The sequence below is a fragment of the Acartia tonsa genome, chromosome 11 (assembly GCF_053477335.1).
Source record: "Acartia tonsa isolate MP-2025a chromosome 11, ASM5347733v1, whole genome shotgun sequence".
In the NCBI taxonomy this organism is placed as follows: domain Eukaryota; kingdom Metazoa; phylum Arthropoda; class Copepoda; order Calanoida; family Acartiidae; genus Acartia; species Acartia tonsa.
The window spans coordinates 36,949,311-37,021,399 of NC_137270.1; the positions used below are offsets into that span (position 1 = coordinate 36,949,311).

Sequence of the window (72,089 nt, forward strand, 5' to 3'; positions counted from 1 at the left end):
AGAGATGATCTGCTTATAACATTGTACCTTGTTGAAATAGGAATCCGTGTTCTAAAAATAAGATAAATAGGATAACTATAGCACATAAAGAATTGTTGTCAAAATGGTTAAAAATTAACATGTTTTAAATGGACTTATTTAGACATTCTGGTAATGATTATAGAGTTGCTACGCTTTTTAGATCGTACCTAACTACTACAGGAATCACCAATCCAAGTTTGAAAACGATAGGACAATTCCAACATGTTTCAATTAACGAGCTAAGCTGTACGGACGGACCGACCCTACAGGGAAGTAAATCGGACAACCCTATTATTACCGACAGACGGACAGATAGAAGAATAGACACAAATAATTATAGAGTAGCTTTGATACTACAAAAAAGGAAATACATTTTTATTAGTTATTATATTTTTTCTTAATCATTACAACATGATTTTTGCCAATACAGGTTTTATCCATTTTCTCAGAGAACAGAGCTGAAATTAAAACATTTTTTATTCCCACATAGCAAAACTAAAGGCCTCTAGGGGCACATGGAAGGGGGGAGTCGACCGATCTTTTTAATTTTTGTTTTAAAAGGAAAAGATAACAAACAGGGGCGGGGTATCTAAGGGCGATTTCTCGTAAGAGGACGGAGGTACCCTCTCCCAAACTAGTTATAAACCTTTCCTGGAGCTTCAATGTAAAGGAGAACCATATCAGTATATTTTTGGCTATTTCTCTTGGGAGGGTGGCAGTATCCTCCCCCCCAAATAGCTATAAAGCTTCCCCGGACCTATGCAAGTTACTCTGTAAAGGAGGACCATATCAGTTCAGCGGTTATCAAGATCCTTTAATACACAGACAGCCTTTTAATTTATTATAAGGGTTGGTAGCTTTAATGTTTGTATACTAAATAACCAAGGGTAAGTTAAAATTTACTTTATATACTATTTTTCACATTAAGCAATCTATGTTTTCTTTAAACTTTCGTCGTAAAAAATGTGCTTAATATTTTTAGTTTACAGCAGTATGTAATGGATATTGAGTAGGTTATATTTTCGATAAATTTCCCATACTTTAAAAACAAGACCAATAAATCCGTATAATAAAGTAACAGGATGTCTGTACTGAATGGACTCGCTAACCGCCAAACAGATATGGTTCTCCATTACAGTAAAGCTTATCATAGTTACAGGGAAGATTTATAACTTTTAGGGGGGGATGGTACCAGCACCCTCCCAAGAGTCACTTGTATAAGATAGAGATATATATATATAAGAGAAAGAAAGAGAGAAAAAAGATTTTTCAAATGTTTCTCTTGTTCATGTTGTTATTTATTTTATGCTTTTATAAGATTATCTTATATTTATTATTATCAACAAAATTTATGCGTTCTATTTTTTAGAGACATAAATTTACATCAACAATTTACAATATTGAGGGATTTAGAGATGGGGAAATGAAATTGATTACTGCTGTCTAGGACTTTGTGAACTAGCGCATAGAATGCCGCTAAAAGTAATTCTTCAAGCAGACGAAGCATACTAAATACTATCAACACAAATACTAGCAAACAAAAACAGTTTAATATCCATAATACAAAGTAGCTTGATGTCTGTCTGTCTGTCCGTCCGTCCCTTAAGATCTCGGTAACCACTAAAACGATCGGATTCTACTCTTCAGGGAATATACCTACTGGTCCTGTGGTGGTTTTAGGCTTTTTTCTTGGGGGGTGGGTCACTCCCAACCCCCCCAAAAACAAAAAATTCCCCCCCCTTTTTTTAGTATACATATAAAGTAACAAGCATTTTTGTTTGTAGTGAAGGTTCTCGCTAACCGCTAAACCGATATGGTTCTCCTTTACAGAAAAGCTTTTTATAGGTACTGGTAAGGTTTATAACTATATTGGGGGAGTGTAGAAAAAATTACACCCCTAAAACTTTTTTTTTAAATTGCCTATTGTCCCAACCCTATAACCTTGACTGTATTAAATAATCTTATAACTGAACGTCAAACTAAAGTCAGACTGTATAAGATTATGTAAGTGTGTAATTCAGTGCTTTTGAAAGCAGGTGAAATTCACCCACAGCCGTACGGCTTAATCTTATATTTTCTCTTAACACTTATCTACCACAACCCCCCTAGAGGACTCTAGGGGCACGTAATATGTTTTCTTTTCAATCTATGTTAAGATAACCTGTTTATCAGAAGATATTTTTACGCCACAAGATAGATAAAAAGTAAAAAAGTTACTTACCTACTAACGAAAGACAAACACCTAGGCCATAGATAAAGAATGCTCCCTAAATTAAAAAGCGAATATTTTCTATATTTAAGGTCGGTTAGTCCGTAAGTTTTGGAATATTAAATGATGCTGTAAGGTTTTTTTTGTCTAAAGCTTAAGATCTCATTGAATAATTAATAGACTGGGTTTTCTTCTTACGGTAAGCTTCACATAGGTCCTGTGTTGTTTTCAGACATTTTTTTCAGTTTTAAGCTATATTTCTAGTTTTTCTCTCTTTCCTTTCGAATAAAGATCTCCTAGATGCAAGAGGCGCAGCCGCTTATTAGATATAAACGACTATTCTCTATTTTATATTTATATAATTAAATATTAAAATCTAAGTTTTTAAATATTGTATTATCCTGTATTAAAGATCTATACGGAATATTTGTTCAGACTTGATTAGTTGTTGCTCTTCTCTTGTTAATGTCCGTATGCATGACCGTTTGTTTTTTGAGCTTCGCTTTTATGAATGTTGTCATCCTTATTTTTTTCTATAAATTTTGTCTACTTTATATTTTACTACAGTAGTTAAGGCCCTAGCATCTAGTTGCGCAGTATCCAAAAGGAACAAATCTTTAAAGATCCAAAGACTTAACTTTGAAAATGAACAGCCTAAAACCAACACAGGACCTTTGTAAATCTTAGATAACCCAATCTATACAGTAGTTACTACTTTGTAAAATAGGATTCTAAAGTGTGTTACCTTTTTATAGGTTTCATTATTATTTGGCCACAATTTGGTCAAAAATGCTCACAAATCAGACCTTTTTCGACCGAAGATACTGAAATGGTTCCTTTACAAGGTAACAAAAGGTAACACGCTTTATTCAAATATTGTAATACCGCTAATATGGTTATCTTTAACTTTGCGAGCCGCCTCTTATAGGTCCAGGGAGGATTTGTAACTATTTGGTGGGAGGGCATCTCCAACCTCCCCAAAAAAGACCCCCCCTCCCCCCAATTTTTTTTTTTTCATTTTTATTTTCAAATCTTAAATTGAAAGTACAATTTCCCCTACCACCTAAAAATTGTCCCAGGAGGCATCTAGGGGCTTAGCTGGTAGTATTTTACATGACATGTCCTTGTTAATTTTTACCTGTAGATCAAATAAAGACAATGCTTTCACTTTTTGTCTGGAGGTTGTTATTTCCTCGTTAGATTCATCATACATCTACAAAAAATTATTTTAGGTAGCAAAGATACTCTATAATTGTACATTAAAGTAAAGCAAAAGAGGGGGAAGGGGTTAAATAACTGTATGACTCCATAAGGGGTTAAATAATGATAATTAATGATAAATAAGAGGTAAGGTAATAAGGTAATCAAGCTACCAGCCATTAAATTTTAAACAATATAATAAAAAAACAATTATTATTTTTTTATACTTTTCATTTGAAAGACGTAAAATACCTGAATATTTTCTTTCTTGGCTCTTTCGTTTTCAATTTTAAGCCAGTAATCTGTAAATCCTCCTTCAAATAACCTAATTAAACAATTCTTTAAAATCCTTATAAATAATAACATACTATAAAAATAGCCAGAAACCAGCCATTAAACTTGTAGAACAGTTAGTAGACCTATTTATGCAGGAATATAGTATAGCAAACAAGCGAAATAAATCTATAATAGAATTTGGGGGTTATATAAAAAGGTCGGTATTACTACGATTAATTTTCGAAATAAATCAGTTGTTGATCGGTCCGTCCTTCCGTAATGGTAACTTCTTTACTATAATTTAGATATGTTATAATTGTCCAAAAATTTCAAACTTTGCATGATGATTCCTATAATAGTCAGGTACGATTTAGAAACCGTAGCAACTCTATGATTACTACGTACATTTTAAACATGTTGATTTTTTAACCTATTTTAGAACAATTTTCATGTGATAAAATTAACCTTTTTATCTAATTTTTTAAATACTGATTCCAATTTTGTTTCGATTTTATACATTTATATTCTGCCTATTTAGTTCTGACACTCAACAAGTGTCATTGTTTCTTTGTCCCTCTAATTAGAGCTTTACTTTTATAGATGTTGTCATCCTTGTCATTATAAAAACTTACATTCTTATTTTACTATCAACTGCTTGTTTGTATGGTGACCGTTTAGGCATGGCAACTCCAACTTTGAAAGGCACATAACACTGGGTAGCTATGTGTAAAGAACTCTCTCTGAATAAGAATACTTAGGTTTACCAATTTCCATCAGTTATGTGTTCAAATGAATTAACTTTTTATGACGTGATACTGGTCTACCTTACTGGTAAATTAAAAATGTATACTGGCCTGCCATTGGTAATTTTGTCTGTGTATTAATTAGTCTAACTTTGGTCAGTCATATTAAATGTCGTCATTTTTGACACTATAAACAGCTTTGCATACGGAATGGGTTATTCTATTAGAGTGGATAGGTTAATATAAATTAAAATATAAAACATCATTGATTCAGCTATATCACAGAAATACCGACGTTATACTAATTGGTCCAGTGGTTACCGATATCTTATCACACATACATGCAGCTAGCTACTTTTGTATATAAGAAAGTTAAACCTGAATTGGTTGGTATATTTAGCAGCTATAACATATCTGAGAGCAGCTTCGCTATTCATAAATGCATACTTCCCTGTTGCAACCTAGAATATATATAACTAGCGGCTACGCCCCCAGAGGCCTCTAGGGGTACTTCAGTAACAGAGGGAGGGGGGTGGGGAATAGTTAATAATACATTTTCATTTAAAAGTATGAATTTTTTTGTGTGTGTTTGGAGGGGGGAGGTTTTTTTCAATTGCTGGGGTAAAAAGACCCTCATTCAAAATGTTTTCAAACTTTCCATTTATAAGAAGATTCACAGTAAAACTGTAAGAGAACCATATCGGTACAGCGGTTAGCAAGATCTGCAGACAGACAGACAGACATCCTGTTCTTTTATATAAGGACTAGCAGCTACGCCCCTAGAGGCCTCTAGGGGCACTTGAGGAGAGGAGAGAGGAAAACATTTTTTGGGGGGATTTTTCATTTTTAGGGGGGGTTACGGGTGTCCCACCCCCCGGGACCTATGAGAAGCTACCCTGTTAAGGAGAATCCGATCGGTTCATTCCTGTTACTTTAGTATAAGGATAGATTGCACCAATCAACCAGATTTTTTTTAATGAATCATAATATTTTTCCTTTTTTTCCCATTTTTGATTTCTAATCACACTTGTTTTAATTTATTTCATCATTAGCCATAGCTTAAGGTGGCCATTGAATTAAAACCCTTTCGGAAAGTATCAATAGAGAGAGGACAATAGACTGTTTATTACAGATGTCCTCAAACTTTTTTTTCGTTGGCTTCACGCCTTTGAGGACTTTAGTGAGTTTTAATTGGTTGATTCATTACATTGAGTGTTCAAACATTTTAACCCCGAATTGTAACATGCAGAAAGGGTAGTTTTGTGTTTCATCATTGGGGATATACAAAAATTGTATTATCCATTTATATCCCAGGAAAATAACCAACAATGTGGTGTTATTCTTTAATTTACCTTCTCAACCCCTTGATCAAAAGTATTGACGTAGGTAAATCCTTCATACACCTTACGGCTCAATTCATCATTGGAATCCTGAGGTTATAGAGAAAGAGGATCATTTTTTTCGCGTATTTTCTGTAAAGATGTATTTTTGCATTCTGTCAAGTGTGCTTATTAAGTTAAACTGTTCTTAATTATGAACATTTCATATATATGCAATATACAGTTGGTCAAAATTAAGAACAGTTTGACCTAATAACAGCATTTGACTAATGCTAACACAAAACTTTACAGAAAATACGCTAAAAAAATTACCAACTTTATACTTTGGTTTTTAATAATTAAACATATATTGTATGTAAAGGTTTATTTTTTAGACAAACTAGATAGATAAAGGAAAAATAGAACAAATTTAATCTTTAAAGTATATAAAAGTACTATTGAAAAAAGCCTTCTTTAGATTTATTAATCTTTTACTTTCTTATAAGTCTCTCATATTTTTTCTCTTTATGGATAAGTTAATGGAAGATTAATAAAGAACCACTACCTTTTTTTTCTTAAATTCTAAATTGAAGCTTTTTTTAGTGCCTATAAAAGACAGCATACTGGCTTACAATTGGTCAATTAAAATGTATACTGGCCTGCCATTGGTAATTCAGTGTGTGTATTGGCCTAATATTGGTTATTTGTTTAGTATGACGTCAATTTTTTATATGCACTATAAAGACCTACAATTTTTTAATTTTTTGGATAGACTCATATTCATCTGTCACTGTCCTATCCCTATATTCCTGATAATACCTGAAACCATTGAGGCCAGCCCCCTCTATCCCTGACACCCCATTCTAGATCACTGTTCCTTATGGATCTTGGACAAAGTAGATTCGGACAAAGTAGCTTCGGACAAAGTAGCTTCAGACAAAGTAGATTCAGGACAAAGTAGCTTCAGGAACACCTGTGTCCCTGACACCCCATTTTAGATTACTGTTTCCTATCCCTATATATGCGTGAGTATACCTGAAACCATTGAGGCCAGCTACCTGTATCCCTGACACCCCATTCTAGATCACTGTCCATCCCTATATTCGTGATTATACCTGAAACCATTAAGGCCAGCCCCCTCTATACCTGACACCTCATTCTAGATCACTGTTCCCCATCCCTATATTCGTGATTATACCTGAAACCATTGAGGCCAGCCCCCTCTATACCTGACACCCCATTCTAGATCACTGTTCCCTATCCCTATATATGCGTGAGTATACCTGGAACCATTGAGGCCAGCCCCCTCTATACCTGACACCCCATTTTAGATCACTGTTCCCTATCCCTATATATGCGTGAGTATACCTGGAACCATTGGGGCCACCCCCCTCTGTCCCTGACACCCCATTCAAGGTCACTGTTCACGAGATCTCTGGATTTAAAACCATTTTAAATTTTTTGTTAGTATGACAGATTATCTGTGCTGTTTTATAACTTGACTAGTGGCTGCGCTCTAAGCATCCAGGGGCTCTAAACCATCCAAAGACTCGAATCTATGAAAAGAATAGCCTAAAACCTTGGGACCCATGTGAAACTCCCTTAAAATTAAATTAATTAAATAACCTTACTACTTTATGTAATAGGATTATGTATAGAGATTTAAAAACTGTAAAAACATTTGCAACGAGTTATGGAAAGTGTCATTTGTGACGTCATAAAAATACGTCTAAATTCATTGTTTTAGGTGTTTCTTTTCACAATTTTTCTCTTCCTTAACGGTGTCCTAACGCTGCTGGGCTACACTGTATTCAATTTAATCTAACCTAATCTGAAACACACAAAAAAAACTAAAAAACAACCCATTCTCCTTGCAATTAAACATAATTGATGTAAAAAAATACCTTAATAATATGTAGCAGCTTAAAAACTGCTTTTAATAAAATGGTTTGTGTTCCTAATAGTGTCAAGTTCAGGGTAGGATGATTTAACTGTCAAAAATGCTTTCAACGATTCTCTAAAAAAGTTATGGTTAATATTTTTTGACATAAGCTTAACTTTTGCACTAGATATATTTTTTCTTTACGTCAAGACTATGATATTGAAAGCCAATCAGATTATATCATGTAATCCCTAAAGTTTATAAACTCCATACCAGGGAGTAAGGGGACAATGGGCTGTTTATTACACGAGTCCCAAAAGTTTTATATTAACGTTTTCTGATTCGTTCGTTTATCAACTGTCGGGACTTTTATTGAATTTTGATTGATTGGTTTATTATGCTGAGTTTCCAAACGTTTCAACCACTAATTGTAATTTTCAGAAAGGGAAATTTTATGGTGATGTAAATAGATTTATCGGCCATTGTCTTATCCCTTTAGAAACCAGACTCAATATACAGATGGCTACAAAAATTTTTTTATTCATAATTGATACATGTATCTATAACATCTTATTAGATAAGTATACCAAACTATTTTGTATTTCCAGCGATAAAGTAGGTAATTTTTTGCGTACTTTTCCTTTTAGTCAATTGCTCTTTTTAAGTCAAGCCGTTCTTTAAAAGCGCACTTGACTAAAAGATTACACTCAACTTTACGAAAATACGAAAAAATTACCACCTTTCTAGCAAAAAGATTTTAACATCGAATAGAAATCTATTATTAATTATTTTTTTTATTGATTAATTGAAAATCTAATGTTGGATCTTTTTGTTTTTCAATGTTGTTTGTTTGCTTATTAGCAAAACATTCATTCATGCATGAGGGAAAAAGAAAAGCTTTTCTATAATTAGGGTCAGTCAGTCCGAACGTTCATACATTACGGTAAGCTCTTTTTTTGTTAATTTAGACATGTTAAAATTGTCCTATCTATTTCAAACTTTGCATGATGATTCCTATAAAAGTTAGGTACGATTAAGGAAGCGTAGCAACTCTAAAATTGTTACCAGAAAGTCCGTACGTTCATGTTGCTTTTTAACCTTTTTAAAAACAAATTTTTATCTGATATAATTATCCGATTGATCTGATTTTTGGATAATAATTCCTAGTACAACAAAGTACAATGTTATAAGCAATGCAGATCTCTATAATCAAGTCCCAAAAAGTATGTCCTTAGACACTAACAAGTATCCTGTATTATAGCAGCTTGCAAAAAAAATACTAACATTTATGTTTATACTTAAACAAATTTATGTTCTGCTTTTTTCAGTTATGACACGTTTGTCATCCTTGTTTTGAATCATAGCTACTCTTTAATGAGCTCTACATTTTAGATAAAGAAAATTAAGAACTTAAGAATTCATTTAGTTTGTTTGTTGTTTCTGCGCTACCAAGAAAAACTGGCCCTTGTTTAAATGAAAACTAAAGAGATGAATGAATTAGAGCCGTCTTTCTCAAAATCTTCTAATATTTGATTTTAACTCAAAAGAACGATAAGAGCTATTCCTTGGGACGGACGAACGGACGAACGACCCTAAATACAGAAAAGCTTCGCTTTTTTTAAAGCGGAAAATAAGAATAATCTACGTGTTACTGAATGGCTGTTATTGTAATAGTTCAAACTATTTTTATCCAGTTACTATGATTTTTAATAAGTCAAGGAAAAACGTTGAATGGTGTTTCTACAATGAAGTAAATTTTTTATAGTTTTATAGCAGTGCTAGCTTATATTAAGTCGACATGGGAAATTTTTAACTTTATTTTCTAAGTTTTTATACTATTGAGCCAAGTATAAAGTGTTTACTTGATCAATATGATAAATAATTTCTATAATTTTATAGTTGTGCCAGCTTATATCAAGTCGATATGTGAAATTTTTAACTTTATTTTCTAAGTTTTTATACTATTTAGCCAAATATATAATGTTTCCTTGATCAATATGTTGAATAATTTTTTTGTTAGACCCAAGGGGTCAAATACTTGGTCTAACAAAACTTGTATTTTAATATTTGTGGAAAATTTTCTGTAATACAAAGCTATATACAGGATTTTTTAGTATACCTGCGAACCAGTTCTAATCCAGCGCATATTAATCGGGTTTGAAGCCATACTGAAAAGAATAATAAAAAAAACATGACTTACCTATAGCCCCATGTTATTATCATCGAATAGAAAAACACACAGACAACAAACACTCTGATTATATAAAATAATATAAAAAACAAATCCTTAGTAAAAAATAACATGCTTAACAAGACAAAAATAACAAATAAGCAACGTTTTCATAACGATGTTTTTTTTTCATATTGACATAGTTTTTTTTAATAAAGCGTAGATATCAACTTTTATAAATAATAAAATCAAGAAGATACATTTTATCTTCCCCCTCATGTGCTCTTAAAGGGGTGTAGCCTCCAGTAGTATTATAAATACACTAAATATAATACCTAGATGAAGTATTTTTGAAGTAAAACTTTTTAGACGAAGTCCAAAATCCAGCGGTAAATACCCCAAACATCTCCCAAAAAGCACTGTAATGTAATCAAGAAGAATTATTTTAATAAGTAGCACAGCAGCTTAAATCTTGCAATATTTTCATCATAAAAACAGTAAAATAGTAATAAAACAAGAATGACAACATCCATAAAAGCGAAGCACTGAAACGGCGGGACAAGGAGCAAAATTGTAAGTAAATTTGTTGAAAAACTGCTTGATACAGGATAATGTTTATGGACATACTTACATTTTTAGAACTTGATTATAGAGTTGCTTTGCTTATAACATTATACTTTGTTGTCCCAGGAATCAACATACCAAAATTACATAAAAATTTGTTGTTAAAAAAGTAAAAAATCAACATGTTTAAAATGGACGTACTGACACTCTTGTTATGATTATAGAGTTGCTACGCTTTCTAAATCGTACCTAACTACTAAAGGAATCACCATGCAAAGTTTGAAATCGATAGGACAATTCTAACATTCCTAAATAACGAAAAAAGCTATCCGTTTGTGACGGACGGACGGACGGATGGACGGACGGACCTACCCTAATTATAGAAAAGCTTCGCTTTTAAAAAAAATAGACATTTAAATGCCAATAATACATAAAAGGGATCTCTGTCTGAGTGTCTGTCTGTCTGTCTGCCTGTGTGTACTGCTGAACCGAAAACTCGCCCCTAGAAAAAGAAATGAATTCCCACCTCCCATTTTTTTTTTTAAAACTAAAATTAACATGGGGAGGTGGTTGACTCCCCCAACATTTTTTACTTTTTATTTTTAAATCTAAAATAAGAAATAGGGTTATCTAATTCTTCTCACCCCTCCTCAAGTGCCCCTAGAGGCCTATAGGGGCGTAACCGCTAGAATCCAATAAAGAATTGTAATATTTTTTTTTTCAGTCAACAAAATCTACCAATGAAGTTTAGCAAAGATGCTCGTTGATTCTTCTTTATTTTCCTCCACTCTGAAATTTAATTTCTAGTTTGTAAGTAGAAGCTCTCTATAGTAAAAAATGACGTCATACAATAAAAATGACAAATTTTAATATCTACAGAGAGGGACATTGGAATGCTTCTTACACTAGTTCCCAAAGTTTTATAATAACGTTTCCTACAGACAGATGGAAAGACAATATAAAATCAGTTTAATAATTGTACTTCCAATAAATGTATTAAGGCAGTGCAGAAGGACAAAGTGTCTCAAAAATCAGCCATGTGACGTCATAAAATTGAGGGGTTTTCCATCTCTTTTTCAGGGGGTTTCTTTCCAACTTCGCCTCTCATCTCCGTCATTTTTATGACGTCGCATGGCTGATATTGGAGACATTTTGTCCCACTATGTATTTAGAATATGTATACCCCAGACAACTACCTTGATTGAGGGTTGGGGACCTTTTTTGTCTGCTAGCAAATTGCTTTCTGCTATTTGGTAGCGACTTGGCTGTGTTAATATTCCCGACGCTATATGCTGATATTCAAATATTCCATGTGATGTGGATACTGTTATTTAACCCCCTTTATTGTTTTACTTTAAGGTACTTACTGAAAAATATACATGCTTGGTGTTATGCACAGGATGAATGTAGAAAGTATGAGAAGCCAGACCACCCAACTAAAAGGAGCCACTATGGCCAGATAATGGGGAATTTCCTAAACATAACAAAAAATCCTTATACTAAAGTAACAGGATGTTTGTTTATCTATGTGTCTGTGTGTCTGTGTATCTGTGTGTCTGTGTGTCTGTACCGAAGGATCTCGCTAACCGCTGAACCGACCGGGTTCTCCTTAACAGGGTAGCTTCTCATAGGTCCAGGGAAGGTTTATAACTATTTTCTTGGGGGTTGGGACACCCCAAACCCCCCCCCCAAAAAAATGAAAAATCCTCCCCCCAAATTTTTTAACTTAAATTAAAAACGAAGGGGGAGGGGCATCCCCTCCCCCCCCCCAAAAAAAAAAAATTTCGCCCCCCCCCAATTTTTTTTTACTTTTTCTTTTAAAATCTAAAATAAGAAATTGGATTATTAAATTCGACTCTCTCCTCCCCAAGTGCCTCTAGAGGCCTCTAGGGGCGTAGCAGCTAGTAATAAATATTTCAATAGCAAATTTACCTTGTTGTTTGTACTCTTTAATGATAAAGGGGATATCAATAACCATTTAGTAGATATTTTGAAAAAAAGGAAAAATTCTCAGAATAGCCATACATGGACGACGAAGCCCAATCTGTCCCACTGTGAGGAAAACAATTCCCCTTTCTCCCATCTCTTTTGAAGAGATTTTCTTCCCCCCCCCCCCCGTTCCTTTTTCTTTTCCCTTTATATGACGTCATATAGGAATCGTCTTCCTCACAGTGGGACAGATTTGGCTTCGTCTACATGGACATGCTCCAAGCTACACTCTGCTAAGTAAACGACAAGAATCACAATCAAATTTTTAAACAGCTTCACTGCTATTGTACACATTCGTCCTCGATTTCTGGGACGAAGTTGTAGGCAATAAATTAACTTAAAAGTTGCTTACGTTACAGAATGTAATTATTACTCTTTAGTACAGTCAACTAGAAACTTAGGAATGAGAAGGTCCATTTAATTAAAAGCCAATTCTAATATCATATATTACATTTGTCAAGGGCCGGTGTAAGGCTATTTTTCATTTCATTACCTTAGCTTTTGGAACCATGAAGCAGGCTCTGTCAATATGATAAGGAATAGTCATGTCCATCATCTCCAGTCTGTCCAAAGTTATGAACAGATTCGCTCCTCCAAAATTCTTCCTAAATTTTAACTCAAACCTCAGGGTGCCATAAAAAATTTGTTTTTAGTTTTGTGAGACAACAAGGCGAAATATGAGAATATTTATTTATCGCATCGTATCATAGACAGGTTTCCATGGATTTTTAAATGAAGGCCCGTGCTTACAAAACTTTTGTTGATTTTATGACTTTTATTTTAATATTCGTGGAAAATGGTCTGGAATATGGTGATATACATGATTTTTCATTAAAATTAAGATTAATCGGTTACGAAGCCTTACTGGAAAAAAATATTTTTTTAATAGACCAAGGTCCAAGGCTTAAAAATATGTACTAGGCTTGCCTAGATGTTAGGCTGAGAATCGGTAATTGAAAGTTTGCTTGTGTTTAGCAAGAACAATACCTTCCATAAAACATATCTCCAGTGAGTCCTGTAGCAGTCAGGGTTCCATTCTCAACAAGTACAGTGCCCCATTTAGCATCGTCCTCGGGGGGAACAACTTCAACACTTATAATAGTTATCTATCGAATCGTATTAAAAACACTTTTCCGCGGATATATAAATTAACAATTATATGATAAAACCACTTTCGTCAGCTCCAAGATGCCGAAGGCAAGGGCTAAAAGAACTGGTTTTAATCTTATGATTGTACATTTTATATTCGTAGAAAACTGGATATAATACCATAATTTACATGATTTTTCAGAGTGGATGGGAACTGGTTCTAATGAAATGGATATTAATCGGTTTCGAGGCCATACTGCAAAAAGGATTATAATGCTATCCTTAAGTAAAAGAAGCTGGATGTTTTTCTGTACTTCAGTATGTGTGTACAGAACGATCTCGCAACCGGAGGAAGGACACCATACTTCCAAGAGTGAAGGGAGAGGGTATTTTATAAAAAAAAGTTTTGGGCTGATATTTTTTTCTAAGTGCATTTTCTCTCAGAATTGTGTAAGTGCCATCCTCCAGATTTATGTAAAATCCATGTCTGGACCTATTACATAGAAGCTTCTTTGTAAAGAAATAGACGAACCCCAATCTGTCCTACTTTGAGAAAGACGATTCCAGTGACGTCATATACGTTTAGGGAAGGGGGGAAGAAAATATATTCCATTTTCTCCCATCACGTTTGAAGAGATTTTCTTCCCCCCTTCCCTTTTTCTTTCACAAAACGTAAATGACGTAACTGGAATCGTCTTTCTCAAAGTAGGACAGATTGGGGTTCGTCAAAGAAATACCATATAGGTTAAGCGGTTAGCAAAATCCTTCGATATATACACACACACAGACAGACAATGGACACATTCTGTTACTTTTATATAAGAATAGATCTTGTTTACTTTTTAAACTCAGAAAATTATGTAATAGTATGTTGTGGGTAATAAATCTAAATATAAGTTCACAGAATGATTTAGTGTCATTAAATAAAAGTTTGTCAAAGTAAAACAAAACTGGAAAAAATGTTTTTTTTAACCTGTATAAAAACAATTAGGAGTTAGGCATTCAACATCCCCCTCCCCCTCAGATTATTTTAATTTATTGGGGAGGGAGGGGGACATCGAAGGGGTGGTTCTGTGCTCGCTAATCACTATGAGGGAAAGCACAGGTTAATTATTTTTTATTACCAATTGTATAAATTGTAATTGACCAATGGTAGGCCAGTATGACTTCATTCTTTATAGCCACTATAAGAAGCTTCCAGTTTCTTACCTGAAATTTAAAGAATTTCCAACTTCCTTGAGAAGTTTAATTTCAACACCACCCCATTCCTTCTCACTATACTGGGCAACCTAGTCAAAATTTTATTGAAAACTTTTGAAAAAAAAATAAACTTTAATATGTCTGTCTGTCATTTTGACTGTCTGTTTTTACTGAAGAATCTCGCTAACTGCTGAATAGATATAGTTCTCCTTTACAGGTCCTGAAGTGCCCCTAGAGGCCTCTAAGGGCGTAGCCGTTAGTTAAACTATTTTATTGATTTCTATTATACTTGTTTAATTCTTCGTTAGATTAAAATAATTGGGGGACACTGTTAACAGTACCAACCAATCAAAATTTTTTGAGAGAGCGTGTTTATGAAACTTTGAGTACCAGAATAATGTACAGTTTAAGGTCCTCTCCATCCCTCCCTTGTTTTAATTACCTTTGGAGGATAATGAAATGCAGAAACAGTGAATTTAAATCCTTGGAAGGAGAATTTTTATAGTGCCTATAAAAATTGATGTCATACTGTCCTACCATTGGTCAATTAAAATGTATACCGTCCTGCCGTTGGTCAATTAAAATGCATACTGGCCTACCATTGGTCAATTAAAATGTATACTGGCCTACAATTGTTCAATTAAAATGTGTACTGGCCTACTATTGGCAATTTAGTCTGTGTATTGGCCTGTCATTGGTCAATTATAATGTACATATACTGGCCAACCATTAGCCAATAAAAATATATACTGGCCTGTCATTGGTAATTTAGTCTGTGTATTGGTAATTTGTATTGTATGACGTGATTTTCATAGGCACTATAAAAAGCTTCCCTTGAAAGTTTTTCATTTTGTTTGGGTGGATACTTTTTCCTTCAGAAGATGTATAGATAATTTTTCCTCTCAGAAAACTTCCTAAAATACAAAATAACTTTATAAATACTTACCCAACGATAAAAAATAGAATTACCACTTCAGCATATTTAAATTATTGGTTAAAAGTATAGACATTGCTAGTTTTAAGTAACCAATCAAAATTTAATTAAAGTTTCCAAAGTTTTTATGCCAACTAATGTGAGAACTCGTTTGTAAACCTTGGGTACCAGTATAATTTACAACCGTATAACCCCCCCCCCCACTCTGCAAGAACAGACCTATTAGTTAAACAAACGACTGACCTACAAATATGGTTTACAGAGTAGTTTTGCTATATTTAAAAATAGTCATTTCCTTTGAAGTGCTCGTTGACCCAAAACTCACACCCAATATTTTGAAAGCAAATTTAAAATAGGTCAGGCGGGGGGCTAGTATTTTGTATTGGTTACCAAATAGGTAGCCCCCCTTCCCTATTTTTAAATTTAATGCAAAATAGGAGGGAGGGTTCACTGGTTCAGTTCTAGGCAGCCACTTTGAGGAAAAGCACCTTTAAAACTTACCTATTTTACTGACTGTCACTTCTTGATTATCTTTATAAAACATGTTGGTATAAAAATCCGTAAATAGATCAGATCTTAAAATATAAACAATAAATATTTAAGTAGAGATGTATAACCAGACAACTACCTGGATCCCCCTGATGGGGCATTTTTTCGTTTGCTAGCAAATTGCTTTCTGCTCATTTTTGGCGACTTAGCTGTGTTAATATTCCCGAAGCTATCGTTTGATTTTCAAAGACCCTACGGAAAGTCGGCCCAAGATTCTGGGGGTGGGGACGTTTAACCCCTTCCCCTCTGTTGTTTCACTCAAGTTGAACATGAAGTAACATTGAAATCTTAAAAAAAAATTTAATTTGACGATTAGAGCTTTGTCCTAAGCTCGCACAAACGACAGATGGATAGGAAGAACAAGCAGAAACAAACAATTATAGAATAGTTTTCCTACTAAATAATAGTCATTTATCGCATCGTATTAAAGACAGCTTTCCGGGCTTAATTTTTCAGATTTTTTTTATTTTCGTAGAAAACTGTCTATAATACGATGCTAAATATGATTTTCGGTGTGGTTGAGAACCGGTTTTAATCCAGCGGATATTAAACTGTTTCGAAGCCATACTGAAAAATTGTTACCTAATGTTACCAACTGTCAAAGATATTCTTATAATACTTGAAGGATTACTGAAATTAATAATACAAGGATGATAACATCCATAAGTAGAAATGCTCTTAATCATACTAATTATTAACCAATGCTATGAGAAAAAAATAGATTAGATGTTCCTAGATGAACTTTTTTCCTTTGAATATATCATCTTATAGGTCCTGGGAAGGTTTATAACTATTTTGGGGGAGGGCATCACTACGCTCACAAGAGAAATCTCCATTAGACCCCCCCCCCTCGCAAAGAAATATTTTTTTTCTTTTTTTTATTAAAACCAAAATAAAAATAATAACATATATAAAGATAATCATTTAAATATAATTATTACTTTATTTTACCTTAAAAATTGTTGAATTTGACCAAAAGATTGATCCCTAACTAAAACCAAGTAACGCGCAGATAGCTCAGTTTCTTTTATTTCTTCAAATATCTAAGTAAGTTTCGATTTTTTCTGAGCTGGATCTTTAAATCATTTTAGTGGTGAGCCAGTTCGGGGTAAGCCGAATTTCAGCCAATCACAGAGCGGCATTTCATAAAATGCTGTGCTCTCATTGGTGGAGGGTTGGCTCACCCCGATCTGAATCACCACTAAAATGATTTAAAGATCCAGTTCTGATTTTTGGGCCATAAATAAAGTTAAGTATTCACTGGTTTTTCATTAGCCCCCCCCCCCCCTTCTTCTAAAAGTTCTTTTGCTCTTCAGTGGGAGTTTACCTTCATTGTTTCCTGTAAGCTTGACAGCAGTAGAAATGTTTTGATCTAAAACAAGAATAATAACTTTCATGTGTTGCAAAGCTTTTGTTGAATAGCTGCTTGAATGATACACGAGGGTTACATTTGGCTGTTGATTAGACTAATTACACTGGTACCCAAAGTTTTATAAACCTTTCTTGAGAAGATTTAATGAAAAGGAGGATTATATCAGTTTAGCGGTTAGCGAGATCCTTCGCTAAACACACGCACAGAGATAAACATCTGTTACTTTTGCATATAGATTCCATAAAAGTGTGTATGTATTAATGTAATTATAGTAAGATCTTTTAAATAGCTGTAGGATTTGAATTTTAGCTTCCATCTCATGTATATTTTAAAAGCGAAGCTTTTCTATATTTATGATCAATCCGTCTGAACGTCTGTACGTAACGGATAGCTTTTTTGTTGTTGTTAATTTAGGCATGTTAGAATTATCCTATCATTTATAGGGGGGGGGGGGAGATTGCCCCAAAATTCCCCCTTAGGTTCGCACGCCTTTGTAAAACATGAAGGAATATTTTGCAGGATGTTCAGATTATAAGACGTAATTAAATATATTGGCTTCTCTATTTACGTCAAACAGTAAAGCTTATAAAATAATAAAAAAATATGAATTTAAAACTTTATCTCAATGATAGTTTTAGTTTATAGTATTTTTCAAAACATACTCAAAATCGTAAACGATGGGTGATTTCGTAGAGAAATGTTACTGTTTTCAATATTTTCAAAATACTAAAATAACCCTAAAAATATACAAATTCCCCGATATATTCAAACGACCGGAAATTGAGACTTCACACCTCTGTTAACATTTTCATACGGAGAGAAGGGGTCAACTTATGATAGATTTGGGATGTATTTATAAGATACTACATATGTTCACATATCTTTACGGTCAAACATTGTCAGAAAATCATAAAAATTCCGGAAAATATTATCATACGAAGAAGGTTTATGGCCTTACTAGAATTTTATGACTTGGAATAATAGAGGTTTGGTGAATAGATTTTTTTTATAGCATCACGCAATCTCGTAGCCAGATTATCAAGATAGTTAATCTTAGTTCTTATTGCTAATTTCGCTTGTTTTTTTATTTCCATTTTGGCAGCATTTCATGCTTAATAAACCAACCAATCACAATTAAAGAAAAAAAGTCTCCAAAGTTGTTATTGCTAATTTATCTTTTGACTTTTCCAGTTACTTTATGTTCTGTTGTGTTTGTCAGTTCAAATAAAGAAATAGGATTTTGTAGATTTATTAATTATGTATTATTTTTTAAAAATGTTATGTAACCCCCCCCCCAATCATATTTCTTAAAATATCTTATACGTGAGTCACACACAAAGTAGAGAAACAGGTGCATATATATTGTTAATGAATTCTGGCGTGGGGGGGGGGGGGGGGTGGTTACAATGATGCATCAGATTCAGAAGTAGCTAATATACCAACCAAAGGTTTTTTTATAATATCTATATGTGATACTTAATTTTTCAAAATATTGCTTGACTTTGGTGTATCAATGATCAGAAATAGCTATTTATTTATCTAATATACCAAACAAATTTTTTTTTTATAATAAATAATATAATATCTATATCAGTTACTTAAGTTCTCAAATTTAAAATATAGCTTGAATTTTCTAAAGAATAATTCTTACAACATTTCTGTACGAACACCTTGGCTGACCGTAATATCATGTTACCAGTTACTTACCACCCCCCCCCCCCCCCATATTCCGAGGGTTAATCCCCATAAATCATACATTTAAATAAATACAGGAGACTTTATAATAATAATACTCGAGTCCCCTCCCTCCTCTTTACTACTTACTAGTAATATAAATAAAGACATCTTCTTAGCTTTAACTTTACCAATTCCGAGCCTAACCAAGGAGAGCGCAAAATCTGTCGGACGACACGAAACAAACAGACCAATGAGAGTTCGAGTTGGGTGGGTTAGCGGAGATTGTTAAATAACAAATTAGCTGTAATAAATAATAGGTTTATTTCATATTGTTCAAACAAAATTGAAAATACAAATACAATACATTATTATGATCCTGTTACTTTCAATTGTATTAATAAGTTTATTTCATTTTATTATTCTTTCATACAAAAAATACAATATTTTGCTAAATGATTGATCTCAAAACAATCTTCATCATGGCTTAAAAATTGGGGTTGGTGTTGTATGTAATAAATATTAGGAGGTAATAGGATATCTGATTCTGTATAGCTCCCCCCCCCCAAAAAAAAAGGGGGAAAAACATAAATATTAGGAGGGGATAGGACAGTGGACAATAATAATAATCTATATTCTATCTTTATATATTTAGAGGTGTAATTTGTAAAAATCTCACAATGTAGCTTTAAACATGTTTATTAAATAATTAAACCTTAGGGTAAAGCGGGGCGATCTCAGTTTTTTCCCCACCTTCATTAAATGACATTTTTCTCCATGTTCTAATCGACTGACAGAAAAAAAAAACAAATCCAATTTGTTCCTACAAAAAAGTATGAAATGAAATTTTTGTGAGATGAATTTTTAGGGTACTTATTGGGTCTTATTGTATTATTTGAAAAATTGATATTGAATTTTAGATTTAAATATACAAAGGCAAAGTGATAATATTCGCCAAATAATAAAGAAAATTTCCAAGTGAAAACAATATGGAAATATTATGATAATACATAGTATTTGTTTCCTCATCCGCTATTTAAGAAGCAATGAAATTAATTAAAACGAACAGATTTTTAATTTTTATATATCGCATTTTCACAGTATCTTTCATTATTAACTAACATAAAATAACTTATCAAATTATACTGTAAAAAAGTATTGGGTCCTAGGTTTAAGTCCTTATGATTTGCAGGTTCAACAAACCGAAAAAAAAACACACCGCTTGACCCTACTTAATATAATCAATCTTTCTCTATGCTGAACTGATAAGAAATAAACAATTTTAAGTTTAGGCAAATTTAGGATTATGTAATTGTAAATTCAATTGTTTAAGTTTTAACGTTTTTCTATTAGCTTAATGCTTCAAAAGACAACCATACATTGTTCCAAATGGTCTATTTATTATTCATAATTTTAGAGCTTCGCTACTTATGGATGTTTTATTAGGTAGACATGTAAGAATTCTCCTAATTTCCCCTTGAGGGGGGGGGGGGGGGAGGATTTGATGCTTAATCTGCAGAATTTATTAATTTATTTAAGAGAAACAACGTAATTTCATGTCCCACGGTCCACGGATAAAAAACAAATGCAAAAAAATTATATTTGATTTGCAATAAAAACTACTCTTTTTCTATGTAAAACAAATATACAAAGTTTTTACTTTTTAATTCGTTCGTTCTTTAAGACAGATAGCTATTTCTTTCATAGTTAAACGGCTCCTCGGGGCTAAAAAAACTGGTTTTAATAATCAAACGATTGTACATTTCTGTTCTGTCTATATATCATAGTTATCATTGAAAACCAAAGAATAAAATAATAGGATGTCTGTTAATCTCCACGGATAAAAAACAAATGAAAAAAATTATATTTGATTTGCAATAAAAACTACTCTTTTTCTATGTAAAACAAATATACAAAGTTTTTACTTTTTAATTCGTTTGTTCTTTAAGACAGATAGCTATTTCTTTCATTTCGCTTTTATGGATGTTGTGATCCTTGTTGATATGGGTATGAATCATAGATTATTTGTGTGTGTGTCCATTCCATTTTAGAGGCGCTACTACAACGGAAATATTATTACTTGGATGCTGCATCATATTTTCATGTATTCTGATAAAGTGAAACTCATAGCTGGCTAAAATAACCATACCCCCCACCCCCCAATCTACCCACTCCCCTTCTACTAGATGAACTAATGAACAATAAACGAGTTCTGTGTTAGCAAGCTAAATTAACTACAAATTTTCTTTCTCAGTATATCCATGTATATATTTCATATTATTTCATTGTTTGTCCATTTTTAAAAACCCGGAAGGCAAGTAGGGATTGAATGGACTGTAAAGTGTAAATTATACTGGTACCCAACGTTTTATAATCACGTTTTCTCATTCGTTTGCTTGGACTTATAAATGTATTATTTTTGACAAAATCATACGTCATTTTTTTTGTAAAATTGTTAAATACAGAATACTGTTTAAAGGACATACCTAACCGTAATTGACGGACATACCGACTCTAATCATAGAAAAGCTCTGCTTTATTAAAAGTAAGGTTTCAAGTTCGACCCCTTGCTCAAATCAAAACCTCAACTTCTTTTCTATTATAAGAGTCGGTCCGTACGTCTGTAACAGTTAGCTCTTTTCGTTATCAGAATGTCCGTATGTCCATTTCAAACATGTTGATTTTCAAGTTTTTCAACATCAAATTTTTATGCATTATAATTATCTGAATGATATGATTTTTGGAATACAGATTCCTAGAACAACAATGTATAATGTTATTCAGTTCTGACACTCTACAGGTGTTAATGTTTGTTTGTCCTACTATTTCAGAGCTTCCCTTTCATGGATGTTGTCATTCTGTTTTTATAACTTTTATAAATGCTCAAATTAAAATTAAAATTTAGAAAGCGTAACAACTCTATAATCGTTACCAGAATGTCCGTACAACTATTTTAAACATTTTATTACTATTTTATTACATACAAAATGATATTTTATTTTTCTAAAAAAATAGCTGTTTTAAGGCATACAAAAATTATTGCATGAGAATACTGAAGGGGTTGGAAAGACAAAAGTATAAGTACAGATTCTATATATAACATATCTCCGCCCATTTCCCTATCCAATTTAAATTTTAGCTAACAAAAAATAGCTATTTGTTCTGAACGGACGGAACGATCCTAATCATAGAAAGCTTTGCTTAAAAAAAAAGCTTATTATATAAGTTTTACAAGCAGAGAATCAATACAAAACAAACAGATTCTATTTTTAAAAAAAGATTAATTTTGCAGATTTGTAATTGATTGCTTTCTACCTATTCCCTAGAAAGGTCCAAGTCATGCTCTAACTAAGGATCTCACTAACCGCTGAACCAATGAACAATAAAGCTTCTTAATTAAAAGTGAAAGTTAAATTTTGTTTCTTTTAACTTTTAAAACTGCTCATATTTAAACATCAAGTTCCTATTGTAAAGATTTATGGGAAGGGGTGTTAATTATATCTACTGCTGTTAAAAACAAAGCTTTTCTATAATTGGGGTTGGTTTCACGTCCGTCCGTCTGTACATCTAGAACTGATAGATTAAGAAAGTTGAACAACTTTATAATATTAACTTATAATTCTGTTTATACTTTATTCTGATTATTCAGTTCTGACAATCTACAAGTGTTACTGTTTGTTTGTACTACTGATTCGCTTTTATGGATGTTGTCATCCTTGTTGATAAACCCTCTGATTTCCTTTATTTGGCTAAAGTTAAACAGAGTTCCCCCCCCCCCCCCCATATCCAATTGAATATGATTTACTACTATTTTCTGCCAAAATAAAGGTAAAAGGTAAAACATGGACAATAATAGTTATTTCTTTCATTGTATTATAAACGGCTTTCCGCAGATATAGAATGTACAATTATAAGATTAAAACCAGTTTTTTTGGCCCCGAGGTGCCAAAGAAAAAAACTAATTCTATATTCTAATCTCCCTCCCCCCCCCCCCCATAAAAAAAGTTGCTCTTAAGAATTCATTTGTAGTTCAGGAAGGGAGCAGAGAAAATAAGAACGGCTTGTTTTTTTCCTATGCCTTGTAAAGTAAATCATATTCAATTGAATGTGGGAGGGGGGGGGGGGGTTAAAAAACCCTGTGAACACACCCCACCCCCCATAATCCTATACAATAGGAAGTTTAAATATGAGCATTTATAGAAACAACAAGGATGACAACATCCATAAAAGCGAAGCGCTGAACTGGTAGGACAAACGGACATTAACACTTGTATAGTGTCAAAATTGAATAATCAGATTATAAATGTATAAGAGTCGATGTAAAATTGATTATAGAGTTGCTACGCTTTCTAAATCTTACCTAATTACTGCAGGAATCACTATGCAAAGTTTGAAATCGATAGGACAGTTCTAACATGCCTAAATTAACGAAAAAAGCTATCTGTTACGGACGGACGTACGGAGTGACGGACGGACGTATGGACGGACCGACCCTAATTATAGAAAAGCTTCGCTTTTAAAAATTAACTTTTATGTGAGACAATGTTAGATATACCTTTGTAAGAATGTGTTTCTAAGGACCAATTTTTAAAAGCGAAGCTTTTCTATAATCAAGGCCGCTCCGTCTTTTACTGATATCTCTTATTATAATTTTCTTTTCTATAATTGGGGTTGGTTGCACGTCCGTCCGTCTGTACATCTGGAACTGATAGATTTTTTAGAATTTAGGCATGTTAGTATTGTTCTATTGTACAATTTAGAAAGCATAGCAACTCCAAATATTCACTTATAATTTTGTTTTTACTTAAACATTTATATTCTGATTATTCAGTTATAACAACAGACAAAATACAAGTGTTAATGTTTGTTTGTACTACTATTTTGCTTTTAAGGAAGTTATCATCCTTGTTTTTTATCTCTCATTTTATTCTTAATCCTCTCCCTCTCCCATATGTTGACCCATTTAAGATGACCCCTTCTTAAGTTACAGTGGAGTATTATCATAAGAACCTCATAAAAAGGAGGGAAATTTTAACTGAAGATAAATTTTTTTTTCTGCAGTGCCGCTACTTTACAAATACGAACTGTAAAATTACAAGTCAAACAAGATAAAGTGGTTCTTTGACAATCACTATTTAATCTGGACAACATTTTGCTTCAGTAAACAATGTTTATACTTTATAATGACGTGCCTATTAAGTAAATATTAAGTAAAAAAACCTTTCAGTGTTAAAAATCTTATCTATTATACAAATTTTATATCTATTTAAATTTTTTCATGTATATTTCAACAAAAAAAAACTTTAGCTAGAAAATTTTTTTTGTAATATGCGAAGGTTCCGTGATCATATGAACATGCTTATTTATTTGAGAAATCCAATATTTTTAAAAAAACTCAAATTGCCCAATAAAATTAAACGGTCTAGCTAAGTTTTTGAAAGGGATAATTAGTGATTTACAACGATATCCTGGCCGTATGAAAATGTATAGCTATTTCAATATTTATCAAATACCTATTTAACCCCTTTCTTTCACACGTTTAACCCCCAGTATGAAAATTAGGGAATTTAGCAATATTTGGCACCAATTTTAATATTTTGAAGCCGTAAATTAGTTTTTGAAACTAACGATATGACTGCTTTATCTTAACAAAAAAAACGATTAATCCACTTTCCAGACATTAATGCGAACTCCAAGCCTCCCCCCCCCTAATTATATCAGCTTCTAGAAAAATAAGGAAGAAAAAAGCTCTAAAACGGTAGGACAACCAAACATTAACACTTGTAACGTGTCAGAACTGAAAAAGATGAATACAATATAAAAGTCTAAATAAAATCTTAAGTAAATTTGTTGCAAAACTGCTTAAATACAGAATTCTGTTTAAGGACATACTCTAATATTTTAGAACTCGATTATAGAGATGCTAATTATAGAAAAGCTTCGCTTTTAAAAAGTAAAAACACAGAAACTTCTAGCTCTATCAGCAGCAGGGATAAGAGATATTTGATGTTTAGTACTTCTATTTATATCTTATGTACATTTTATAATTAAGTTTGAGTCTGTCTGTATTTTGATTTAGTGATGATAGGCTTATTCAGTGTCCAATTTTGTGTAGTACATAAACTGTACTTATAACTTTTCACGAGGTTTACAAAAAGCGTTATTTTTTCGCAATTGGCTACAAACTTATTAAATTAAATGCGCTTATTAAGTCAAAACGCATAGTTTTATTAAACGATTAATTAGGAACATTTTGACCTAATAAGCGCATTTGACTGGAAGCTTGCACTTAATTTTAAGGAATATACCTAAAAAAATGACACTCTTTAATAAAAAAAGTTTATTTTTAAATTAAAAATGGAAATAGCAGTATCTATTTGATTGAGTTGCTTTAGTACTCTTTAAATTAGTGTACAATCTCGGTCCATTTCTTCGATTCAGTGCAGGGATCTTAAGGGATAAGACAATTGCCGATAAATTGATGTACATCTTAAATGAAAACACCACTTCTGTAGATTAAAAATAGTTGTTGAAACGTTTGAACATTCATTTTAATGAACCAATAAATTACAATTCAGTTAAAGCCCTTAAAGTTGATAAGCCAACGTTATTATAAAAATTTTGGGGACTAGTATACTAAACAGCTCATTGTCCCCTTCCTCCCTGGTTTCCGTGTATTTTGACTTCCTGTTTTGAGATTTAGGTGCTTCTTTAACCTATTAACTGAAACCTTAAATTGCTCCATAATGTATTTTATCACACTTTAAGGAAATGAAATAAAACTTTGCTTTATGAATATAATGGTTGAATTTCAAGTGTAAATACCATGCTGCTATGTCAGTTGCATGACATAGTTAAAGTAAGGGGAATGTCTTGGCCCATAAACAGTTGCAAACATTACCATGCACAGTTGGGACTTCTCATACAAAAGTCGTTCAATCAAAGGATTGGTTGTGTGTTGGATGTTACTTAACCTAAGATCTTTTGTGGTGTTAGAGTATTTTCTCCCATTACAAGCGGATGATGCTCTGGATTCTTTAGATGATCAGATACAAATCGAAGGAGGTAAGGTAAGTGTTACATAATAAAACAATCGATCATTTAGGTTTGGTTTTCCTCTAAGTGCTCAGTCGAACACAGACCGCCTTTTGCCCCTTTATATTTAAAATAAGTTAGAAATTTGGAAAGGCTTTTCTTTCTTTTCTGTTTGGTTAGGTTATATTAGGTACTTGGTAGCCCTGCAGGCCCTACAGGGGTTTGGCATACGAAAAAATAAGAAGGTAGGTTTTTAGTGTTCGTCAAACACTTTAAGGGAAAGCCCCAATAATGCCTCACCTGTGATTTAAAAGGATTCAATAGTTTCTTATGGAACTGTTTTGTTGTGAAGAAGACAGAATTGTCAATGTTTAGTCTGTCGTCTAAACATAATTCATCTTGCCCCTAAAAAAAATATTATCCTTGTAAATAAAGTAACAGGATGTTTGCTCTTCTGTATCGCAGCTGAACCTATATAGTTGTCTTTGCCAGGGTAGCTTCTCATAGGTCCTGGGAAGGTTTATTACTTTTTTGGGGGAGGGTACCACCACCCTCACAAGAAAAATCGCCGAAAATTACCAAAAAATATTTAAATTGCCGCAATTCGGTGCCAGTATCGTAGAAGCATGAACGAAAACAGCTGATCTTTATTTCTTTATCAAATTAGGTATTGAAAATAAAATAAAAACATTTAAAGTGCCACCAGAGGCCTCTAACAGGGTGACAAAATGTGGGGTTTCCAAGTTCGAGGGAGGTAAACACTCCTTTACCCCCCCCCCCTCCCCCTTAGACATCTATGTACTTTAGAATATTTGATTTTTCCGATCCTTTCATAATTAATCATACGTACTATGTCTTAATTTTTCATATATCAAAACCTTCTGATTAGATAATCAGTTTTCGGCATTTTATTAAGAAAAATTAATCACTTTTCTTTGGATAAAAACAAGGTCAAATTATGTATAGCAAGACAGAGAGAGAGGGGGGACAATGAAATGTCTAATACACCAGTCCTCAAAGTTTTACAGTAACTTTTCTAATTCGTTGGCTTATCAACTTTGGAAATTTTTACTGAATTTTCGATTGGTTTGTTTATTAAGTTGAGTGTCCAAACGTTTCAACCACTAATTGTAATATACAGAAGGGGTAAATTTGTTTATCATAATTTAGGATGAAAACCAATTTATCTGCCATTGTCTTATCCATTTAAATCCCTGAGAGTGAATGTACTCTTCTATAAAGGTGAAGTAATCAAAGAGTTGATTGCCAGTGGTTGTTTTTTAAATAATTCCCCTTTTTGGCAATGCAGTCATTCACCCCAGTTTAGTTTTATGTATAATAGAAGTGGGTGACGGTCAGTCTTATAGCTGGACAGGCGATTAGTTATAGTAGCTTCTCAATGATAATTACATTCAAGAATGAAAACATCTATTACAGCGAAGCTCTGAAACGATAGAACAAACGAACTGAATAATCAGAATATAAATGTATAATAGTACAAACAAAATTGTAAGTAAATGTGTTGAAAAACTGCTTAAATATAGGATACATTAAAAGTATTTACTTTCCTTTTTAAAGTTTGATTATAGAGATGAACTGCATATAAAAATGTAACTTGTTGTACTAAGAATCATTATTTCAAAATCAGATAAATAGGATAATTACATCATATAAAAAAGTACTCAAAAAAATCAGCACGTTTTAAATGGACGTACGGACTTTCTGGTAACGAATATAGAGTTGCTACGCTTTCTAAATTGTACTTTCTATTATAAGAATCATCATACCGTTACAGACGGACGGAATGACCCTAATTATAGAAAATCTTCGCTTTTAAAAATGTTTACCTTTATAATTACTGTCATTTCATTGGCAAAATACTTCTCTCTAAAAATTAATTATTTTATGTAATGATAAAAGACATTAGGAAAGCAATCAATTTATCAATTTATTACAACAGCACAATGGATTAATTATTATCTCCCACATCAACATTCTTTACCCCATTCCCTCCCCTCCTAATATCAATAATTCTATTATACATCCAGAAGTGGGGAGGGGGAGGGAGAGAGGGTTGAAGGGGTTGTTACTCATTAATTTACCCTTTCTAAAAATTTACATCCATATTATATGGAGGTATGTGCCTGATCCAAAATTATTTTTGGGGGTGCATTATTCCCCCTGAACCCAAAAAATTGTTATGGTATTTCTCAAAATGGTTCAAAGTCCTTAGTTTTTATAAATCAGGTATTTTTCAAAACTATTTTAAAACATAAATGTGGCCCTTTCCCCTCAAAACAATTTTAATCGGATAATTACCCCCTCATTTATTTAGTGGGTAATTTTTATCGCGTATATCCGTAAAGTTGGGACGTAGTCAAATGCTCTTATTATGTCCAACTGTTCCTAATTATAGACCATATCAAATATATATTATATACATTTGGTTATAATTAAGAACACTTTTTTAACTTCCATAATAATAATTGCATTTTACTACAACACAATACACAACTTACCTTTAATTTATTATTAATTATTATTCCTTCCCTGCATCCCGTTTAAAAAAGAGGCAATCTCTATACAATCTTTCATGTCAAAAACACACACAATAATCTTTATGTACATATGTTTCTTCTTAACATGAGAAAAATATAATCTTAGAATAATAAATCTTTAAATTTTTTATTTACATTTATTCAAGTTTTAATATTAGGGAACTTAAGGATAATACAATGGACGATAAATGTATGTAAACCCCAAACTATGATAAACAATATCAAATCAAATGTAAATTAAAGTTATTTGTCTTTGTCTTTTTTATTAATATTTTTTTCAGTATGGCTGCAAAACCGGTTAATATCCGGTGGATTTAAACTAGTTCTCATCCATACTGAAAAATCATGTATAGCATCAAATTTCTCACAATATTAAAATAAAAATCATAAAATTAATACCAGTATTGTTTGCCCGAGCCTTCAGCCCATCAGAGTTAAAAAAAACTGGTTTTAATCTTATAATTTTCAATTTAATATTATCGGAAAACTGTCTATAATATGATGCGATAAATAACTATTACTTGATTTGTTATGTTGTAAGATGTCCTTTGATATTTTGTATTCATTATTATTGGTTTGTTGGAAGTATAGCAAAATTTTCTTTTATAGTACATACAACAGAAGAAATAAGTTTTAATGAAATGAAATGTTCTCAAGAAAGCAATGATCAAATAGCTGTATTTGAATACTAAATGCAGAACATGTTTAAGTCAAAGCTAGTCATTTTCTACTTATTTTCTGTAAACTTGTGTGTTAGCGTTTAATCAAATGCTCTTAATAAGTCAAACCGCTTTTAATTATGAACATTTTGTATAAACATTTGGCCAAAGTTAGGAACAGTTTGACTTAATAAGCGCATTTGACTAAACAATAACACACATTTAGGGAAAATAAATTAAAAAATAACCCTATTTATTATTTTTGGTTTGTTAAAATTATTTTAGATATTTCTAGTGAATGTACTTGTTTTTTTATTAAATGCAAATCTTGAAATTAGGATAATAGTTATTTATTGCATTGCATTATAGACAGCTTTCACGGCTACTAGAATGAAAAATTAAAAGCTTAAAACCAGTTTAATTATTTTATGATTTTAATTTTAGTATTTGTGGAAAATTGTCTGTAATACGATGCTATACACGACTTTTCAGTATGGCCCAAACGACCCGTGTATTGTAGCTGCAGATATTATAATATTATAGCTGCGCTGCTGAGGTTGAAGTCGGGTGAGTTTGGCACTGGTCCCCAAAGTTTTAAAATAACTTTCTATATTCGTTGGCTTAACAAGTTTGGCGACTTTTATACTAGTTTAATTGATTGGTTCATTAAATTAAGTGTCCAAACGTTTCAACCACTAATTGTAATCAACAGAAATAGTAATTTTTGTATCATCATTTGGGATGAATATTAATTTATCGGCCATTGTCTTATCTCTTATCTCTTTGGGTTAGGTAGGACTTCTTAATTTATATCGAAAGGGGGTTGTCTACAACCCCTGCCGCACACTAATGGTTAGAATAATTTATCAGATGTATTGAAGACTAACCAAATTTTTGGTACTCTATTTGAAAATAACATTTTCTCTTGAAAGATAACAATAACTTTGATAAAAATATGATTATTTCGTATGACGCTAATTCCAAGTAATCACTAATAATCACTTTTTCTAAGCAATACAAATGCGTTTTTCTTTGATCATTTAGATTTAGACCAAAACAGCAATTAAAACAGCGTTTAAAGAAACCATAATCAATCAAAAACTTTACACTGGAATAGTTATTTATCGCATCATAATACAGTCAGCTTTCCGCGGATATCAAAATGAAAAATTATTAAAAACCAGCTTTATTGCCCCTCGAGGACGAAGGCCCGGGATAACAAAACTGGTTTTAATTATATGATTTTTATTTTAATATTCTTTAAAATTATCTGTAATACGATGCCAAACATAATTTTTCAGTACGACTGAGAACCGGTTCTAATCCAGCGGATATTCATCAGTTTCGAAGCTATACTGGAAATTGTTTTGTTTTATTCTTTTGTATAAATGATTGTATGGAAACATTTAGAAATTTTAGACCAGTCACTATAAGAAAACTCGAAAGCTTGGCTTAAATTTTCAACCACAGCCAATACTGAAACACTTTTAGCCGTCAAAAGACGCGTCCGCAACAGTGTCATCCGCTATCGCAGCCAAGAGTCAGTACAAATTCGCAGCTAGTTTTAAGTTTGTTCAATGTTCTTTAAAAAAACAAAACAAATTAGGCAGATGGCAACTAATAGAAAAATCTTGTTACTCTATGTAGAATTGTGGAGAATAGTCCCTTTCGTAGCAACGCCCCTTAAGGGGCGATTCGTCATATTTTTAAAATGGCGTTTGATAGGTTATTTTATGTTAGGTTATGTTATATTTGGTTAGGTGATGTTCCACAGGGTTATGCAATTGGCCCCGCAATTGGCTACTGTGTAAAAAACGAAGAATCGCCCCTTAAGGAGCGTTGCCACGAAAGGGACTATACCCGAATTGTGTTGCTAATGTTGCTAATAAAAATATTTTAAATTTGATATTAATAAAGAAACACCTTTACTTCTAGAATTAGTTGGACATTCATAACATTAATTTTATGCGTAGTTTCAATATCCTTATATAAATACTAGCGGCGGCATCTAGGGGCTCTGTATTTCAAGGAATATGAAGAGGAGAAAGATAGCCTAAAACCATACCCAGATAAACTAATTTATAAAGATAAAATAGCCTAAAACCATTTCAGGACCTATAATAAACTTGCGGCTGCGCCCAAGCATCTAGGGGCTCAATATTTGAAGAAATATGGAAGGACAGAAATAAAAACCATACCTACCCGGACTTTTATAAAAGATAAAATAGCTTAAAACCATCCGAGACATATAAGTAGCTTTACTGTAAAGAAGGACCATATCGGTTCAGTGGTTAGCGTGATCCTTCTCTACAGACAAAAATGCTTACTACTTTATGTATTAGGACTAGCGGCTGCGCCCCTAGCATGTAGGGGCTTTATATTCGTGGGATATGGAAGGTAAGAAAAATAGCCTAAAACCATCTCAGGACCTATAAGAAGCTTCGCTGTAAAGGAGAACCATATCTGTTCAGTGGTTATCGATAACCTTCGCTACAGACAAAAAAGCTTACTACTTTATATAATAAATTGCGGCTGCACCCACATCTAGGGGCTCAATATTTGAAGAAATATGGAAGGGCAGAAATATAGCCTAAAACCATACCTACCCGGACTTAAATAGCTTAAAACCACACCGAGACCTATAAGTAGCTTCACTGTAAAGAAGGACCATATCGGTTCAGTGGTTAGCGTGATCCTTCGCTACAGACAAAAATGCTTACTACTTTATGTATTAGGACTAGCAGCTTCGCCCCTAGCCTCTAGGGGCTTTGCCCCAAGAGGTTTGATCAAACCAATTTTTTGTATTTTAGATTTAAAGGAAAAAAATTTTTTTTGGGGGGGTGGAAATTTATTAGTTTATTCGCCCCCATAAAAAAGTGATAATTATAAAAGTAAAAACATTATTTCATTTTATTAGTTGTCGATGTCTTAACACAGATAGACAATCATCCTATTAAAAAGAATAAAAGCTGAAGCTTTTCATAGTGCCAGTAAAAAAATGACGTCATACTGGCCTACCATTTGTCAATTAAGATGTATTCTGGCCTGCTATTGGTACTTTAGTCTGTGTATTGACCTACCATTGGTCAATTGTATCGTATGACGTAACTTTTTATAGGCACTATAAAGAGCTTTATAAAAATGAAAAGTAAAGGTTCACCTCTTCAGAAAATCCATAATATTTGTAAATCCATCACTAAACAAGAAAAATTATATTCATAATTAGCGCAGCAGTAAAAATTAACAATACTTAGAGCCCGAAATAAAACATGAACGTGGAAGCAGCTATTAGTGCCTAATAAATTATGGCGTCAAACAAAACAAATGACCAATGATTGGCCAGTGCACATTTTACCAGATGTCAATAGCAATGTATACTGGACGAACCCCAAACTGTCCTACTTTGAGAAAGACGATTCCAGTGACGTCATATACGTTTCGGGAAAGAAAAAGGGAAGGGGAAAGAAAATCTCTTCAAAACAGATGGGAGAAAAGGGAAGAGATTTTCTTCACCCCTTCCCTAAACGTATATGACGTCACTGGAATCGTCTTTCTTAAAGTAGGACAGTTTGGGGTTCGTCTGTATACTGGCATATCATTGGTCATTTGTGTAGCATGAGTATTTTTTATTAGGCCATAAAAGCTGCTTCTTGAATGTGTGAACGATGGCTAAACTTTGCCTGTTTAAATGTTTCTACTGCTACTATGAAAAACATGTGCAAAAAAGTAATGTTTTGGTTAATGCCCTTGTCAAAAAAAACTTTGTAGAAAGGAATCGAGTAAGCTGTCTAATAATTTCCACAAAGGAACCGACTCAATTTACCTGTTGTGTTCACATCCAGAAGAAGTAGAAATGTTCAAGTACAGAAACAAAATCAGCCATTGATGTTTCATTTTCTGAAATTTATTAAATTTTAAACACAAAAGAAGCGTTATGTAAGTGTTAAAATAACATTTGAAAAATATTTTATAATATTTTTAGTCGGCCAAATATCTAGGGATCTAAAGGGACAAGACAATGGTCGATAAATTGATGTATATCCTCTGTGATAATTCAATAAAAGTCCCCAATGTTGTTGAGTCAACAAATAAGAAAACATTTTTTATAAAATTTTGAAGACCAGTCTAATAAACAACCCATTGTCCCCTCCCCTACCTGTAAAAACATATTTTGATGCATTTAGACCAGATTAGGAAATAAGATATATAAGTTGGAAAGAATTTTAATGTTAGAGGGAGATTTGAAATCTGCATCAAATTTTAAGGATTTTTTTTTATAAAATTCGTTTTTTGTATAATTCTTTATCTAAAAGCGGAAATACAATTTAAGTTAATTAATTTTGACATCTGTGATTGGTGGATTGAAAATTATCTTCGCCCTAATAGGAGAAGCTTAAGTTCAACCAATTAGAGCGCAGGTAGTTTCCAATCCACCTATCCTATTGGTCAAAATTTATGAACTTAAATTGTATTTCCGCTTTTAGATAAATAATTATACAAAAACGAATTTTATAAAAAAAAATAACTAAAATTTGATGCAGATTTCAAATCTCCCTCTAACATTAAAATTCCTTCCAACTTATATATCCTATTGGGTAACATTACTCTTGCTTGGTTTCAAATATACTAACTTATTTTGTTGTACGTGTATATCAGATCAGATAATAATATTTAAATGTGAATCAAATTTTAATGTGTTTTGCTTTTATATTCAAAAAGGAAAATATATACATAAAAAATAATTGACATTAAAATACCATTCAATTTATAAATTCTTTTTTTTAATAGTGTTGGAGCTACAATATAATTTAAAATGTCCACCTGTCTGTTTGTCCGTAAGAAAGGGAAAATCAGAGAGAGAGAGGGGGGGCATTGGGCTGTTTATTACACTAGTCCCTAAAGTTTTATAATGATGTTTTCTTTTTCGTTGGCTTAACAACTTTGGAGACTTTAGTGAATTTTGATTGGTTGATTCATTAAGTTAAGCGTTTAAACGTTTCAACCACTAATTGTAATCTACATAAGGGTTAATTATGTGTTTAATCATGTGTATGTAAATTTATTTGTCATTGTCTTATCCCTTTAAATCCCTGCATTAAAATAGTGGAGTTCATTAAATTTATACATTGTTCTTTTTACTAGAGATGAGGCTACTCTATAATTCACCATGTCTATCCGTCAATTAGTCCGTATCGCTATATGGGGGAAATTACATTTTCTCAGTTGCTATTTAAGATACAAGGCTGAAAGTGTTTGTCAAGATTCTTATCAATATAAAGCATAACTAACTGATAAACATCTATAACGATCGGATTGCTTTTTAGCAGGTTTTTGGCTATTCTTATTTATGATTTTTTTTTAATTCGCTACTCATGGATGTTACTAGAGATAAAAATGTACATTTGTCTTTTTGTCTGTTAATTAAGTCAAAGTGTTTATCTCTGCTATTAAAATGTATATGTAGTAAATAGATTAGACAGTGTAGTTTTAATTTCGATTAATCTCGGGGAAAACAAAACTGGGAATAATTCTTTAATTTTTCAATTCAATATCCGTAGAAAACTGTATATCATATGATTCCATAAAGCTCATCTTGTGTTTATTAAGACAGACAGCTGACTTGGACTTTAGAACGGTAAAACAATCAAAAAATAATTTATAAATGATTTATAAACTTTGCAGCTTATAGATATTATCATCCTTGTTATATTTGTGTCTGATATATTTAATTTATTTATTAGATATTATTGTTTCGACGCCAACTTTTTACAAAGCAATACTTTTCTATGATCATTCATAATGTAAGATTTTTTTGTTAATGTCGGTAAGTATATTGAATTATGTTTCTAAATAATGAAACGAAACACTGAATTAAATATTTTATGATTTTTTAAAATCCATCAATGAACAAAATAACTTTATATATATGTTAATTGATTTACTATTACTTGGATCTCACATAAGATTATCATAAACTCTCAAAACTCATAGCTAACTAAAATAATGATTTTAATATAAAGCTTGCAAAGTGTGATTATAGCTTTCTATAAATCTTTGGAAAGTGTGGGATGGTTCATATTGGTTGGGAAATTACAATTTTATGCCAAGCAAGTTGTTGGTTTAAAAGTTTGGACACTGCCAAGCTATCAAGATTTAAGTACCAAGTACCCAAAGTTTGATAAACACATTCTCTTTGGGTACTTGATTGCTAGGCTTAAACTAGTAGTGTCTAAACTTTCCAACCAATATCTTTTAACTACAGGAGGGTAAGTTTTAATAATCATCATTGGTGATGTATGTACATGGATTTATCATCCATTGTCTTATACTATAGGATCCATGAAAAATGATTGTTCTATAGAATTACAATTTCTGTAGAAAATGCAATTATTAAATTTTTAAAAATTGCATTTTTAATCATGCAAAGTGTATTTTATTTTTAGGATAAAACTTATTTGTTAAATTTGCATATTATTACAATGAATTTGGAAAACAAGGATGGATATTGCACTTAAAAAAAACCTTTTTACCTCCAACTTTTATTTCCCTGTTCCTCGTTTAATAGTTATTTATCGCATCGTATTATAAACAGCTTTCTGCTTAAAATTATAAGGAGATGCCGAAGGCACAGGCTAAAAATCTGGTTTTTATCCTATGATTGTACATTTTTATATCCGTAGTAAACTGGATATAATACGATGCTATACATCATTTTCATTATGACTGAAAAAGGGTTCTAATTCACCGAATTTTAATTGGTATCGAAAAGATACTGGAAATATCTTTTCGATACCAAAAATACATCAATATTTATCAACTAGTGGCTACGCTCCTACCATATAGCGGCTCTGTTTGCGAAGACGAAATTTAGCATAAAACCATCCCTAGTCTTAAATCTAAATAATAAACTAGCCTAAAACCATCTAGGTTCTACGTAAAGCTTCCTTCAATAGGATAACTCAATTGGTTCTGTAGTAATGGAAATCTTAAGTTTTAAACTAAAAAACCTTACTACTTTATATAATAGGATTAATTGTTGTATGGAAGTGTTTCTCCTTGTTTAGAAAATAATATTAATATTTGAAAATTTAATGGATGGGGAATTATTTGTAAAAAATATGTGATAGTTTTTTTTATTGATTCGTATTATAGACAGCGAATATTAAAATTAAATGTTATAAGATAAAACAAGATTTTTTATTTTTATATCAATATTCGTGGAAAATTGTCTGTAATTCGATGCTATACATGATTTTTAGTTTGGCTTTGAACCGTTTTTAATCTAGCGGACATTAATCGGTTTCGAAGCCATACTGAAAAATACATATCTATAATACAAAGTAGCTTGATGTCTGTCCGTCTGTCCGTCTGTCTGTCCCTTAAGATCTCGGTAACCACAGAACCGATTGGATTCTACTCTTCAGGGTATATACCTATTGGTCCTGTGGTGGTTTTAAGCTATTTTCTTGGGGGGTGGGACACCCCCAACCCCCCATAAAACAAAAAAATCCCCCCCCCCATTTTTTTTTTTTTTTTTTTGTAGAAGAATTCTTTTGTAGAAATTTTTTTTTTTTTTTTGAATTTTTGTTGTTGTCATCTCTTGGGGCAAAGCCCCTAGAGGCTAGAGGCGAAGCCGCTAGTTTGTAATACAAACTATTAAAATATATTATGAGGTAAGTATATATAAAATATTTTCGGAACAGCTGATAAATTTTGTTTCAGAATGGATTCTGAAGGATTTATGCTATTTAAATAAAAATTTTAAGTTGAACTAAATTGAACAATTTTACTTTTTTATAAGATTCTTATTCCAATATTCGGTAAGGAATATTTAAAATTCTGTTTTAAATATTTAATTAATATGTAATTTATATACAGTAACAATGGATTTATTATTACTTGGATCTTACACCAGATTTTCCTGAGCTATAATAAAGGAACTCTGTAGGGGGCTGAAATAAGATCTCCCCAATTCACCCCCCCCCCTTTACCCCATACCCTCTTCTCCTACTGGATAAACGGTCCGACCACTAAGTGCGAGGGGAAATTGCAACCAAAATTAACGACAAACTTTCTCCTGTTATAATATCCACGTATATTCTACATCCATTACAGTAACTAACTAAAGAGACAAATCAAAAATATATTAATATTTTTTAATAGCTGCCATGTTCTTTCGTGTTAAAAGCTTTCTTCCTGAGGCATCATAGACGTCCAAGGATAGGGGAGTAATGGGTTGTTTACCCCACCTCAAAATTTGAAATATCTCATTTCACCCACCTGAAATTTTTTTTAATATACTAGATTACCCCTCAAACCGTTGTAAACACTTATTTTAATATCCTCAAAAAAGCTAGAACTTCACTGTGAGACACAGGTGTTTCTACCGACAGTAATTGTAAATGCCTTCCAGATTTCAGCAATTTCGTAGCTACAACTTCAACCATGCAAAGCCGCCAAGCATGACAGTTGATTGCGCCAAAAAGCCACAGCCACAGAAAAGAAGCCGCAATCGATCTGACCACATTCTTTGGTCAGAGAGAGAAAGGACACTGGGCTGATTATTACACTAGACCCCAAAGTTTTTAATAACTTTTTCGTATTTGTTGGCATAAAAACAGTTGGGAATTAGGTGTATTTTGATGGGTTGGTTTATCAAATTTCAACCACTAATCTTAATCTACGGAAAGGGTAATCTTCATTGAAAATGTATATCAATTTATTGGTCATTGTCTTAACCCTTTAAATCCCTGTGACCACAGTCATTAGTGGCTGCTGAACCAAACAGAAAATTACATTTCGTCGAATGTCAAATAATTTTTTATTGACTTTCCTTTCATTCGTGGCAATAACAAAATATTTAAATCATGTAAAGATAAAACTCATTATTCTTTTATAATAACAAAGGACAAATATGTTCATAAGATTAAGCATTGAAGCAACATTGAACTCCCTCTCTCTATCTCTCTCTCTCTCTCTCTCTCTCTCTCTCTCTCTCTCCTTCTCTCTTTTTCTCTGTCTCTCTATCTCTCTCTCTCTCTGTCTGTCTCTCTCTGTCTCTCTCTCTGTCTTTCTCTCTCTGTCTCTCTCATTCTTACCCTCCTCTCTTTTTCTCCCTCTCTTTCTTGCTCTTTTTTTCTCTCTCTCTATCTTCCTTTCTCTATTTCTCACTTTCTTTCTCTCTCTCTCTCTCTCTCTCTCTCTCAATCTTTCTCTCTTTCAATCTCTCTCTCTTTTTTTCTCTCTTTCTTTATCTCTCACTTTCTTGCTCTTTCTTTATCCCTCTCTTTCTTTCTCTTTCACTTTCTTACTCTCTTTCTTTCTCTATCTCTTTCTCTGTGTCTCCATATCCTTATCTTCCTTTCTCTTTTTCTTCATCTCTCTTTCTCTCTTAATCTAAAAATAATTTTTTTTTCCAATTAATTTCGTTGTTGGAATAGGCTGCTCTTAATCTCTCTTTCTCTCTCTCTCATTTCTAGGATATTTTTATTTGGGTTGAGAAAGATTTATAACTGAATAGTTTTTTATTGATTGTCGGACAATAAGACAATGTAGAGTAGCTGCGCTAAAAAAAATAATTCAAAATATATATTATTAAATTTATCATCTAATATTAAAATTTATTAATGTTTTGTTTTAATATTTTGTATTTAGATTTTAGTTTAAATGTCATTTTGTTTATATACATCCAAAAATTAATTTTTATTTTTTTTTGTAAATATTAGGGGTAAAGGAGGAGGATGGGGGATATTGTTATTTTAGCCCAATACATAGTTCACTTTTAATAGAACACGAAATCATAATCTATAATACAAAGTAGAACGATGTCTGTCTGTCCGTCTGTCCGTCTGACCGTCTGTCCGTCTGTCTGTCTGTCCCTTAAGATCTCGGTAACCACTGAACCGATCGGATTCTACTCTTCAGGGTATCTACCTATTGGTCCTGTGGTGGTTTTAAGCTATTTTCTCGGGGGGTGGGACACCCCCAACCCCCCCAAAAACCAAAAAATCTCCCCCCATTTTTTTTTTTTTTTTTTTTTTTTTTGAAGGAGATTTCCATGGTCCTTTACGATTTTCGCAATAATTTTTTTTATCACCTCTTGGGGCAAAGCCCCTAGAGGCTATGGGCGAAGCCGCTAGTAATATATATATAATGTGAGATAAATCAATAAATATATTTGTTAAAATCAAATGATGAATTTTAATTTCTCATGTATTCGTAATTAGCTCTTTTTATAATTTGTTTTTTAAAACTTGTTTTCAACTACATTTGATAAAACTATTTAATCATAAAAAGATTTTTTATTCATAAGATTTCTTTTGATAGATTTTTATGGCGCGAATCTACTTATCAATGTTGATTTGTCTGTCAGTACCTTTTTTTACCTCTATTTCCTTAAAATCCCTTTCCCTTGTCCTGATGGTGGGGGGGGGGGGAAAGGGGGGATGAATCATTTTTATAGTGAAAATTACGTCATACTGGGTAGCAATTGATCAATAAAAATGTAATCTGCTCTGTCATTTGTAATTTAATCTGTGTATTGGCCTATCATTGGTCATTCCCATATAAACAACCCCTTAAATAGTGGATGTAAATATTCATTTATTTCCCGGAGGTAGTCATTTATTTCCCGGAGGTAGTCATTTTTAAAAGATTTTAAATTTTTTTTTGGAAGATTTTAGAATTTTTATTAATTATTGAAAGAAACTTGATATCAGGGATATAAATGATCATAGCCGGGAAATAAATGAAAAATAAAAACCAAAATTAAACCACATTTTAGCATATTAAAATGAGTTTTTTGTTTAAATGAGAATGATATTCCTGTCCAGTTTTTTGTTTAGGAATGAATATTTCTTACCCTCGTGAATAAATGATAACCTATCGGTCCATCATTTATTCCCTCGGGTAAGAAATATTCATTCCTATACAAAAAACTGGACAGGAATACCCCATTTTATTGTAAGACGTTTTTTTTTATAGGCACTAAAAAAACAGCTTATACAATTACATGGATAATACTTTTTTTAATAAGAGAGGGTTGGTTGGCTGAAATTTAGTCTTAATAATAGGTAAATACAATGAGAGACGGGGGGAGAGGGACAATCAGAGAGAGGGGGGAGGGACAATCAGCTGTTTAATCCCCAAAGTCGAGAAAAAGTATAGGTCCGATGGAAAGTGTTTTCTTTTTCGGCCCGCACAGCAAAGATTTTCCAGTCCGTTGGTGCGCGCGTGAGATAAAAAGTGATCAAAAGTAATGAAAACGATATAATTATAGCCAAATTATAAATAAAGGCAGCCTGTGGCAGCCTGTAGCAGGGCAAAATAGCATCTAATCTTGTAAAAAACAATGAATTATAGTGATTTTAATGGATTCCAACAAGGAAATATGGATAAAATAAGAAAAATATTAAAAATTAAAAAAACGCATAAAATTGAAATTCAGCTGGAGCAAAACCAGTTTGACATACAAAAAATTTTACTTTACATGAAATTTAGCCAATACAATTGCCTAAAAAAAAGTATTTCAGCAAGAACTTGATTGGACAACTCCTTTCCCACCTAAATGTCCATTAAATCCTCGGGAACGGCAAAAATCGCCGAAAATCACGCCTTCGGCGGCGAATAACGGCCAAACGGGCCGCCGGAGACGGATCAAACATAAGTAAAGAAATGTCCGCCTCAAAAAGTTCTACAACTCCAAAGAGATGCATGAAGTCGCTAAAGCGACTCCTTCCCCCTCTTAAGAGGCGAAAACTGAAATTTTTTGAAAAAAAATGACAAGGCCACTTTGGGGGCGTGGGAGGGGTGGAACCCGACACCCCATGGTCACCAAACCAAAAGTTTTGCCGCCCCGCAATGCTGAATTTTCGCCCTGCGAAAGTCCCGTTCCATTATATCTCATACAAAAAAAGTTATTCTTCGTGGGCAAAGTTGAAAAACAGGGTTTTTTTGATGGATTTTCACGCTGAAATGGGACCGTTGGCTTTTTTTAGGCCATTTTTTCGCGGTTTTCGGCCCGCCACGCCCAAACGGTTTGAGATAATCTCTCGGGACCTTTTGCCCAATCTAAGTCTGGTTATTACTGAGGTGCATGAAAAAAAAAATCCGGAATCGGATGAAGCACGACGTCGCTACGCGCCGTCAAAAAATCTCAACCTGCTCATTTTGCCCCCTCTAACCCTCACCTCGCGCCATTTTTCTAAGCAAAGATTATAATTATAATCTTTTTGCTTTCAGCAAAAAGATTACAATTATTGGATTAATCTTTGCTTGGGTCGAGAAAAAGTATAGGTCCGATGGAAAGTGTTTTCTTTTTCGGCCCGCACAGCAAAGATTTTCCAGTCCGTTGGTGCGCGTGTGAGATAAAAAGTGATCAAAAGTAATAAAAACGATATAATTATAGTCAAATTATAAGTAAAGGCAGCCTGCGGCAGCCTGTACCAGGGCAAAATAACATTTAATCATGAAAATAACAATAATTTAAAGTGATTTAAATTCATTCAAACAAGAAAATATGGATAAAATTTGAAAAATATTAAAAATTAAAAAAACGCGCTAAATTAAAATTTAGCTGGAGCAAAACCGGTTGGAGGTACAAAAAATTTTACTTCACATGAAATTTAGCCAATGTAATTGCCTAAAAAAAAGTATTTCAGCAAGATCTTGATTGGACAACTCCTTCCCCCCTTAAATGTCCATTAAAACCTCGAAAACGGCAAAAATCGCCGAAAATCGCGCCTTCGGCGGCGAATAACGGCCAAACGGTTCGCCGGAGGCGAATCCAACATGAGTAAAGTAATGTCCGCCTTAAAAAGTTCTTCAACTCTATAGAGATGCTTGAAGTCGATAAAACGACTCCTTCTGCCCCTTAAGGGGCAAAAACTGAAAAAAATCGAAAAAAAAAATTGCCCCCACTTTGAGGGGGTGGGAGGGGTGGAACCCGACACCCCAGGGTCACCAAATATAAACTTTCGACATGCTGCGGGTATACCGTTGGTGCGCGCATGAGATAAAAAGTGATCAAAAGTAATGAAAACAATATAATTACAGCCAAATTATAAGAAAAGGCAGCCTGCGGCAGCCTGTAGCAGGGCAAAATAACATTTAATCATGAAAAAAACAATGATTTATAGTGATTTTAATGGATTCCAACAAGGAAATATGGATAAAATAAGAAAAGTATTAAAAATTAAAAAATCGCCCAAATTTGAAATTCAGCTGGAGCAAAACCAGTTGGAGGTACAAAAAATTTTACTTTACATGAAATTTAGCTAATGCAATTGCCTAAAAAAAAGTATTTCAGCAAGAACTTGATTGGACAACTCCTTCCCCCCCTAAATGTCCATTAAATCCTCGGGAACGGCAAAAATCGCCGAAAATCACGCCGTCGGCGGCAAATAACGGCCAAACGGGCCGCCGGAGGCGGATCAAACATAAGTAAAGAAATGTCCGCCTCAAAAAGTTCTACAACTCCAAAGAGATGCATGAAGTCGCTAAAGCGACTCCTTCCCCCTCTTAAGGGGCGAAAACTGAAATTTTTTGAAAAAAAATGACAAGGCCACTTTGGGGGCGTGGGAGGGGTGGAACCCGACACCCCACGGTCACCAAACCAAAACTTTTGGCGCCCCGCAATGCTGAATTTTCGCCCTGCGAAAGTCCCGTTCCATTATCTCTTGTACGAAAAAAGTTATTCTTTGTGGGGGGTGTTGAAAAACAGGGTTTTTTTGATGGATTTTTTTGACAAAATGGCACCATTGGCTTTTTTTAGGCCATTTTTTTGCGGTTTTTGGCCCGCCACGCCCAAACGGTTTGAGATAATCTCACGGGACCTTTTGCCCAATCTAAGTCTGGATATTACTGAGGTCCATGAAAAAAAAAATCCCGATTCGGATGAAGCACGACGTCGCTACGCGCCGTCAAAGTTTGCTTGTCGGCGATTTTTGCCCCCTCTAACCCCCCCCTCGCGCCTTTTTTCTGAGCAAAGATTATAATTATAATCTTTTTGCTTTCAGCAAAAAGATTACAATTATTGAATTAATCTTTGCTTGGGTCGAGAAAAAGTATAGGTCCGATGGAAAGTGTTATCTTTTTCGGCCCGCACAGCAAAGATTTTCCAGTCCGTTGGTGCGCGCGTGAGATAAAAAGTAATCAAAAGCAACCAAAACAATATAATTTTAGCCAAATTATAAGTAAAGGCAGCCTGCGGCAGCCTGTAGCAGGGCAAAATAACATTTAATCATGAAAATAACATTGATTTATAGTGATTTTAATGGATTCAAACAAGAAATTATAGATAGAATTAGAAAAATATTAAAAATTAAAAAATCGTCCAAAATTGAAATTCAGCTGGAGCAAAACCGGTTAGAGGTACAAAAAATTTTACTTTACATAAAATTTAGTCAATGTAATTGCCTAAAAAAAAGTACTTCAGCAAGAACTTGATTAAACAACTCTTTCCCCCCCTAAATGTCCATTAAAACCTCGGGAACGGAAAAAATCGCCGAAATTCACGCCTTCGGCGGCGAATAACGGCCAAACGGTTCGCCGGAGGCGAATTAAACATAAGTAAAGAAATGTCCGCCTCAAATAGTTCTACAATCCCAAACAGATGCTTGAAGTCGCTAAAGCGACTCCTTCCCCCCCTAAAGGGGGTAAAAGTGAAATTTTTTGAAAAAAAATGACAAGGCCACTTTGGGGGCGTGGGAGGGGTGGATCCCGACACCCCATGGTCACCAAACCAAAAGTTTTGCCGCCCCGCAATGCTGAATTTTCGCCCTGTGAAAGTACCGTTCCATTATCTCTTATACGAAAAAAGTTATTCTTTGTGGGGTAAGTTGAAAAACAGGGTTTTTTTGATGGATTTTTTCGGTGATTTTGCACGGATGCAAATTTTTAGGCCATTTTTTCGCGGTTTTTCCTCCGCCACGCCCAAACGGTTTGAGATAATCTCACGGGACCTTTTGCCCAATCTAAGTCTAGATATTGCCGAGGTCCATGAAAAAAAAAATCCCAAATCGGATGAAGCACGACGTCGCTGCGCGCCGTCAAAGTTTGCTTGTCGGCGATTTTTGCCCCCTCTAACCCCCACCTCGCGCCATTTTTCTAAGCAAAGATTATAATTATAATCTTTTTGCTTTCAGCAAAAAGATTACAATTATTGAATTAATCTTTGCTTGGGTCGAGAAAAAGTATAGGTCCGATGGAAAGTGTTATCTTTTTCGGCCCGCACAGCAAAGATTTTCCAGTCCGTTGGTGCGCGCGTGAGATAAAAAGTGATCAAAAGTAATGAAAACAATATAATTATAGCCACATTATAAGAAAGGGCAGCCTGCGGCAGCCTGTAGCAGGACAAAATAACATTTAATCATGAAAATAACAATGATTTATAGTGATTTAATTTCATTCAAACAAGAAAATATGAATAAAATAAGTAAAATATTAAAAATTAAAAAATCGCCCAAAATTGAAATTCAGCTGGAGCAAAACCAGTTTGACGTACAAAAAATTTCACTTTACATGAAATTTAGCCAATGCAATTGCCTACAAAAAAGTACTTCAGCAAGATCTTGATTGGACAACTCCTTCCCCCCTTAAATGTCCATTAAAACCTTGGAAACGGCAAAAATCGCCGAAAATCACGCCTTCGGCGGCGAATAACGGCCAAACGGTTCGCCGGAGGCGAATCAAACATAAGTAAAGAAATGTCCGCCTCAAAAAGTTCTTCAACTCCAAAGAGATGCTTGAAGTCGCTAAAGCGACTCCTTCCCCCCCTAAAGGGGGTAAAAAAGAAATTATTTGAAAAAAAATGACAAGGCCACTTTGGGGGCATGGGAGGGGTAGAACCCGACACCCCACGGTCACCAAACCAAAACTTTTGCCGCCCCGCAATGCTGAATTTTTGCCCTGCGAAAGTCCCGTTCCATTATCTCTTATGAGAAAAAAGTTATTCTTTGTGGGGTAAGTTGAAAAACAGGGTTTTTTTGATGGATTTTTTCTCCGAAATGGAAGTCCGGTCATTTTTTAGGTCATTTTTTTGCGGTTTTTGGCCCGCCACGCCCAAACGGTTTGAGATAATCTCTCGGGACCTTTTGCCCAATCTAAGTCTAGATATTACTGAGGTCCATGAAAAAAAAAATCCAAAATCGGATGAAGCACGACGTCGCTGCGCGCCGTCAAAAATCGTCGGTCAGCGATTTTTGCCCCCTCTAACCCCCACCTCGCGCCATTTTTCTAAGCAAAGATTATAATTATAATCTTTTTGCTTTCAGCAAAAAGATTACAATTATTGAATTAATCTTTGCTTGGGTCGAGAAAAAGTATAGGTCCGATGGAATTATGACGTTGTAATTTTCGGCCCGCACAGCAAAGATTATAGGTCCGTTGGTGCGCACGTGAGATTAAAAGTGATCAAAAGCAACCAAAACAATATAATTTTAGCCAAATTATAAGTAAAGGCAGCCTGCGGCAGCCTGTAGCAGAGCAAAATAACATTTAATTATGAAAATAACAATGATTTATAATTATTTAAATTGATTCAAACAAGGAAATATGGATAAAATAAGAAAAATATTAAAAATTAAAAAATCGTCCAAAATTTAAATTCAGCTGGAGCAAAACCGGTTGGGTGTACAAAAAATTTTAGTTCACATAAAATTTAGCCAATACAATTGCCTAAAAAAAAGTACTTCAGCAAGATTTTGATTGGACAACTCCTTCCCCCCCTAAATGTCCATTAAAACCTTGGGAAGGGCAAAAATCGCCGAAAATCACGCCTTTGGCGGCGAATAACGGCCAAACGGTTCGCCAGGGGCGAATGAAACATAAATAAAGAAATGTCCGCCTCAAAAAGTTCTTCAACTCCAAAGAGATACTTGAAGTCGCTAAAGCGACTCCTTCCCCCCCTAAAGGGGCAAAAACTGAAAAAAATCGAAAAAAAAAATTGCCCCCACTTTAAGGGGGTGGGAGGGGTGGAACCCTACACCCCAGGGTCACCAAATATAAACTTTCGACATGCTGCGGGTATACCGGTTCAGCCTGCAAAAGTCCCGTTCCATTATCTCTTATACGAAAAAAGTTATTCTTCGTGGGCAAAGTTGAAAAACAGGGTTTTTTTGATGGATTTTTTCGGTGATTTTGCACGGATGCAAATTTTTAGGCCATTTTTTCGCGGTTTTTCCTCCGCCACGCCCAAACGGTTTGAGATAATCTCACGGGACCTTTTGCCCAATCTAAGTCTGGATATTACTGAGGTCCATGAAAAAAAAAATCCGGAATCGGATGAAGCACGACGTCGCTACGCGCCGTTGAAAATCGCCGGTCGGCGATTTTTGCCCCCTCTAACCCTCACCTCGCGCCTTTTTTCTAAGCAAAGATTATAATTATAATCTTTTTGCTTTCAGCAAAAAGATTACAATTATTGGATTAATCTTTGCTTGGGTCGAGAAAAAGTATAGGTCCGATGGAATTATGAGTTGTAATTTTCGGCCCGCACAGCAAAGATTATAGGTCCGTTGGTGCGCGCATGAGATAATAAGTGATCAAAAGTAATGAAAACATTAATTATAGTCAAATTATAAGTAAAGGCAGCCTGCGGCAGCCTATAGCAGGGCAAAATAACATTTAATCATGAAAATAACATTGATTTATAGTGATTTTAATGGATTCAAACAAGAAATTATAGATAAAATTAGAAAAATATTAAAAATTAAAAAATCGTCCAAAGTTGAAATTCAGCTGGAGCAAAACCGGTTGGATTTACAAAAATTTTTACTTTACAAGAAATTTAGCCAATGCAATTGTCTAAAAAAAAGTATTTCATCAAGAACTTGATTGGACAACTCCTTCCGCCCCTAAATGTCCATTGAAACCTCGGGAACGGTAAAAATCGCCGAAAATCACGCCTTCGGCGGCGAAAAACGGCCAAACGGTTCGCCGGAGGCGAATCCAACATAAGTAAAGAAATGTCCGCCTTAAAAAGTTCTACAACTCCAAAGAGATGCATGAAGTCGCTAAAACGACTCCTTCCTACCTTTTTTAGGGTAAAACCGGTTTTTTTGACAAAAATTTTAAAAACACGCAAAATTGAAATTCAGCTGGAGCAAAACCGGTTTGAGGTACAAAAATTTTTACTTTACATAAAATTTAGCCAATGCAATTGCCTAAAAAAAATTATTTGAGCAAGATCTTGATTGGACAACTCCTTCCCCCCTTAAATGTCCATTAAATCCTCGGGAACGGCAAAAATCGCCGAAAATCGCGCCTTCGGCGGCGAATAACGGCCAAACGGGCCGCCGGAGGCGGATCAAACATAAGTAAAGAAATGTCCGCCTCAAAAAGTTCTTCAACTCCAAAGAGATGCTTGAAGTCGCTAAAGCGACTCCTTCCCCCTCTTAAGAGGCAAAAACTGAAAAAAATCGAAAAAAAAAATTGCCCCCACTTTGAGGGGGTGGGAGGGGTAGAACCCGACACCCCACGGTAACGAAATATAAACTTTCGACATGCTGCGGGTATACCGGTTCAGCCTGCGAAAGTCCCGTTCCATTATCTCTTATACAAAAAAAGTTATTCTTCGTGGGCAAAGTTGAAAAACAGGGTTTTTTTGATGGATTTTTTTGATGATTTTGCACGGATGCAAATTTTTAGGCCATTTTTTCGCGGTTTTTCCTCCGCCACGCCCAAACGGTTTGAGATAATCTCACGGGACCTTTTGCCCAATCTAAGTCTAGATATTGCCGAGGTCCATGAAAAAAAAAATCCGGAATCGGATGAAGCACGACGTCGCTACGCGCCGTCAAAGTTTGCTTGTTGGCGATTTTTGCCCCCTCTAACCCTCACCTCGCGCCATTTTTCTAAGCAAAGATTATAATTATAATCTTTTTGCTTTCAGCAAAAAGATTACAATTATTGGATTAATCTTTGCTTGGGTCGAGAAAAAGTATAAGTCCGATGGAATTATGACGTTGTAATTTTCGGCCCGCACAGCAAAGATTAGATATGCGTCAGTCCGTTGGTGCGCGCGTAATGTAAAAGAAGTGATCGAAAGAGATCAAAAGTGATCAAAGGCAATTAAAAATAATATAATTATAGCCACATTATAAGAAAGGGCAGCCTGCGGCAGCCTGTAGCAGGGCAAAATAACATTTAATCATGAAAATAACAATGATTTATAGTGATTTAAATTCATTCATACAAGAAAATATGGATAAAATAAGAAAAATATTAAAAATTAAAAAATCGCCGAAATTTGAAATTCCGCTGGAGCAAAACCGGTTAGACTTACAAAAAAATTTACTTTACATGAAATTTAGCCAATGCAATTGCCTAAAAAAAAGTACTTCAGCAAGAACTTGATTGGACAACTCCTTTCCCCCTTAAATGTCCATTAAAACCTCAAAAACGGCAAAAATCGCCGAAAATCGCGCCTTCGGCGGCAAATAACGGCCAAACGGTCGGAGGCGAATGAAACATAAATAAAGAAATGTCCGCCTCAAAAAGTTCTACAACTCCAAAGAGATGCTTGAAGTCGCTAAAGCGACTCCTTCCCCCCCTAAAGGGGCAAAAACTGAAAAAAATCGAAAAAAAAAATTGCCCCCACTTTGAGGGGGTGGGAGGGGTGGAACCCGACACCCCAGGGTCACCAAATATAAACTTTCGACATGCTGCGGGTATACCGGATCACCCTGCGAAAGTCCCGTTCCATTATCTCTTGTACGAAAAAAGTTATTCTTCGTGGGCAAAGTTGAAAAACAGGGTTTTTTTGATGGATTTTCATGATGAAATGGGACCGTTGGCTTTTTTTAGGCCATTTTTTCGCGGTTTTTCTTCCGCCACGCCCAAACGGTTTGAGATAATCTCTCGGGACCTTTTGCCCAATCTAAGTCTAGATATTGCCGAGGTCCATGAAAAAAAAAATCCGGAATCGGATGAAGCACGACGTCGCTACGCGCCGTTGAAAATCGCCGGTCGGCGATTTTTGCCCCCTCTAACCCCCCCCTCGCGCCTTTTTTCTGAGCAAAGATTATAATTATAATCTTTTTGCTTTCAGCAAAAAGATTACAATTATTGGATTAATCTTTGCTTGGGTCGAGAAAAAGTATAGGTCCGATGGAAAGTGTTATCTTTTTCGGCCCGCACAGCAAAGATTTTCCAGTCCGTTGGTGCGCGCGTGAGATAAAAAGTGATCAAAAGTAATAAAAAGTAATAAAAACATTAATTATAGTCAAATTATAAGTAAAGGCAGCCTGCGGCAGCCTGTAGCAGGGCAAAATAACATTTAATCATGAAAATAACAATGATTTATAGTGATTTAAATTCATTCAAACAAGAAAATACAGTTAAAATAAGAAAAATATTAAAAATTAAAAAATTGCCGAAATTTGAAATTCAGCTGGAGCAAAACCAGTTTGACGTACAAAAAATTTTAGTTCACATGAAATTTAGCCAATGCAATTGCCTAAAAAAAAGTACTTCAGCAAGAACTTGATTGGACAACTCCTTTCCCCCTTAAATGACCATTAAAACCTCGGGAACGGCAAAAATCGCCGAAAATCGCGCCTTCGGCGGCGAATAACGGCCAAACGGTTCGCCGGAGGCGAATCCAACATAAGTAAAGAAATGTCCGCCTCAAAAAGTTCTTCAACTCTAAAGAGATGCTTGAAGTCGCTAAAGCGACTCCTTCCCCCCCTTAAGGGGCAAAAACTGAAAAAAATCGAAAAAAAAAATTGCCCCCACTTTGAGGGGGTGGGAGGGGTGGAACCCGACACCCCAGGGTCACCAAATATAAACTTTCGACATGCTGCGGGTATACCGGATCACCCTGCGAAAGTCCCGTTCCATTATCTCTTGTACGAAAAAAGTTATTCTTCGTGGGCAAAGTTGAAAAACAGGGTTTTTTTGATGGATTTTCATGATGAAATGGGACCGTTGGCTTTTTTTAGGCCATTTTTTCGCGGTTTTTCTTCCGCCACGCCCAAACGGTTTGAGATAATCTCTCGGGACCTTTTGCCCAATCTAAGTCTAGATATTGCCGAGGTCCATGAAAAAAAAAATCCGGAATCGGATGAAGCACGACGTCGCTACGCGCCGTTGAAAATCGCCGGTCGGCGATTTTTGCCCCCTCTAACCCTCACCTCGCGCCATTTTTCTGAGCAAAGATTATAATTATAATCTTTTTGCTTTCAGCAAAAAGATTACAATTATTGGATTAATCTTTGCTTGGGTCGAGAAAAAGTATAGGTCCGATGGAAAGTGTTATCTTTTTCGGCCCGCACAGCAAAGATTTTCCAGTCCGTTGGTGCGCGCGTGAGATAAAAAGTGATCAAAAGTAATGAAAACGATATAATTATAGTCAAATTATAAGAAAGGCAGCCTGCGGCAGCCTGTAGCAGGGCAAAATAACATTTAATCATGAAAATAACAATGATTTATAGTGATTTAAATTCATTCAAACAAGAAAATACAGTTAAAATAAGAAAAATATTAAAAATTAAAAAATCGCCCAAATTTGAAATTCAGCTGGAGCAAAACCGGTTAGAGGTACAAAAAATTTTACTTCACATGAAATTTAGCCAATGCAATTGCCTAAAAAAAAGTATTTCAGCAAGAACTTGAATGGACAACTCCTTCCCCCCCTAAAAGTTCATTAAGTCCTCGGGAACGGCAAAAATCGCCGAAAATCGCGCCTTCGGCGGCGAATAACGGCCAAACCGGTTGCCGCAGGCGGATCAAACATAAGTAAAGAAATGTCCGCCTCAAAAAGTTCTTCAACTCTAAAGAGATGCTTGAAGTCGCTAAAGCGACTCCTTCCCCCTCTTAAGGGGCAAAAACTGAAAAAAATCGAAAAAAAAAATTGCCCCCACTTTGAGGGGGTGGGAGGGGTGGAACCCGACACCCCAAGGTAATGAAATATAAACTTTCGGCATGCTGCGGGTATACCGAATCACCCTGCGAAAGTCCCGTTCCATTATCTCTTATACAAAAAAAGTTATTCTTTGTGGGCAAAGTTGAAAAACAGGGTTTTTTTGATGGATTTTTTTGACAAAATGGAAGTCCGGTCATTTTTTAGGTCATTTTTTCGCGGTTTTTCCTCCGCCACGCCCAAACGGTTTGAGATAATCTCACGGGACCTTTTGCCCAATCTAAGTCTAGATATTGCCGAGGCCCATGAAAAAAAAAATCCGGAATCGGATGAAGCACGACGTCGCTACGCGCCGTTGAAAATCGCCGGTCGGCGATTTTTGCCCCCTCTAACCCCCCCCTCGCGCCTTTTTTCTGAGCAAAGATTATAATTATAATCTTTTTGCTTCGCAAAAAGATTACAATTATTGAATTAATCTTTGCTTGGGTCGAGAAAAAGTATAGGTCCGATGGAATTATGAGTTGTAATTTTCGGCCCGCACAGCAAAGATTATAGGTCTGTTGGTGCGCGCATAAGATAATAAGTGATCAAAAGTAATCAAAACAAAATAATTATAGCCAAATTATAAGGAAGGGCAGCCTGTGGCAGCCTGTAGCAGGGCACAATAACATTTAATCATGAAAATAACATTGGTTTATAGTGATTTTAATGGATTCAAACAACAAAATATAGATAAAATAAGAAAAATATTAAAAATTAAAAAATCGTCCAAAATTGAAATTCAGCTGGAGCAAAACCAGTTGGAGGTACAAAAAATTTTACTTTACATGAAATTTAGCCAATGCAATTGCCTACAAAAAAGTATTTCAGCAAGATCTTGATTGGACAACTCCTTCCCCCCCTAATAGTTCATTAAGTCCTCGGGAACTGCAAAAATCGCCGAAAATCACGCCTTCGGCGGCGAATAACGGCCAAACGGTTCGCCGGAGGCGAATCCAACATAAGTAAAGAAATGTCCGCCTCAAAAAGTTCTTTAATCCCAAAGAGATGCTTGAAGTCGCTAAAGCGACTCCTTCCCCCCCTAAAGGGGGTAAAACTGAAATTTTATGAAAAAAATTAACAAGGCCACTTTGGGGGGGTGGGAGGGGTGGAACCCGACACCCCATGGTCACCAAAACAAAAGTTTTGGCGCCCCGCAATGCTGAATTTTCGCCCTGCGAAAGTCCCGTTCCATTATCTCTCATACGAAAAAAGTTATTCTTCGTGGGCAAAGTTGAAAAACAGGGTTTTTTTGATGGATTTTTTCGGTGAAATGGAAGTTTGGTCATTTTTTAGGCCATTTTTTCGCGGTTTTTCCTCTGCCACGCCTAAACGGTTTGAGATAATCTCACTGGACCTTTTGCCCAATCTAAGTCTGGATATTACTGAGGTCCATGAAAAAAAAAATCCGGATTTCGATGAAGCACGGCGTCGCTACGCGCCGTCAAAGTTTGCTTGTCGGCGATTTTTGCCCCCTCTAACCCCCACCTCGTGCCATTTTTCTGAGCAAAGATTATAATTATAATCTTTTTGCTTACGCAAAAAGATTACAATTATTGAATTAATCTTTGCTTGGGTCGAGAAAAAGTATAGGTCCGATGGAAAGTGTTATCTTTTTCGGCCCGCACAGCAAAGATAAGTATTCGTTAGTATGCGTAGGTCCGTTGGTGCGCGCATATTGTAATAAAAGCAATAAAAAGGGATCAAAAGTGATCGAAAGTAATCAAAACAAAATAATTATAGCCAAATTATAAGAAAAGGCAGCCTGCGGCAGCCTGTAGCAGAGCAAAATAACATTTAATCATGAAAAAAAACAATGATTTATAGTGATTTAAACAGATTCAAACAAGAAAATATGGATAAAATAAGAAAAATATTAAAAATTTAAAAATCGCCCAAATTTGAAATTCAGCTGGAGCAAAACCGAATGGGCGTACAAAAAATTTTACTTTACATGAAATTTAGCAAATGCAATTGCCTACAAAAAAGTACTTCAGCAAGAACTTGATTGGACAACTCCTTCCCCCCTAAAAAGTCCATTAAAACCTGGGAACGGCAAAAATCGCCGAAAATCACGCCTTCGGCGGCGAATAACGGCCAAACGGTTCGCCGGAGGCGAATTTAACATAAGTTAAGAAATGTCCGCCTCAAAAAGTTCTTCAACTCTACAGAGATGTTTGAAGTCTCTAAAACGACTCCTTCCTACCTTTTTTAGGGTAAAACCGGTTTTTTTGACAAAAATTATAAAAACGCGCCAAATTAAAATTCAGCTGGAGCGAAACCGGTTGGACATACAGAAATTTTTACTTCACATGAAATTTAGCCAATACAATTGCCAAAAAAAAAGTATTTCAGCAAGAACTTGATTGGACAACTCCTTCCCCCCCTAAAAGTTCATTAAGTCCTCGGAAACGGAAAAAATCGCCGAAAATCACGCCTTCGGCGGCGAATAACGGCCAAACGGTTCGCCGGAGGCGAATCCAACATAAGTAAAGAAATGTCCGCCTCAAAAAGTTCTTCAATACCATAGAGATGCTTGAAGTCGATAAAACGACTCCTTCCCCCCCTTAAGGGGGAAAAACCGAAAAAACGCGATTTTCAAAAGTATGCCCACTTCGTGGGGTTGGGGGGCACTGAACCCGTCACCCCAGGGTCACCAAATATAAAGTTTAGGAGGCCTGGGATGCTGAATTTTCACCCTGCGAAAGTCCCGTGTCATTATCTCTTGTACGAAAAAAGTTATTCTTTGTGGGCTAAAACGAAAACGTGTTTTTTTGATGGATTTTTTCGGTGAAATGACAGGATTGCTTTTTTTTCGGCCATTTTTTCGCGGTTTTTCCTCCGCCACGCCCAAACGGTTTGAGATAATCTCTCGGGACCTTTTGCCCAATCTAAGTCTGGTTATTACTGAGGTCCATGAAAAAAAAAATCTCGGATCGGATGAAGCACGACGTCGCTACGCGCCGTCAAAAAATCTCAACCTGCTCATTTTGCCCCCTCTAACCCTCACCTCGCGCCATTTTTCTAAGCAAAGATTATAATTATAATCTTTTTGCTTTCAGCAAAAAGATTACAATTATTGGATTAATCTTTGCTTGGGTCGAGAAAAAGTATAGGTCCGATGGAATTATGACGTTGTAATTTTCGGCCCGCACAGCAAAGATTATAGGTCCGTTGGTGCGCACGTGAGATAAAAAGTGATCAAAAGTAATGAAAACAATATAATTATAGCCCAATTATAAGAAAAGGCAGCCTGCGGCAGCCTGTAGCAGTGCCAAATAACATTTAATCATGACAATAACAATGATTTATAGTGATTTAAATTTATTCCAACAAGAAAATATGGATACAATAAGAAAAATATTGAAATTAAAAAATCGTCCAAAATTGAAATTCAGCTGGAGCAAAACCAGTTAGATGTACAAAAAATTTTACTTCACATGAAATTTAGCCAATGCAATTGCCTACAAAAAAGTATTTCAGCATTACCTTGATTGGACAACTCCTTTCCCCCCTAAAAGTCCATTAAGTCCTCGGGAACGGCAAAAATCGCCGAAAATCACGCCTTCGGCGGCGAATAACGGCCAAACGGTTCGCCGGAGGCGAATCCAACATAAGTAAAGAAATGTCTGCCTCAAAAAGTTCTTTAATATCATAGAGATGCTTAAAGTCTCTAAAATGACTCCTTCCTACTCTTTTTAAGGTAAAACCGGTTTTTTTGACAAAAATTATAAAAACGCGCAAAATTGAAATTCAGCTGGAGCAAAACCGGTTTGACGTACAAAATTTTTTACTTCACAAGAAATTTAGCCAATGCAATTGCCTAAAAAAAAGTATTTCAGCAGCAACTTGATTGGACAACTCCTTCCCCTCCTGAATGTCCATTTAAACCTCGGGAACGGAAAAAATCGCCGAAAATCACGCCTTCGGCGGCAAATAACGGCCAAACGGTTCGCCGGAGGCGAATCAAACATAAGTAGAGAAATGTCCGCCTCAAAAAGTTCTTCAACTCCAAAGAGATGCATGAAGTCGATAAAACGACTCCTTCCTCCCCTTAAGGGGGAAAAACTGAAAAAACGCGATTTTCAAAAGTATGCCCACTTCGTGGGGTTGGGGGGCACTGAACCCGTCACCCCAGGGTCACCAAATATAAAGTTTAGGAGGGCTGGGATGCCAAATTTTTAGCCTGCGAAGGTCCCGTGTCATTATCTCTTATGAGAAAAAAGTTATTCTTCGTGGGCTAAAACGAAAACGTGTTTTTTTGATGGATTTTTTTGATGAAATGGCACCATTGGCTTTTTTTAGGCCATTTTTTCGCGGTTTTTCCTCCGCCACGCCCAAACGGTTTGAGATAATCTCACGGGACCTTTTGCCCAATCTAAGTCTAGATATTGCTGAGGTCCATGAAAAAAAAAATCTGGAATCGGGTGAAGCACGACGTCGCTACGCGCCGTCAAAGTTTGCTTGTCGGCGATTTTTGCCCCCTCTAACCCCCACCTCGCGCCATTTTTCTAAGCAAAGATTATAATTATAATCTTTTTGCTTTCAGCAAAAAGATTACAATTATTGAATTAATCTTTGCTTGGGTCGAGAAAAAGTATAGGTCCGATGGAAAGTGTTATCTTTTTCGGCCCGCACAGCAAAGATTTTCCAGTCCGTTGGTGCGCGCGTGAGATAAAAAGCAATCAAAAGTAATGAAAACGATATAATTATAGCCAAATTATAAGTAAAGGCAGCCTGCGGCAGCCTGTAGCAGAGCAAATTAACATTTAATTATGAAAATAACAATGATTTACAGTGATTTAAATTGATTCAAACAAGGAAATATGGATAAAATAAGAAAAATATTAAAAATTAAAAAATCGCCAGAATTTGAAATTCAGCTGGAGCAAAACCGGTTGGAGGTACAAAAAATTTTACTTCACATGAAATTTAGCCAATGCAATTGCCTACAAAAAAGTATTTCAGCAAGAACTTGATTGGACAACTCCTTCCCCCCCTAAAAGTCCATTAAAACCTCGGGAACGGCAAAAATCGCCGAAAAACGCGCCTTCGGCGGCGAATAACGGCGAAACGGTTCGCCGGAGGCGAATGAAACATAAATAAAGAAATGTCCGCCTCAAAAAGTTTTACAACTCCAAAGAGATGCATGAAGTCGCTAAAGCGACTCCTTCCCCCTCTTAAGGGGCGAAAACTGAAATTTTTTGAAAAAAAATGACAAGGCCACTTTAGGGGTTTGGGAGGGGTGGAACCCGACACCCCACGGTCACCAAACCAAAACTTTTGCCGCCCCGCAATGCTGAATTTTCGCCCTGCGAAAGTCCCGTTCCATTACCTCTTGTACGAAAAAAGTTATTCTTCGTGGGCAAAGTTGAAAAACAGGGTTTTTTTGATGGATTTTCATGATGATATGGTAAGCTGGCCTTTTTTTCGGTCATTTTTTCGCGGTTTTTCCTCCGCCACGCCCAAACGGTTTGAGATAACCTCACGGGACCTTTTGCCCAATCTAAGTCTAGATATTGCCGAGGTCCATGAAAAAAAAAATCCCAGATCGGATGAAGCACGACGTCGCTGCGCGCCGTTGAAAATCGCCGGTCGGCGATTTTTGCCCCCTCTAACCCTCACCTCGCGCCATTTTTCTAAGCAAAGATTATAATTATAATCTTTTTGCTTTCAGCAAAAAGATTACAATTATTGGATTAATCTTTGCTTGGGTCGAGAAAAAGTATAGGTCCGATGGAATTATGACGTTGTAATTTTCGGCCCGCACAGCAAAGATTTTCCAGTCCGTTGGTGCGCGCATGAGATAAAAAGTGATCAATGGCAACCAAAACATTATAATTTTAGCAAAATATAAGAAAAGGCAGCCTGCGGCAGCCTGTACCAAGGCAAAATAACATTTAATCATGAAAAAACAATGATGTATAGTGATTTAAATGGATTCCAACAAGAAAATATGGATAAAAAAAGAAAAATATTAAAAATTAAAAAATCGTCCAAAATTGAAATTCAGCTGGAGCAAAACTGGTTGGAGGTACAAAAAATTTTACTTCACATGAAATTTAGCCAATGTAATTGCCTGAAAAAAAGTATTTCAGTAAGAACTTGATTTGACAATTCCTTCCCCCCTTAAATGTCCATTAAATCCTCGGGAACGGCAAAAATCGCCGAAAATCACGCCTTCGGCGGCGAATAACGGCCAAACGGGCCGCCGGAGGCGGATCGAACATAAGTAAAGAAATGTCCGCCTCAAAAAGTTCTACAATTCCAAAGAGATGCATGAAGTCGCTAAAGCGACTCCTTCCCCCTCTTAAGGGGCGAAAACTGAAATTTTTTGTAAAAAAATGACAAGGCCACTTTAGGGGCGTGGGAGGGGTGGAACCCGACACCCCACGGTCACCAAACCAAAAGTTTTGCCGCCCCGCAATGCTGAATTTTCGCCCTGCGAAAGTCCCGTTCCATTATCTCTTATACGAAAAAAGTTATTCTTCGTGGGCAAAGTTGAAAAACAGGGTTTTTTTGATGGATTTTTTCGGTGATTTTGCACGGATGCAAATTTTTAGGCCATTTTTTCGCGGTTTTTCCTCCGCTACGCCCAAACGGTTTGAGATAATCTCACGGGACCTTTTGCCCAATCTAAGTCTAGATATTGCTGAGGTCCATGAAAAAAAAAATCCGGAATCGGACGAAGCACGCCGTCGCTACGCGCCGTTGAAAATCGCCGGTCGGCGATTTTTGCCCCCTCTAACCCCCACCTCGTGCCATTTTTCTGAGCAAAGATTATAATTATAATCTTTTTGCTTACGCAAAAAGATTACAATTATTGGATTAATCTTTGCTTGGGTCGAGAAAAAGTATAGGTCCGATGGAAAGTGTTATCTTTTTCGGCCCGCACAGCAAAGATTTTCCAGTCCGTTGGTGCGCGCGTGAGATAAAAAGTGATCAAAAGTAATGAAAACAATATAATTATAGCCACATTATAAGAAAGGGCAGCCTGCGGCAGCCTGTAGCAGGGCAAAATAACATTTAATCATGAAAATAACAATAATTTATTGTGATTTAAATGGATTCCAACAAGGAAATATGGATAAAATAAGAAAAATATTAAAAATTAAAAAATCGCCCAAATTTGAAATTCACCTGGAGCAAAACCGGTTGGAGGTACAAAAAATTGTACTTTACATGAAATTTAGCCAATGTAATTGCCTAAAAAAAAGTATTTCAGCAAGAACTTGATTGGACAACTCCTTTCCCACCTAAATGTCCATTAAATCCTCGGGAACGGCAAAAATCGCCGAAAATCACGCCTTCGGCGGCAAATAACGGCCAAACGGTTCGCCGGAGGCGAATCAAACATAAGTAAAGAAATGTCCGCCTTAAAAAGTTCTACAACTCCAAAGAGATGCATGAAGTCGCTAAAGCGACTCCTTCCCCCTCTTAAGGGGCAAAAACTGAAATTTTTTGAAAAAAAATGACAAGGCCACTTTGGGGGCGTGGGAGGGGTGGAACCCGACACCCCACGGTCATCAAACCAAAACTTTTGCCGCCCCGCAATGCTGAATTTTCGCCCTGCGAAAGTCCCGTTCCATTATCTCTCATACAAAAAAAGTTATTCTTTGTGGGGGGTGTTGAAAAACAGGGTTTTTTTGATGGATTTTTTCGGTGAAATGGCACCATTGGCTTTTTTTCGGTCATTTTTTCGCGGTTTTTCCTCCGCCACGCCCAAACGGTTTGAGATAATCTCACGGGACCTTTTGCCCAATCTAAGTCTGGATATTACTGAGGTCCACAAAAAAAAAAATCCGGAATCGGATGAAGCACGACGTCGCTGCGCGCCGTCAAAAATCGTCAGTCGGCGATTTTTGCCCCCTCTAACCCCCACCTCGTGCCATTTTTCTAAGCAAAGATTATAATTATAATCTTTTTGCTTACGCAAAAAGATTACAATTATTGGATTAATCTTTGCTTGGGTCGAGAAAAAGTATAGGTCCGATGGAAAGTGTTATCTTTTTCGGCCCGCACAGCAAAGATAAGTATGCGTTGGTCCGTTGGTGCGCGCATAATGTAATAAAAGTGTTTAAAAGCAGTCAAAAGCGATTGAAAGTAATGAAAACAATATAATTTTAGCCAAATTATAAGTAAAGGCAGCCTGCGGCAGCCTGTAGCAGGGCAAAATAACATTTAATCATGAAAAAAACAATGATTTATAGTGATTTAAACAGATTCCAACAAGAAAATATGGATAAAATAAGAAAAATATTAAAATTTAAAAATCGCCCAAATTTGAAATTCAACTGGAGCTAAACCGGTTGGAGGTACAAAAAATTTTACTTCACATGAAATTTAGCCAATACAATTGCCTACAAAAAAGTATTTTAGCATTGAATTGATTGGACAACTCCTTCCCCCCTTAAATGTCCATTAAAACCTCGGGAACGGCAAAAATCGCCGAAAATCACGCCTTCGGCGGCGAATAACGGCCAAACGGTTCGCCGGAGGCGAAACCAACATAAGTAAAGAAATGTCCGCCTCAAAAAGTTATTGAATTCCAAAGAGATGTTGCAAGTCGCTAAAACGACTCCTTCCTACTCTTTATAAGGTAAAACCGGTTTTTTTGACAAAAATTAAAAAATCGCGCAAAATTAAAATTCAGCTGGAGCAAAACCGGTTAGAGGTACAAAAAATTTTACTTCAAATAAAATTTAGCCAATACAATTGCCTAAAAAAAAGTACTTCAGCAAGATTTTGATTGGACAACTCCTACCCCCCCTAAATGTCCATTAAAACCTTGGGAAGGGCAAAAATCGCCGAAAATCACGCCTTCGGCGACGAATAACGGCCAAACGGTTCGCCGGAGGCGAATCCAACATAAGTAAAGAAATGTCCGCCTCAAAAAGTTCTTCAATATCATAGAGATGCTTGAAGTCGCTAAAGCGACTCCTTCCCCCCCTTAAGGGGGAAAAACCGAAAAAACGCGATTTTCAAAAGTATGCCCACTTCGTGGGGTTGGGGGGCACTGAACCCGTCACCCCAGGGTCACCAAACCAAAACTTTAGGAGGCCTGGGATGCTGAATTTTCGCTACGCGAAAGTCCCGTGTCATTATCTCTTATACGAAAAAAGTTATTCTTTGTGGGCTAAAACGAAAACGTGTTTTTTTGATGGATTTTTTCGGTGATATGGTAAGCTGGCCTTTTTTTCGGTCATTTTTTCGCGGTTTTTCCTCCGCCACGCCCAAACGGTTTGAGATAATCTCTCGGGACCTTTTGCCCAATCTAAGTCTGGTTATTACTGAGGTGCATGAAAAAAAAAATCCGGAATCGGATGAAGCACGACGTCGCTGCGCGCCGTCAAAAATCGTCGGTCGGCAATTTTTGCCCCCTCTAACCCTCACCTCGCGCCATTTTTCTAAGCAAAGATTATAATTATAATCTTTTTGCTTACAGCAAAAAGATTACAATTATTGGATTAATCTTTGCTTGGGTCGAGAAAAAGTATAGGTCCGATGGAATTATGACGTTGTAATTTTCGGCCTGCACAGCAAAGATTATAGGTCCGTTGGTGCGCGCGTGAGATAAAAAGTGATTAAAAGTAATGAAAACAATATAATTTTAGCCAAATTATAAGTAAAGGCAGCCTGCGGCAGCCTGTAGCAGAGCAAAATAACATTTAATCATGAAAATAACAATGATTTATAGTGATTTAAATTCATTCAAACAAGAAAATAAGGATAAAATAAGAAAAATATTAAAAATTAAAAAATCGCCCATAATTGAAATTCAGCTGGAGCAAAACCGGTTGGAGGTACAAAAAATTTTACTTTACATGAAATTTAGCCAAAGCAATTGCCTACAAAAAAGTATTTCAGCATGATCTTGATTGGACAACTCCTTCCCCCCCTAAATGTCCATTAAATCCTCGAAAACGGCAAAAATCGCCGAAAATCGCGCCTTCGGCGGCGAATAACGGCCAAACGGTTCGCCGGAGGCGAATCCAACATAAGTAAAGAAATGTCCGCCTCAAAAAGTTCTTCAACTCCAAAGAGATGCTTGAAGTCGCTAAAGCGACTCCTTCCCCCCCTAAAGGGGCAAAAACTGAAAAAAATCGAAAAAAAAAATTGCCCCCACTTTGAGGGGGTGGGAGGGGTGGAACCTGACACCCCATGGTAACGAAATATAAACTTTCGACATGCTGCGGGTATACCGGTTCATCCTGCGAAAGTCCCGTTCCATTATCTCTTATACGAAAAAAGTTATTCTTTGTGGGCAAAGTTGAAAAACAGGGTTTTTTTGATGGATTTTTTCGGTGAAATGGCACCATTGGCTTTTTTTAGGCCATTTTTTCGCGGTTTTTCCTCCGCCACGCCCAAACGGTTTGAGATAATCTCACGGGACCTTTTGCCCAATCTAAGTCTGGATATTACTGAGGTCCATGAAAAAAAAAATCCGGAATCGGATGAAGCACGACGTCGCTGCGCGCCGTCAAAAATCGTCGGTCGGCGATTTTTGCCCCCTCTAACCCTCACCTCGTGCCATTTTTCTGAGCAAAGATTATAATTATAATCTTTTTGCTTTCAGCAAAAAGATTACAATTATTGGATTAATCTTTGCTTGGGTCGAGAAAAAGTATAGGTCCGATGGAAAGTGTTATCTTTTTCGGCCCGCACAGCAAAGATAAGTATACGTTGGTCCGTTGGTGCGCGCATAATGTAATAAAGTGTTTAAAAGCAGTCAAAAGCGATTGAAAGTAATGAAAACAATATAATTATAGCCACATTATAAGAAAAGGCAGCCTGCGGCAGCCTGTAGCAGGGCAAAATAACATTTAATCATGAAAATAATAATGATTTATAGTGATTTAAATTCATTTAAACAAGAAAATATGGATAAAATAAGAAAAATATTAAAAATTAAAAAATCGTCCAAAATTGAAATTCAGCTGGAGCAAAACCGGTTAGAGGTACAAAAAATTTTACTTCACATAAAATTTAGCCAATGTAATTGCCTAAAAAAAAGTATTTCAGCAAGAACTTGATTGGACAACTCCTTCCCCCCCTAAATATCCATTAAAACCTCGGGAACGGCAAAAATCGCCGAAAATCGCGCCTTCGGCGGCGAATAACGGCGAAACGGTTCGCCGGAGGCGAATGAAACATAAGTAAAGAAATGTCCGTCTCAAAAAGTTCTTCAACTCCAAAGAGATGCTTGAAGTCGCTAAAGCGACTCCTTCCCCCCCTTAAGGGGCAAAAACTGAAAAAAATCGAAAAAAAAAATTGCCCCCCCTTTGAGGGGGTGGGAGGGGTGGAACCCGACACCCCAGGGTCACCAAATATAAACTTTCGACATGCTGCGGGTATACCGAATCACCCTGCGAAAGTCCCGTTCCATTATCTCTTATACAAAAAAAGTTATTCTTTGTGGGCAAAGTTGAAAAACAGGGTTTTTTTGATGGATTTTCATGATGATATGGTAAGCTGGCCTTTTTTTCGGTCATTTTTTCGCGGTTTTTCCTCCGCCACGCCCAAACGGTTCGAGATAATCTCACGGGACCTTTTGCCCAATCTAAGTCTAGATATTGCTGAGGCCCATGAAAAAAAAAATCCGGAATCGGATGAAGCACGACGTCGCTACGCGCCGTCAAAGTTTGCTAGTCGGCGATTTTTGCCCCCTCTAACCCCCACCTCGCGCCATTTTTCTAAGCAAAGATTATAATTATAATCTTTTTGCTTTCAGCAAAAAGATTACAATTATTGGATTAATCTTTGCTTGGGTCGAGAAAAAGTATAGGTCCGATGGAATTATGAGTTGTAATTTTCGGCCCGCACAGCAAAGATTATAGGTCCGTTGGTGCGCGCATAAGATAATAAGTGATCAAAAGTAATCAAAACAAAATAATTATAGCCAAATTATAAGGAAGGGCAGCCTGCGGCAGCCTGTAGCAGAGCAAAATAACATTTAATTATGAAAATAACAATGATTTATAATTATTTAAATTGATTCAAACAAGGAAATATGGATAAAATAAGAAAAATATTAAAAATTAAAAAATCGTCCAAAATTGAAATTCAGCTGGAGCAAAACCAGTTGGAGGTACAAAAAATTTTACTTTACATGAAATTTAGCCAATGCAATTGCCTACAAAAAAGTATTTCAGCAAGATTTTGATTGGACAACTCCTTCCCCCCCTAAATGTCCATTAAAACCTTGGGAAGGGCAAAAATCGCCGAAAATCACGCCTTTGGCGGCGAATAACGGCCAAACGGTTCGCCAGGGGCGAATGAAACATAAATAAAGAAATGTCCGCCTCAAAAAGTTCTTCAACTCCAAAGAGATACTTGAAGTCGCTAAAGCGACTCCTTCCCCCCCTAAAGGGGCAAAAACTGAAAAAAATCGAAAAAAAAAATTGCCCCCACTTTAAGGGGGTGGGAGGGGTGGAACCCTACACCCCAGGGTCACCAAATATAAACTTTCGACATGCTGCGGGTATACCGGTTCAGCCTGCAAAAGTCCCGTTCCATTATCTCTTATACGAAAAAAGTTATTCTTCGTGGGCAAAGTTGAAAAACAGGGTTTTTTTGATGGATTTTTTCGGTGATTTTGCACGGATGCAAATTTTTAGGCCATTTTTTCGCGGTTTTTCCTCCGCCACGCCCAAACGGTTTGAGATAATCTCACGGGACCTTTTGCCCAATCTAAGTCTGGATATTACTGAGGTCCATGAAAAAAAAAATCCGGAATCGGATGAAGCACGACGTCGCTACGCGCCGTTGAAAATCGCCGGTCGGCGATTTTTGCCCCCTCTAACCCTCACCTCGCGCCTTTTTTCTAAGCAAAGATTATAATTATAATCTTTTTGCTTACGCAAAAAGATTACAATTATTGGATTAATCTTTGCTTGGGTCGAGAAAAAGTATAGGTCCGATGGAATTATGACGTTGTAATTTTCGGCCCGCACAGCAAAGATTATAGGTCCGTTGGTGCGCGCGTGAGATAAAAAGCGATCAAAAGTAATCAAAACAAAATAATTATAGTCAAATTATAAGTAAAGGCAGCCTGCGGCAGCCTGTAGCAGAGCAAAATAACATTTAATCATGACAATAACAATGATTTATAGTGATTTAAATGGATTTCAACAAGAAAATATGAATAAAATAAGTAAAATATTAAAAATTAAAAAATCGCCCAAAATTTGAAATTCAGCTGGAGCAAAACCGGTTGGAGGTACAAAAAATTTTACTTTACATGAAATTTAGCCAATGCAATTGCCTGAAAAAATGTATTTCAGCAAGATCTTGATTGGACAACTCCTTCCCCCCTTAAATGTCCATTAAAACCTTGGAAACGGCAAAAATCGCCGAAAATCACGCCTTCGGCGGCGAATAACGGCCAAACGGTTCGCCGGAGGCGAATCAAACATAAGTAAAGAAATGTCCGCCTCAAAAAGTTCTTCAACTCCAAAGAGATGCTTGAAGTCGCTAAAGCGACTCCTTCCCCCCCTAAAGGGGGTAAAAGTGAAATTATTTGAAAAAAAATGACAAGGCCACTTTGGGGGCATGGGAGGGGTAGAACCCGACACCCCACGGTCACCAAACCAAAACTTTTGCCGCCCCGCAATGCTGAATTTTTGCCCTGCGAAAGTCCCGTTCCATTATCTCTTATGAGAAAAAAGTTATTCTTTGTGGGGTAAGTTGAAAAACAGGGTTTTTTTGATGGATTTTTTCTCCGAAATGGAAGTCCGGTCATTTTTTAGGTCATTTTTTTGCGGTTTTTGGCCCGCCACGCCCAAACGGTTTGAGATAATCTCTCGGGACCTTTTGCCCAATCTAAGTCTAGATATTGCTGAGGCCCATGAAAAAAAAAATCCAAAATCGGATGAAGCACGACGTCGCTACGCGCCGTCAAAAATCGTCGGTCGGCGATTTTTGCCCCCTCTAACCCCCACCTCGCGCCATTTTTCTAAGCAAAGATTATAATTATAATCTTTTTGCTTTCAGCAAAAAGATTACAATTATTGAATTAATCTTTGCTTGGGTCGAGAAAAAGTATAGGTCCGATGGAAAGTGTTATCTTTTTCGGCCCGCACAGCAAAGATAAGTATGCGTCCGTATGCGTAAGTCCGTTGGTGCGCGCATAATGAAACAAAAGCAATCAAAAGTGATCAAAAGCGATCGAAAGTAATGGAAACAAAATAATTATAGCCAAATTAAAAGAAAAGGCAGCCTGCGGCAGCCTGTAGCAGGGCAAAATAACATTTAATTATGAAAATAACAATGATTTATAGTGATTTAAATTCATTTAATCAAGAATTTACAGTTAAAATAAGAAAAATATTAAAAATTAAAAAATCGCCTAAATTTGATATTCAGCTGGAGCAAAACCGGTTTGACATACAAAAATTTTTACTGTAAATGAAATTTAGCCAATGCAATTGCCTACAAAAAAGTACTTCAGCAAGAACTTGATTGGACAACTCCTTCCCCCCCTAAATGTCCATTAAAACCTCGGGAACGGCAAAAATCGCCGAAAATCACGCCTTCGGCGGCAAATAACGGCCAAACGGTTCGCCGGAGGCGAATCAAACATAAGTAAAGAAATGTCCGCCTTCAAAAGTTCTACAACTCCAAAGAGATGCAAGAAGTCGCTAAAGCGACTCCTTCCCCCCCTAAAGGGGGTAAAACTGAAATTTTTTGAAAAAAATTGACAAGGCCACTTTGGGGGCGTGGGAGGGGTGGAACCCGACACCCCACAGTCACCAAACCAAAAGTTTTGCCGCCCCGCAATGCTGAATTTTCGCCCTGCGAAAGTCCCGTTCCATTATCTCTCATACAAAAAAAGTTATTCTTTGTGGGGGATGTTGAAAAACAGGGTTTTTTTGATGGATTTTTTCGGTGAAATGGAAGTTTGGTCATTTTTAGGGCCATTTTTTCGCGGTTTTTGGCCCGCCACGCCCAAACGGTTTGAGATAATCTCACGGGACCTTTTGCCCTATCTAAGTCTGGATATTACTGAGGTCCATGAAAAAAAAAATCCGGAATCGGATGAAGCACGACGTCGCTGCGCGCCGTTGAAAATCGCCGGTCGGCGATTTTTGCCCCCTCTAACCCCCACCTCGTGCCATTTTTCTGAGCAAAGATTATAATTATAATCTTTTTGCTTTCAGCAAAAAGATTACAATTATTGAATTAATCTTTGCTTGGGTCGAGAAAAAGTATAGGTCCGATGGAATTATGAGTTGTAATTTTCGGCCCGCACAGCAAAGATTATAGGTCCGTTGGTGCGCGCATAAGATAATAAGTGATCAAAAGTAATCAAAACAAAATAATTATAGCCAAATTATAAGGAAGGGCAGCCTGCGGCAGCCTGTAGCAGAGCAAAATAACATTTAATTATGAAAATAACAATGATTTATAATTATTTAAATTGATTCAAACAAGGAAATATGGATAAAATAAGAAAAATATTAAAAATTAAAAAATCGTCCAAAATTGAAATTCAGCTGGAGCAAAACCAGTTGGAGGTACAAAAAATTTTACTTTACATGAAATTTAGCCAATGCAATTGCCTACAAAAAAGTATTTCAGCAAGATTTTGATTGGACAACTCCTTCCCCCCCTAAATGTCCATTAAAACCTTGGGAAGGGCAAAAATCGCCGAAAATCACGCCTTTGGCGGCGAATAACGGCCAAACGGTTCGCCAGGGGCGAATGAAACATAAATAAAGAAATGTCCGCCTCAAAAAGTTCTTCAACTCCAAAGAGATACTTGAAGTCGCTAAAGCGACTCCTTCCCCCCCTAAAGGGGCAAAAACTGAAAAAAATCGAAAAAAAAAATTGCCCCCACTTTAAGGGGGTGGGAGGGGTGGAACCCTACACCCCAGGGTCACCAAATATAAACTTTCGACATGCTGCGGGTATACCGGTTCAGCCTGCAAAAGTCCCGTTCCATTATCTCTTATACGAAAAAAGTTATTCTTCGTGGGCAAAGTTGAAAAACAGGGTTTTTTTGATGGATTTTTTCGGTGATTTTGCACGGATGCAAATTTTTAGGCCATTTTTTCGCGGTTTTTCCTCCGCCACGCCCAAACGGTTTGAGATAATCTCACGGGACCTTTTGCCCAATCTAAGTCTGGATATTACTGAGGTCCATGAAAAAAAAAATCCGGAATCGGATGAAGCACGACGTCGCTACGCGCCGTTGAAAATCGCCGGTCGGCGATTTTTGCCCCCTCTAACCCTCACCTCGCGCCTTTTTTCTAAGCAAAGATTATAATTATAATCTTTTTGCTTACGCAAAAAGATTACAATTATTGGATTAATCTTTGCTTGGGTCGAGAAAAAGTATAGGTCCGATGGAAAGTGTTTTCTTTTTCGGCCCGCACAGCAAAGATATCCAATAATCGTAATCTGAGTGTATTGTCGGTGCAAGAAATTGAAAAATCAACACATTGATGATAATAAGAATTTATATTTACAAAGTTATACTCATTAGAATTTACAAAGTAATAATCATATATATTTACGAGGGTAATCATCATTAGACACTTCCTTTTATATCTGCAAATGACAAACAATACATAATCACATAATAGTACAAATGGGGGTTTAAAGTAAACAAAATTAAACCAAAATAAAGAAAGCATGTGTACGGTTCCATCCTCATACTTCCTGGCGGGGGCCAATAACAAAACGACTGCAATAGCCTGGGCCCCCCCCCAGGGGACAGAGATTTGGACTGTCCTCCAGACCAGCAGCAAACAAAACTGTAGGTTGTTTGCTCGGGCCCGCCGAGTTACACGCATACACTCGCCATGTTAAATTTTAAGTTTGCAACTGGTGATCTCTTTTGAAATGAAATGATAAAATAAAATACCTCTCCCGGGGTATGTATGTAGACTTTTGAGTTTGCTTTTTGAATTTGAAAAAGAATCGGGCCTTTAATTTGAGTGTATGTGGCAAAAAGAAAGCGAGATCTGTGAAAAAAAGGAAATGGCATTTTAAAGAGGGAGAAATAGGTAATGGATTATAAAAAAAAAAATAATTATTACTATCAAAAAAAGTTTATGAATATCTTAATTTCATTATGTGGGGGAAAGGGGGAAATTTTACGAGCCCACAGATATTTTATGACTATAATGTGAATTAGAAAATTAGTATATATTTCAAAAATTAATCACCAAACCTTCATAACAAGAAATCTTTAATACGATGTGATAATTATATTTACATCAATTTATCCACCATTGTCTTATCTCTTGAATAACATCCATACATATCAAAATATTTATATCAACCGTTCATTAGTTATAAAGCAGATATTTGGGGTAACAACAAAGGAATCTATAATGCGATGCGAAAATTATAATTTGGCTTCTATTTTAATAAGTATTTATAATAAAGCTTGCTGATTAGATCCTTTAAATTTTATGCATTCTATTAATCAGATTCATTCTATTAATCGGATTGACGTACTGACAGACCTTTCTCAAAATGGTTATGTTTAAACTTTATACGATGCAATCAATTGTCTTCTTAACTATTATATTTTTTTTTACAGATACCAAAACTTATTGTAATTAGTTATTCACTAATAATTTCAGGTTAAATTGTTACTACAGACACTGCACTTAAGACAGACAAAAACCTAAAAACCTAAAAAAGAAATGAAATTAAAACAGCCTGTCGGCCAGCCATTCGTCAGGCACTCCCCACGTCCTGCGCAACAGTCTGTCAACTCTTTGGATGTTGGTTTTTGAACCGTAAAAAAACCTAAAAAAAGGAATGGGATGGTGGACGCGGAACCTATTTCTCAATGCGCCTTCACCAGTGAACCTCTCACCAAATTCATTCAGAGATCTGTTGCAGGCCTCAAAGATCTCCGGGAAAGTCCTCATATTGAAGATGTTGTTGTGGTGGTTGACCGTCACCAGCCTGCCCTGATCATTAACCGTCAGGCAGGGCGGGGCACCAGGCGTGGCCTGGCGGATGTCGGCAGCCTGTCTTGTCAGTAGTCCCAGTCCCAGTCCAGTGTCATATACATCATCTGTCTCCTTCACTGCCACCGATCCCTGAAACCTGCAAAAATAGTCAACTGGTTGGGGCCCCATTGCGGTGGGGACCATTCTCAAGGGGGGGGTCATGTTTTGGGCCAGCACACCAAAGATCTCCATCCGAAAATCTTCGATGTTCGCAGGGTCAAAGTCAAGTGGGTGGTCATTTGCAAGTGCCCACGCATAGGCACAAACAAAGACTCCACAATTGCGTCCGTCTGTCTGTCGTGCTCGCTTCAAAGGTGCATGGGTTACAACTACCTGATGGTGGTAACCCACCTGTCTCAGGATCGCAACCAGAGTACTGATGGCTGGCTTGGCCATCGTCAAGTAGGCCTCAGTTCCAATCGCATCGATGTGGAAGCCGTCCTGCTCGTCCACAATCACCAGGCTCCAGTGTATTGTGAGGCCATCAGAATTCTTGTGCGGTATGATAGTTAAGATCCTCTTGCCTAAATGTCAGGGGATTGTAAAGGACAATGTAATTTAGTGTGGTAGTGGTTATTAGGTTGAATGAGAAGGTCGCAATTGAACTATTGACTACATGTTTCAATGTGTTGGGACAAACAACATACATTTATGTTTTGTTTTTATGGTGTGTGTGTTGTTTTGCTTGCAATTACACACTTTGCAAAGATACAGACAGGCTGCGCCAATATTATAGAATAGCTGAGCATCAGCAGAGTGAGAAGAAAAAAAACATAACAAATGGTGTACCTGGCTTTATCCTACTGATCTCTTCCCTGTGGGACTGGATAATTGCCTCCACTGGCTTACCAGGCGTTCCAAACAGCGCTGGGGACAGGATGACGTACCCAGCTTGGGCACACACATATTCCAAATAATAGAGAATGGAGTCCCCAGTGAGCCATCCACCTGACGTCAGCCTGTTCAAATCTACGCCGTGTATTTGTCTCCTACCACTCATAGGAAACACACGGCTATCATTGAAGGTGGACATCTAAATAATAAGTAAATTCTAACAAAAACTAATTGCAACAATAAAAATTAGCTACAAAAAAGGGCCAATGTAGATCTAAGAAGTCAGGGGTCCAAAAATAACGAAAAACCACATTTGATCATGTTGTGAATGGAACCATTTTATTTGAACGTACAAGTATTGGTTAAAAGTATATTATACATACATGGTACAGGTATTGGTAACATAGAAGAAACAAAAATACATAGCAGTGCCATCAGTCATTTTCAAGGGGTGAACTGAGGTCAGGCATAAATTGAAATTATAAAAGACACACCTATCAAAATGTACAGTACATAACAATGACCGGTTGTTCACAACCCTCTTGGGTCTTGGGTTTGGAAAGGCCCCCAGCTCGGCCAAACAGATTTGTAAATATTTGTGAAAATTAATCTAGATCCTAAGGAATTGGATACCAGTTGGTGGTGTTGGGTATTTGCAAATCTGGTCAGCAAGTGAGCCGCCACTTTACACTGCCTATACCCTGCCATTTATAGAGAAACCGTTGCTACTGCTGATCTCTTTTATTGCCAAAAAATATGTGCTACCTCTCCCAGGGTAGAAAAAAGAATTGCTTCAAAACCCCATGATTGCAGTTGATTCTGGACTGGAAAAGAAAAAAGGCCACCCCCTTTGAATTTGGGCATAGGTAGTGTTGAAAATAAAAATTGAAAGCGAGATCTTAAAAAAAAGAATTGATGGCATTGTTAAAAAAAAAAGAGGGAGATTTTGGCATCTGCTGCATGGATACAATGGGAACAAACAAAAGTGGAACATAATTTGATTTTAACATGAATTATGATTGAAAAGATAAATGTAAATTAGGTCATATAAGGTCAATTGTGTGTACAATAAAACCTATGACCTAAATACATATACCAATTCAGAAAATGGGTTATTAAAAACAAACAATACAATTAGAGCCATAGCATGAACCGATTACAAAAATAGGTGTTTTATAGGTTTATTTAACAATTGAGAAGGTAGGAAAATGTAAATTAGGTCATATAAGGTCAATTGTGTGTACAATAAAACCTTATATGACCTAAATACATATAAAGATAATTAAAATTAAAAAAAAAAACAAAAAAACTTAAAGCCCTAGTATCAGAAAAGGTAAATGTAAATTAGGTCATATAAGGTCAATTGTGTGTACAATAAAACCTATGACCTAAATACATATACCAATTCAGATAATGGGTTATTAAAAAAGAAAAACAATACAATTAGAGCCATAGTATCAACAGATTATAAAAATAGGTGTTTAATAGGTTAATTTAACAATTGAGATGGTAGGAAAATGTAAATTAGGTCATATAAGGTCAATTGTGTGTACAATAAAACCTTATATGACCTAAATACACAGAAAGAAATTTCAATTACTAATACCATGTCAGATTAAAAAGTTATATTATCTACTGAAAAGAAACCACTAGTTACAAAAAAGGCTTTAGTTCTACTCTTAACTACACTGTATTCTATATGCTAGCTACCCTGACAAATTGATATTGCTAGCCGACAAATTCGACTTGTAGAGAATCATCATTTATCAAATGGGGGACCGCAACACATGTACACTTAAATGTAGTTCACTAACTACATTTACGCAATAGCCATGGGAGACTGACGGTGCTTATATACAACTGGGTACACACAGTGAGTAACTATGAACATCTACCTAACATATACGAATCTACACTAATTGCTAACTACTCATCTACAGAG

General features: G+C 35.7%; 3 protein-coding genes across 3 annotated transcripts; all 3 read right to left on the reverse strand.

Annotated features, from left to right (window-relative positions):
• Nucleotides 1–399: 399 nt before the first annotated feature.
• Nucleotides 400–7,199, reverse strand: LOC145331270 (ionotropic receptor 21a-like). Its single transcript, XM_080175889.1, has 8 exons — nucleotides 7,137–7,199; nucleotides 5,802–5,879; nucleotides 4,828–4,910; nucleotides 4,339–4,446; nucleotides 3,683–3,755; nucleotides 3,369–3,443; nucleotides 2,243–2,288; nucleotides 400–479 (listed from the first exon to the last, which is right to left on the reverse strand). Exons 3-8 carry the CDS (start codon nucleotides 4,884–4,886, stop codon nucleotides 400–402), a joined length of 441 nt encoding a protein of 146 aa, XP_080032015.1. The 5' UTR covers nucleotides 4,887–4,910; nucleotides 5,802–5,879; nucleotides 7,137–7,199.
• A 492-nt stretch (nucleotides 7,200–7,691) lies between these two features.
• On the reverse strand, nucleotides 7,692–15,147 carry LOC145331271 (ionotropic receptor 21a-like). The gene is made up of 9 exons (XM_080175890.1): nucleotides 15,105–15,147; nucleotides 14,672–14,751; nucleotides 13,361–13,465; nucleotides 12,867–12,978; nucleotides 11,752–11,858; nucleotides 11,123–11,173; nucleotides 10,156–10,239; nucleotides 9,851–9,904; nucleotides 7,692–7,785 (listed from the first exon to the last, which is right to left on the reverse strand). The coding sequence occupies exons 3-9, from the start codon at nucleotides 13,372–13,374 to the stop codon at nucleotides 7,692–7,694; spliced, it is 516 nt and encodes a 171-aa protein (XP_080032016.1). The 5' UTR covers nucleotides 13,375–13,465; nucleotides 14,672–14,751; nucleotides 15,105–15,147.
• Nucleotides 15,148–16,086: 939 nt separating this feature from the next.
• LOC145331272 (uncharacterized) lies at nucleotides 16,087–33,346 on the reverse strand. The gene is made up of 8 exons (XM_080175891.1): nucleotides 33,267–33,346; nucleotides 32,604–32,639; nucleotides 28,074–28,113; nucleotides 26,527–26,631; nucleotides 17,473–17,517; nucleotides 17,097–17,188; nucleotides 16,728–16,775; nucleotides 16,087–16,171 (listed from the first exon to the last, which is right to left on the reverse strand). The coding sequence occupies exons 1-8, from the start codon at nucleotides 33,335–33,337 to the stop codon at nucleotides 16,087–16,089; spliced, it is 522 nt and encodes a 173-aa protein (XP_080032017.1). The 5' UTR covers nucleotides 33,338–33,346.
• Nucleotides 33,347–72,089: the final 38,743 nt, after the last annotated feature.

Bases quoted from the DNA above. Each gene is read 5' to 3' on its own strand.
- LOC145331270 (XM_080175889.1), bottom strand. From the start codon at position 4,886: ATGAATAGCGAAGCTGCTCTCAGATATGTTATAGCTGCTAAATATACC. The intron at 3,756-4,338 runs GTAAGTTTTTAT...TTGTTTAATTAG, and splicing joins GTTGATAGTAAAATAAGAAT to GTTATTTGAAGGAGGATTTA. The intron at 480-2,242 runs GTAAGTAACTTT...TTTTAATTTCAG, and splicing joins TGTTTGTCTTTCGTTAGTAG to CTCTGTTCTCTGAGAAAATG.
- LOC145331271 (XM_080175890.1), bottom strand. The intron at 10,240-11,122 runs GTAGATTTTGTT...ATTACATTACAG, and splicing joins ATCTTTGCTAAACTTCATTG to TGCTTTTTGGGAGATGTTTG. The intron at 9,905-10,155 runs GTATTATATTTA...TTATATAATCAG, and splicing joins TTCAAAAATACTTCATCTAG to AGTGTTTGTTGTCTGTGTGT.
- LOC145331272 (XM_080175891.1), bottom strand. From the start codon at position 33,337: ATGAAACATCAATGGCTGATTTTGTTTCTGTACTTGAACATTTCTACT. The intron at 17,189-17,472 runs GTAAACTCCCAC...AAACTTACTTAG, and splicing joins GCTTACAGGAAACAATGAAG to ATATTTGAAGAAATAAAAGA. The intron at 16,172-16,727 runs GTAACAATTTTT...TTATATTTTAAG, and splicing joins TTGACAGTTGGTAACATTAG to ATCTGATCTATTTACGGATT.